At 37.0% G+C, this 61,610-nt stretch overlaps 8 protein-coding genes, 1 non-coding gene and 1 pseudogene across 20 annotated transcripts; 6 read left to right on the top strand and 4 right to left on the bottom strand.

The window, feature by feature from the left end:
• Positions 1–4,333: 4,333 nt before the first annotated feature.
• Positions 4,334–5,936, bottom strand: LOC110629481 (plasmodesmata-located protein 1). Its single transcript, XM_021776466.2, has 2 exons — positions 5,063–5,936; positions 4,334–4,707 (listed from the first exon to the last, which is right to left on the bottom strand). The coding sequence occupies exons 1-2, from the start codon at positions 5,811–5,813 to the stop codon at positions 4,559–4,561; spliced, it is 900 nt and encodes a 299-aa protein (XP_021632158.1). The 5' UTR covers positions 5,814–5,936; the 3' UTR covers positions 4,334–4,558.
• A 3,652-nt stretch (positions 5,937–9,588) lies between these two features.
• On the top strand, positions 9,589–15,892 carry LOC110629543 (probable inactive histone-lysine N-methyltransferase SUVR2). Of its 4 annotated transcripts, XM_043949178.1 has the most exons (12): positions 9,590–10,369; positions 10,458–10,484; positions 10,560–11,151; positions 11,411–11,622; positions 11,824–12,609; positions 12,809–13,083; positions 13,302–13,368; positions 13,484–13,534; positions 13,945–14,095; positions 14,753–14,849; positions 15,558–15,726; positions 15,809–15,892. In XM_043949178.1, the coding sequence occupies exons 1-9, from the start codon at positions 10,187–10,189 to the stop codon at positions 13,987–13,989; spliced, it is 2,238 nt and encodes a 745-aa protein (XP_043805113.1). In that variant the 5' UTR covers positions 9,590–10,186; the 3' UTR covers positions 13,990–14,095; positions 14,753–14,849; positions 15,558–15,726; positions 15,809–15,892. The 4 variants fall into 4 exon arrangements, with proteins under 4 accessions (XP_021632255.1, XP_043805113.1, XP_021632254.1 ...); XM_021776562.2 differs by lacking the exon at positions 13,945–14,095; XM_043949177.1 differs by lacking the exons at positions 13,484–13,534; positions 13,945–14,095.
• Positions 15,893–15,973: 81 nt separating this feature from the next.
• LOC110629545 lies at positions 15,974–17,074 on the bottom strand (annotated as a pseudogene).
• A 368-nt stretch (positions 17,075–17,442) lies between these two features.
• Positions 17,443–18,939, bottom strand: LOC110629544 (glutathionyl-hydroquinone reductase YqjG). Its single transcript, XM_021776565.2, has 3 exons — positions 18,117–18,939; positions 17,800–18,049; positions 17,443–17,733 (listed from the first exon to the last, which is right to left on the bottom strand). The coding sequence occupies exons 1-3, from the start codon at positions 18,908–18,910 to the stop codon at positions 17,542–17,544; spliced, it is 1,236 nt and encodes a 411-aa protein (XP_021632257.1). The 5' UTR covers positions 18,911–18,939; the 3' UTR covers positions 17,443–17,541.
• A 38-nt stretch (positions 18,940–18,977) lies between these two features.
• Positions 18,978–21,024, top strand: LOC110629546 (60S ribosomal protein L23). Its single transcript, XM_021776566.2, has 4 exons — positions 18,978–19,127; positions 19,229–19,513; positions 20,096–20,137; positions 20,625–21,024. The coding sequence occupies exons 1-4, from the start codon at positions 19,115–19,117 to the stop codon at positions 20,705–20,707; spliced, it is 423 nt and encodes a 140-aa protein (XP_021632258.1). The 5' UTR covers positions 18,978–19,114; the 3' UTR covers positions 20,708–21,024.
• LOC122721662 lies at positions 19,649–19,784 on the top strand. The gene has a single exon (XR_006348366.1). It is a non-coding gene; the product is annotated as a small nucleolar RNA snoR137 (small nucleolar RNA).
• Positions 21,025–22,159: 1,135 nt separating the features above from the next.
• On the top strand, positions 22,160–28,454 carry LOC110629142. Of its 7 annotated transcripts, none has more exons than XR_002490172.2 (10): positions 22,160–22,606; positions 22,783–22,881; positions 22,981–23,444; positions 23,572–23,776; positions 24,375–24,545; positions 24,939–25,039; positions 25,382–25,450; positions 25,553–25,593; positions 26,376–26,533; positions 27,005–28,454. XR_002490172.2 is itself a non-coding variant. In XM_021776054.2 (9 exons), exons 1-9 carry the CDS (start codon positions 22,439–22,441, stop codon positions 26,456–26,458), a joined length of 1,401 nt encoding a protein of 466 aa, XP_021631746.1. In that variant the 5' UTR covers positions 22,161–22,438; the 3' UTR covers positions 26,459–28,454. The 7 variants fall into 7 exon arrangements, 2 of the variants coding, with proteins under 2 accessions (XP_021631746.1, XP_021631748.1); XR_006348128.1 differs by having other exon boundaries at positions 26,961–28,454; XR_002490174.2 differs by having other exon boundaries at positions 22,161–22,606; positions 27,230–28,454.
• Positions 28,455–38,009: 9,555 nt separating this feature from the next.
• Positions 38,010–39,253, top strand: LOC110630521. Its single transcript, XM_021778053.2, has 2 exons — positions 38,010–38,569; positions 38,662–39,253. The coding sequence occupies exons 1-2, from the start codon at positions 38,429–38,431 to the stop codon at positions 38,896–38,898; spliced, it is 378 nt and encodes a 125-aa protein (XP_021633745.1). The 5' UTR covers positions 38,010–38,428; the 3' UTR covers positions 38,899–39,253.
• Positions 39,254–48,148: 8,895 nt separating this feature from the next.
• Positions 48,149–52,625, bottom strand: LOC122721584 (kinesin-like protein KIFC1). The gene is made up of 6 exons (XM_043949777.1): positions 52,523–52,625; positions 50,354–50,361; positions 49,856–50,230; positions 48,977–49,536; positions 48,319–48,418; positions 48,149–48,181 (listed from the first exon to the last, which is right to left on the bottom strand). The coding sequence occupies exons 1-6, from the start codon at positions 52,623–52,625 to the stop codon at positions 48,149–48,151; spliced, it is 1,179 nt and encodes a 392-aa protein (XP_043805712.1).
• A 1,515-nt stretch (positions 52,626–54,140) lies between these two features.
• On the top strand, positions 54,141–60,620 carry LOC110608327 (protein PHOSPHATE STARVATION RESPONSE 1-like). 3 transcript variants are annotated; one of them, XM_043949785.1, is made up of 9 exons: positions 54,141–54,440; positions 55,165–55,228; positions 55,681–55,958; positions 56,042–56,249; positions 56,328–56,404; positions 56,538–56,577; positions 57,220–57,277; positions 59,910–59,979; positions 60,061–60,620. In XM_043949785.1, the coding sequence occupies exons 2-9, from the start codon at positions 55,165–55,167 to the stop codon at positions 60,400–60,402; spliced, it is 1,137 nt and encodes a 378-aa protein (XP_043805720.1). In that variant the 5' UTR covers positions 54,141–54,440; the 3' UTR covers positions 60,403–60,620. The 3 variants fall into 3 exon arrangements, with proteins under 3 accessions (XP_043805720.1, XP_043805719.1, XP_043805718.1); XM_043949784.1 differs by having other exon boundaries at positions 54,142–54,440; positions 55,308–55,958; XM_043949783.1 differs by lacking the exon at positions 54,141–54,440 and having other exon boundaries at positions 55,166–55,958.
• Positions 60,621–61,610: the final 990 nt, after the last annotated feature.

The raw sequence follows: 61,610 nt of genomic DNA, 5'->3' as shown, positions 1-61,610 counted from the left end.
ATGTGTGATCTTGGTGCATCTATTAATGTCATGCCTCTCTCCATCTATAAATCTCTCAATGCATGTGCACTTAAAGAAACAAGAGTTGTGATACAATTGGCTGACAGATCTGTGGTATACCCCATAGGTGTACTTGAAGATGTCTTAGTCCAAGTAGATGAACTTGTCTTTCCTGCTGATTTTTATGTGATTGATATTAAGGAAGATAGTTGCAATACTAGTTCTGACATTCTTCTTGGACGTCCTTTCTTAAGCACTGCTAGAACTAAAATCGATGTGCATGATAGTACTCTTACCATGGAATTTGAAGGGGAAGTCATTAAGTACAATGTCTATGATGTCATGAAATATCCACATGACATGTCCCCTGTTTATGGACTTGATATTATTGATTGTTTGAGTCAAGATGTGTTTAATGAAAATCAAGATTCTGTTTTAGATGATGACCTTTGCAGGATTGAAAACCAGAAACTAAAAGAAACAATCTGCAGCATTCAGCAAGTGGAGGTAGCACAGACTGAAGACATTCGGCCGCCGAACATAGTCCACTTTCGGCCGCCGAACCCTACTGCTCCTCAAACACAGCCTTCTGCCGCACCACTTCAGAAAAATAATCCGCAGATGGAAGACGAACTTCGGCCGCCGAACATCTTTCGGCCATCGAACCCCACTGACTTGCGGAAGCCAAATCCATCGCCACAGCTCGTTCCGCAAACTGAGGAAATTCGGCCGCCGAACTCAGACACTTTTCGGCTGCCGAACCTCGCCTTCTTTGCAGGCTCCATCGCAAGCGAGCTCTTCCACCCCACCTTCTTTGCAGTCAAGCTCAGAACAGCACCTTCCTGGATCTGAAGAATCCAAAGAAGACCTCCTTGAACAAGTCTTCCTTGCTCAGTCTGATGAACCATGGTACGCCGATATGGTAAACTACTTGACCACAGGTAACTTACCTTCTGACATGCCTAAGCACACTAAAGATAAAATAAAAAAGGATGCCAAATACTATGTCTGGGATGAGCCATATTTGTGGAAACATTGTGCTGACCAAATGATAAGGATATGCATTCCTGATCAAGAAATAGCCTCTGTACTTACTTTTTGTCATTCATACAGCTGTGGGGGACACTTTGGTACCTATTCACGTGAAGTAAGAAAAAAAAAGTTTATTTTCGATTATAAATTTTATTTTAATTCAAAATGTAAAATAATATATTTAAAAATACTGATTAAATATAATAATAATGTATATTGTAAATTATAATTTTAAAAAAATATAAATAAAAATAAAACAATAAAGCAATAAAAAAAATTGTGCTCTTTATAAAAAATAAAAAAAATTTATGTGAATCAAATTTTATTTGAGAAAACGATATAGAAACTTATTATAACAGGAGTCGTTCTATTTCAACGACTTTCATGTTTGTGATTTTTTTAATTGTATAATCTTAGTTTAGTTTTTGGACTTGTACGAGAGATTATGGAAGAAGATTTGTTTTAATTTAAATTGGTTTTGTGATGAAATTAGAGTATGCTCTAGTGATTGATGGTAATCAATATTGATATTTCTGTTAAATTCTTTAAAGACGGTTCCATAACTATAGTAGACTGAAACTGTTATAGGTTAATCATTTTTTTCGGTGCGAAATATCGTGGCACATGTCTAATTCGATTGTTCGTTCATCTATTTTACGGATTTGTGGTGGCCATTCTCTCATTAATAATGGTTGACTTCGATGGTTGACTTCATTTGCACCTTTTCTGCAGTGTTTTCTCATATATGTTAAGTTTTCATCGTTTTGGGAGTAGTGTTTTTTTCGATATCTTTTTTGCTGGTATCAATGCTTTATAATGTGGGTCATGGCGGTGTAAACACCAGTGACGCGTTGTGATCGGTGGCAGCCCTAATGTGAGTTTGCATATTTGCACGGAGGCTCAACCGCCGTTGCTTCTGGCATCTGAATAGGGATTTGGTTTGGATGGAAATTGAATTGAGGTTTCCTGGATTAGTTTTGTACTTCTTAAGTGTGGACCTTATTTCTAATATGCCATGACTTTTGTTCATTTGGGCACTTCAATACAATATACAAGCATTTAAAAGGCAAATGAAAAATAAAATTTTATTTGCAACCTTTTAAATTTCAATGTGGTAAATGATTTGAAAAGATATTTGAGAGTATCTCTTATCCACTCTAGCCTCGAAGAAAACTTATATCATAAATAGGGTTAAGAATATAGTAACATTATGAAAAACTATTTTATTATCTATAATTAAAAAATTCACATAAACTTAATCGGTATAGCTTATAATTTCAAATTTATGCTATGTGAATAACAATATTGTTAATTTCTATTTGCAATGAAACATATAAAAATTTACAAAAAAATATATTTGAATTCTAAGGATAAAAGAGTTCAAGATTTAAGAATTTATCATCGGTGAACAAAGTTTATTTTTTAACATTTAGAATGAAATTTTTAAATGAGATTTTTGCGATCAATTCATTAGTTTTAGACCGAAATATTTTAAAATACATTGATAATATAAATTAATACGTTTAGTTGGTATGATAATTCACTGATATTATAACATTTGAATTACAAATTTAAATAAAAAACCTAAAAAGTGTGAAAAAAGAAACCAAAAAAAAAATCCACATTGGAGATTGAAAATGGAACCAAACTGAGACCCTCTTGCCCAGAACGCTCTGCTTCACATTACTCACAGTGAGACAAATGCAATAAATTTAAAGAGTTAGAAAATTTTAAACACCATTAGAAAGCAATATTTTAATATTTTTAATGAAAAGTTAAAATATGTTGAATTTAGTTTGAAATTAACAATTAAAATTAATAAATAAATTAATTAATAGACTTTTTAAAATATAGGAGGTGATTTAATATATTATTTAAAATTAAAAAAATCAACTAAATAATATTTTTTTAAAAATAATAAAACCTAATAAAGAGTTTAAAGGTCTAGATATTGATTGATTCATGAAGATAGCTATCTTCTTTAACATAATAAAAGACAACCAACATAATTGGCTTGCTTGTCCTTATTCATATGCAATATCTTGCCCTAGGTAAACATCAAATATTAAAGTGGGAAAAATCCCAATTGGGACTTGATAATTTGAGAATGTTAATTTAGTTTAATGTCCATATCAACTTTCAAGTACAGATTTTTTTTTTCAGCTTATTAATGAAAGTTATTGCAATCTACATCTCCAAAATGCTTTTATAAAATTCTCAATTATGTTGTCTTTTTTTTTGTAATAAAAAGAAAAAATAGCAACTTTATTGCCACTTATTGCTTAACTATTAAGGATAAACGTTGATAAAGGAGCAATCTTTATTAAAAATAAAAATAAAAATAAAAAAATCGAAAAACACCTATAGTAAAATGCCAAGCAAGCATTTCTTTGTATTCATGATAGGCTCATGATACACGCAAATGTTTTTTTTTTTTTTTCATATTAGATACACTATAATTATATAAGTTTAGAAGGAGAGAAAATGATATTTCTCTCATTTCATTCATTTTTATTTATCTGCTAGTGGCGCCTAACGGCTTTTCTGCTACAGTGTCACCTATTTCTATTATACAGGTCCGTGCATATGGAAGAATCAGACTCCATTTTTATGCCGAGCGGCTATTTAATTCTCCACCGCGCATGCGGACAGAGCTGTGAAGTGATTGAACATGTTATCTTTCATCATGTCACATCAGCAGACTGAATTTTCTCTGCTGAACTTGAGTTTACAGGTGATCCGCTCTGCTCCGTGTTTTTAGATAAAAGTCTGAGGAGTCAGATTGTTCAGTCTAAAGGACTGCGCGGGCTTTGGACAGACGTTATTTGTTCGGTCTAAAGGACTGCGCGGGCTTTGGACAGACTTTATTTTCTTGATCCAAATCTGGTCCAAGATAAATAAAGTCCAACGATCATCAATATCATCATTGTATTTTATTAATTTGAATTCTACTAAATTTATGATAATTTTACACTTTATTAGTAAAATTAATTATTTTGGCGATTGTTATTTATTTTAATAGTGAATAATTATTCTAATAATGATTAACTAAAAAATTAAATATTAATGTTTCAATCACATTTTTAATAAGTTAAATAATTCTAATTCTTAAAAAATAAGATGAAATGGCAGGAGTTCTTTTTTCTTAGAAATCTCGATTTTAAATTTTAAATATGAAATATTTTAAAAAATCAAACTAATGGGTTTGGCCAACAATATTCAATTAAGTTGGCTATTTAGTCTAACTTTGTGGCCATACATCTAGAGAAAGCTAAAAGAGAATATGGAGAAACAAAACATATAAAAGAAAAAGAAAACTGACATAAATTCTGCTAAATCATTTTAAAAATAGACCCACCATTAACATTGGAATCTTCAAAACTCACTATCACTATGAATCTGCACAAAATCATACTAACAAATTTCCATTTTTAATAACTTTTACAAGTTTTCTGATTTTTTTTTCTCTTCTGTTTCCTTCCATTTTTCATTACAAAGATTAGAAGAAGTGTAAAAGGTGAAGCAGTCAATTCCAACTATCATGCTTAGTCCTCCTATGCTTCTTGAAGAGAGAGCTGATGAACATCAAACACACAATTAGAAACCCAAAAGCTGCAATTCCTCCAACAACAATGGCTACTGTTCTTGCTGTGTGCTGCTTTGTCCCCACTACCTCTGCAATCCACATCCAGCAACATCATTACAACTTTGATCTAATCATCACATAAAATCCCCACCTCCCTACCTTGTTCTTTAACAAATATTAGCTTCCCATTTTCTTTAAAATATCAATGACTTTTAGTTTATTGATAATCAGTAGACTTATTTTAATATAATTTTTTAAAATTAAATGAGTAAATAATGAATTTTGATATATTATAGGCATCAATTAGTAATTTTTACAAAGAAGAATAATCTCCTGTCCCATTCATCCCCTCTTCAAAAAAATAAATGAATAAATAAATAAAATCATATATTGTGTGGAATATAGTATTAAAGAAAGAAGATGCAAAGGGAGAGATTTATATACCTTTACCAGATGGTGAATTCATGGTGGGAACTCCATTTGGGTAGTAGCTATAGCTAATATAGCACTTGAGGAGATAAACTTGGCCAGAAACTGTATCACCACACTGATTTTTTACACTCTCTACAGCACTCTTCACACAATTTCCACAACCATCACTTGATAAATCACCTTCACATTGCCCCAAAACAAACACAGTCTGATAATTCCCAGTGTAAAAACCATTTTTCAAACCACTCACCATAGAATCCAAAGCAGCAGTCCTCATCCCCTCAAACCCAGACCCAGTAGCCTGACTTGACCCACAAACCTTGAACAGCAACTCAGTATCAGAGACCTGTTTAAAACCTGTAATCTCATACCTGAGAGAACAACCATTGAGTTGAACCCTAGCTGCTATGACTGGGCCACAGAGTTTTTTAACCATGTCTGGGATTTTGCTGACACAAGTGTAGCACTGTGCTGTTGTGAGATCCCCTCTGCATTGATATAACCCAATTATAGCATTTTGGCCATCCCCAGAAGTTGTTGTGGAGAAACTTTTCTGTGAGGATTGTGAAACCAAAGATTCCAAGAGATTATTGAGATTTTGAGAGTAGATCCCAGACGGGTCTTGGAATTTTTGCTCTGCACAGCCTTTGAAAACCAAATTTGTGTAGTCTGCAGCACTGGTGACTGACACAAAAATCCCAATGAATGTGATCAGAAGCAGATGAAGCCATGGAAGGCAGAGAGCTCTTATGGGTGAACCCATTTGGGTATTTGGATGAAATGATCGGTTCAAGCCATGGAAGATTCTCTCAGATCACTGGCTGCTTTGCTTGGATAGGGACTTCTAGAGATGGGTTTTGTCTGAAATCAATAAAATAGATTGGGGTTTATTTATATAGGTGGTGTGAGTTGTCCTTATAGGAGAAGTACCTTTATTAGGGTGTGTTCTTTTTTAGCTTTATCTACTTTTTATTGCTTTGCACTAAAATCAACAGTGGGAATAATTAAGAATCATTAATGAAATAATTGCAATAAAATTAGGAAAATTCAGCAGATTAATTAGCCAGTGGTTTGTTGATCATTGTGAACTAAAAAGGGAGTATATGATGAGATCTGATTCTGGTGCAGTGCAGTTCACTGTACATGGATTGTGAGCAGTACTTGTGTTTTTGACTGCAACGAAAATCCTGAAACTGCTGGCTCTGGCTCTCTCACATGGAAGTTGTAATTTGTTTAAAGAAAAAACAGCATAAGCTCTGCTCATTGCAAAACAGCATGAACTCTGCTCTTAAGTAAATTTAGGGCATTTTCATATATATTTTTGGCCATTTTTAAGGGTATATTCTCCTATATTTTTTTTTACGAATTATAATTTAATTTTTAAATTTTAATATAATTAATAAATCGATATTTATATTTTTAAAATCAACACTTCAACCCATCTATGCTCATTACTTCTAAATTATAAATTTTTCTATTTATTTTTTATCATTAAAAATATGAAAATATCTTTATACTATTTTTAAATAGATAAATTATATTTAAATTTTTAAATTTTAATATAATTAATAGATTGATTTACCATATATTAAAATTTATTTATAATTAATCCGTACACATTTATTATAATTTTAACAATTCAATTTTTATTTAAAACAACACTTAAATTCCATTAATTTTTATCTATTCTCGTTTAATTAATTTTTAATATTTTTTATTTTTCGATATTTATTCATTAAAATACTTTGATACTCATAAGACTTATAATTTCAGCTATTTTTAAGTTATATTAAATAATTTTTAAATAAATTATAAATTTTTATAAAAATTAGTTTAGAAATAAATTGTATTTTCAAAAAAGTTTGACTATTTACTAGTTTTAAACTAATATCTATAATAAATTAAAGAATTATAATTTTAAATAGGTTAAATACAGAGAGATTTAAAAATTTAGCTTTAAAAATATAATGACTAATCCGTCAATAATGCTAAAATTTAAAAACCAAAATATAGTTTACACAATATAAAATTCTTACCTATATTGAAAATGATTTAACTATTCATAATAGTATTTTAGATATTTAAAATATTTATTCTCCCTTTTAACTGGATAACTAACGAAATTACGAATGAAAAAATCTCTAATTTGGACGGATTAATTATACAATAATTTAAGTGTTCGATCTTATAAATAAAAAGATTAATATGTTAATCACATTAAAATTTATGAACTAAAATGTAATTTATTCAAATTTATTTTTATTTTTTATTATATTTTTTAAAAAAATATTAATAAATTTATAGATCATAGTATTAATAATATTTTTAAAGTTTGAAAAATAATTTTTTTTCTTTTTTAATAGGAGACATTTTCTTTAAAACCATTATATTTTTTTAAATAATTTTTATATATTAATTTTTTTTTAATTCTCCATTTGTCATGATTTATTTTGTAGAAAAAAAAATCAAATAAATTCTTGCAAAATTATATAAAAAATTTTGAGATATGGTTATAAATAAGTTATATATCAATTTTTATTACATATAAATGGCGGTAAATAGTGAAAAATTTTTGTGATCCATAATAAATTTTTTTTAGAGCTAAGATATCCTATTTCAATAAATATGTGATTTTTTGCTACTCCTTATATGGTAATATCAAAGTCGATTTTCTCACTTCTACCTCAGACCACGTGAAGATGTAAATTAATATTAAACCGTGAAAATTATTATCTTCATATTATTTTAACTGATCACATTTTTATCGTCGTTTGACTTTTAATTTGTAGTTATTATAATATTATTATATCAGTGTGATGATATCTTAAGTTTTGAAAAGAAAAATGCAAATAACAATTTATTTTAGAGTCGAGCACAAAAAAATAAATATGGATGCCAATAAGAGCCACAAATTTAGAGCAATTGGATTTGCATAGTTAAAAAATAACTGCAACTAACATATGAGTTTGAGAGCTTAGAGCCTTTTGCTAAGTTTAAAATTACTATTAGATTTTGCAATTCATTGATAAATAAATTATCAATGAATTTAGAAATTTATTTTAAAATAAATAAATTGCCAATATATTTAAAAATAAAATATTAAAATCAGTTTGTATTCAATATGAAATTTTTTTTATATCACAAATTATCAATAAAATTTTAAATTAATGATAATTTCAACATCATTCTTTTACAAAAAATTTACATTTTTTTAGATAACAAAAATTTTAAATTAAAACTCTTTTGTTTATAACCACATATAGATTCAATTCGGTTGGAAAAAAACTATCTTTAATAATCACATACTTACCAAAAAAATAAAATAAATGGTTATTATCTACTATTTGAGTGGAAAAAACACGAAATAACCGTACGAAAATAATAAAAAAAGCTTCGACTACTTATTAAAAAAATAAAATAAATGATTATTACTCAGAAAGAATATGAAACAGTCGCATGAAAGTGATAAAAAGAATGAACTGACCGTTGAAAAAAATACAATAAAATCTAGAGAGAAATTTAAAACAAATCACTGTGGTTTGGTTTATTTAGAGGTTAATATAGTATCAATAGCACGAAGTACATATATAATCAATTATTTAATTTTAATTTAAATTAGTTAAAATAAATTTTTTTAATTAACACTTATTTTATTTAATATGGTAAAAATAAAAATATCATTTTTTCCTCAATTTCTTCGAATAGATTTATAAAAAATATGTGGAAAATAAATAAAATTTTAATTTAAATACGAAATTCACATGAAAATATTTATTATTATAATTTATATTTTTATATAAGTTTTTATTTTTTGAAATTACAATTTTATTTAAAATATTTTTTAAAAGATTTATAGTGGACTTTTCATCATTCATATACACTCAGTGTAACATGTACACTTTTGCTCACAAAAATTTATTTATTTTTAATTATGAATTATGGTATTCATCTCTTATATATATATAATTTTAATTTTTTATTAATTGAATGTATAAATTAATTTATATATTATGAGTACCAAAAATTTTCTATTTTCTACATAGAATTTTTAAAAGAATTAAAAAAAAAAAAAAAGAATTCTAACAAAAACAACGCCAAACAGGTCTTAATTATTAGACTAAAAAAAAAAATCACCTCTTCGTTGTGCCCTATAATTCACAGTCAGAGGTCCAGTCTAAAAGACAGTAAGTCACGCGGTTACTCTCTTTGCCCGGTAAGCCTATTATTTCAAATACTTGCTGTCTACGATTCTTACAATACCGCCTGCGATTGATCCTTCTTCTCCATCCACAGCTACATATCTTCTCTCAGTGTCTTTCTGTTCAAGTTTCTTTTGATTATTTTAGGGTTTTCTTGGCTTCAATTACCTGCTGCATTGTAATTTTTAGGTCCTTTTATTGCCCTCTTCAGATTTTCTTTTTCTTCTTCCTCTCAGCTTTGGCCAGCTTTTAGTTGTCCAGAAAATCAAACGACGAAATGAAACTGCTTGTTGATTGTGGTCATTTACTCCTAATATCACTGTAATATTAATTGGAGCTATTCTGCAGATATATCAACTGCAAAGTATTTAAAATTTGTTTAAAATTGTTTTGATATAAAAAATCAAAATAATAAAACAGTTTTTCTTCAACTTTTTTCGTATCATCTAACTGATTTTTTTCGAAAAGTGATTTTCTGGTCCTGAACTTCAATGCCAAACAGGGGTAGAGCCGAGTTTTATTTATTTATTTATTTTTTGGGAAAATGACTTGCTGAAAAGTTTAAGGCTTAGTTGAATGGTTCTTCTTCTTTCTTGTTACAGGGACGTGTTTATGTACTTCCTATTTTTGGTGTAAATTGCAATCTCTATGTTCTGCATGTTTGTGTTCGGGGATTTTAGGCAAACTTTGGTGTTTTCTTTGTTTGTAAATTTCTCTTAGTGGGTACTTGTGTATTAACCTAACGGAATGTTAATTAGGTTCTTTGTTTGTTTTTCCACCTGTAAGGTGTTAGTTTACTATTATTTCTCAGATTTGATTATACTCTCAAAAGTAATGCATTGTGTATCAAGTGTCTTATTCACTTATGAATATGGAAAAATTTAGGTACTATGTCTGATGTTTCAGAGCTTCTTGCAGGCCTAGTTAGTGTTCAATAATGGCACCAAATCCCAGAGTTATGAAGGCCTTTCGTGCAATGAAGGCAATTGGCCTAAATGAGGATAAAGTGAAACCAGTCTTGAAAAAACTTTTGAAATTATATGACAAGAATTGGGAACTGATTGAAGAAGAGAATTATAGGGTTCTTGCAGATGCCATATTTGATGAAGATGATTCTAAGGTTCAGTTTTGTTTTCTGCTACCTATTTACTGCGCTTTCCTGCTTGCTGTTCTGAGAATTTTTGTTTGATATTAATCTAATCTATTAGGTGTCGGAGGAGAAAGAGAACGGTAATGTAAGTGATGCAATGTTTTATGTTTGTTGTTCTAAACTTTATGCCTTTATCATCTGGCATGTCTTTTTTAACTAGCAAGGAGAAGATTTTGCTGATGAAGCAGAGGTGCATGATGAACCTGAAAGGCCGCTAAAGCGATTGCGGCCAAGAAGTCAAGAAGAGCAGGCTTCTCAATCTACAGTGGTTGGAACTTCATTAAGAAAACCTCTGTTGGATGATGAGGGGAAGCTGGGCGCAAATTCTTTGCAGCAACCACCAGACATGATGAAGTTGCAATCTGGGCCTATTTCACCCCAGAATCATCCTAGAGATAAGGGAAAGCAACAGGCATCACCTATTCATTTTGGAGCACAAGGAATATCTAACTCATATACAGACAGAACTCTGCCTTATGATTCAGACTCACCTCATGTGCGGCATGCATACAAAGGAAAAGAACCTTTGTTACCTCAGGTTGCTCCTAGGGAGAAGAGACCTGTTGTGGAGAGGTCACCTCATGCAGTGCGGTTCAAAGATTCCACAGTTGATCCAGACGGTGCACTAATACCAACACAAAAGGTGCTTGATTCTCATGCTCTGCTCAAGCCTAAAGATGAGCCATATACTGATGACTTGCCTCCTGATGATGTACCTCGATATGAGACTCCTATTGCTGTGATTCGACCAGGTAAATCAATTTAATCAATGGAACCCATAATTGCAAGGATAGTGTTTTTAATCAATAATCATACATGATAAGGTTATGTGTTGCTGTAGGAGTTCAGGTTGTTGCTCTCACTGTGTAAGTTGAAGCTTAATTTCTGATGCATTGTTTTTTAGGCATTTATTCTTGTTTTATTCTGTAAAATTGTCAAACGTAACTCCAGTTTGTTCCTTTTCAATGTATTGATTTTTCTTTATTTATTTATTTTTCCATGCATTTGCAGATTCCATTAGAAAAGAAGATATTTCAGTTAGGAGAATTTTAACAGGAAAGCCAGATGATCAGGAGCCTCCAGCATCCCATTTTGCAGCTGAAGAAGATAGAGGTGGCAGTGTTCCAACTTCATCAAGTAGCCCAAGAGCCACCTCTGAGCTTGCAGCTGTTCGGGAGGGATCTCCTGCTAACTTAGAGATTGCCTCCTCATCATTGGGAGAGGTGAAGATTTCTTTGAGCTGCAAACTCTATGCTTGGAAGACAAAAATTTCCACATGCTTGGTCTAGATTAACTTCTGAAATTAATGCAGGAGAAATGTCTGTGGTCATATAAAATTTTTGATCCTGACTTTTCTGTCATGCAAATGCTGAAAGATGTAACTGCTCCATCTATTGGCAACTGATTCCTCTCATTAATTGCAGGAAAGTTTAATGAATGTACAACCATCTGTTGGTGCATTGAAGAGTTCAGGTGCTTATAGTGCTTTGGATGTTGGGGGCATTGGAAAGCTTAATGGATCAATTGATACCCATTGCTTTTCTGAGGCGGCTGCACTTCAACTTCCAAGGCAGATAAAATCTGTCGGTGAGGACACCCATTTTAGTACAAGTGGTTCTGCTGAAAGTAATGGAGGACAGGAATTGAGAGACCCTGAGTCATGTAGTTTGGTGGTTGTTCCACAGCATCAGCTCATGTTTGAGGAACAAAGATCTCATCATCACTTCAATGACATAACCAAGGGAGAAGAAAATGTTGAGATTTCATGGTTGAATGAAATCAACCATGAGCGCCCTCCTTCTTTTATATACATACCTCAAAATCTGGTTTTTCAAAATGCTAATTTGACATTCACTCTTTCTCAAATTAATGCTGAAGATTGCTGTCATTCTTGTATTGTTGATTGTCTATCCTCAACCTCAGTTTGTGTTTGTGTCCATGAAACTGGGAACGAGTTTGCATACACATCAAAAGGCCTCATCAGAGAGGATTTCTTAGAAGAATGTATCTCCATGACCCGTGATCCTCAAAGACAGTGCCTCTCCTATTGTAAAGCTTGTCCTCTTGAAATATCTAAAAATGATGAGTGCTTGGAACCATGCAAGGGTCACTTGAAGAGGAAATATATCAAAGAATGTTGGAGTAAATGTGCCTGCCATAAGCGGTGTGGCAATCGAGTTGTGCAGCAGGGTATAAGGTGCAAGTTGCAGGTGTGGATATGGGCATACGTTTCTAGAGTTTTTCACTACTGTTTGAGAAGTGTTGTCATATGTTCAAGTGATGTGATAACTATTATCTTGTTATCTATTTCATGAAATCATATGTAGTGTTATTTGAAATTTATGCCACACTGGCATGATAGTTATTCCTAAGAATCTGCCTTTTATACTAATTGATTTTGTTCATCAGGTTTACTTTACACCTGAAGGAAAGGGATGGGGCCTTAGAACCATAGAAAAGCTGCCAAAAGGGACCTTTGTGTGTGAATATGTTGGAGAAATACTGACCACCAAAGAGTTGCATGAGAGAAATGTACAGAGGACAAGGGGCATCAACAATGAGCGGTATACCTATCCAGTTCTATTGGATGCATATTGGTGCTTGAAAGGAGCTTTGAAGGAAGAAGAAGCTCTTTGTTTGGATGCAACATTCTATGGGAATGTTGCTAGGTTTATCAATCATAGGTAACTCTGTAAATTTCAGGCACTTTGCTTGGATCATGTGGCTGTACTTGTTTCTGTGCTTTTCTAACTATAGTTGGTTTTCCTTATTTTTGGATGTTGTTTTTATTGCTTTTCATGATTCGGATGTACCAGAAAATAGGGAATTCAACTGTTATGTGTAAAAAATTTATTGAGTTGAAGTGTTCACAGTGTCTGATAATTCATGTTTCTGGTGCTAGGTGCCTTGATGCAAATTTGATTGAGATCCCGGTTAAGATGGAGACCCCAGATCATCATTATTATCATGTATAAATTCCCACATACTTGGTTTGGTTTACTATTATTTATCCATTGCTGGTTGGATATAATCTATTCTATTCTCAATGATGAGATGACTTGTGTATAATCAATTGTAATGCAGTCTGCCTTCTTCACAGCAAGAGAAGTAAATGCCTTGGAGGAGCTAACTTGGGTGGGCAATACTAATTTAATTGTTCTTGTTTTTCTGCTAGGTTTTGCATGTCTTGTTGCTTAGTCATGAAACTTTCATGTTTGCTATTAAACTTTCATCTAAGTCATGAATGAATTTGAATTTTGCTAAGTTATATATTGTCTTGATATGTTATCATATTTTTCCATTTGGAATAATGTCAAAATTGCAAACTTCTGCTTAAATTGTGAAGATATCATGGATGAATATTCTGTATCAGTCCAAATTGTCTGTGTTGACTTTGTTATACAAAGATTTGAAGTGATCAGAATTTTTTGTTCCATGCTAAGTAGATATCTGATGTTGTTTGCTGATACAAATTTTAGTTTCTTCTGAAAAATTGGGAGTCATTCTGGTGCAAGATCAACGTTTTCTGATAGAATTTGTCCCAGGTGCTCAATTGGCATCCTTCAGTTACACCATACATGTACTTGTGAAAATAACATCACTTCTCTGGTGGAACCATCTAGTTAAATGTGGAAGAATATTTCAGTTCCATATGGCCTTTTCAGACAGTGTTCAGTCAGCTTCAATCTTCTAAAGGTGTGATGAACTTTAATGACCGCATAAAAAGAGTAGAATATCCATTAGGTTGCCAGTGGAACCATCAATTCATCCATTAGGCTGCCAGTGGAACCATCCATTTAAACATTTAGAAGGATATAGGACCAGCTATTTCACCTGTTTTCACAACAAAGTGCTTCTGTATAACCATTTGATTTATTCTGTGGAAGTTGTATGCTGTATGTTAGACATTTTCTTTTCATATGTAAAACAGAAGTTGTTATTTATCTGAATATTGCTCAACCTCTGTCAAGTCTTGTACTTTGAAGTTCACCAGCTGTCAAGAATGCTTTATTTTTCAGCGTGATAGAAATATAGTTGTCCAGATGATTATTTGATTTTACATTTTTTACTTGTAAAGTTTGCCCCTTTCTCACGTCAGTTAATTGAAGTCCTTGTGACTTTTTTTTTTCTAAAAGATTTGGGTTATAATATGATATCCTCGGTTGTATTAAGAACTCAAACTATATGTATAGCTTTATCATTTTCTTTAGCCATATAAGCTGTTGTGTCATTCCCTGTTCTGTACCATCTACTACAACATATTTTATCACATGCGTAGCTATCTCAATTTGCAACATCCCGAAGATTTCTTCTTTAGTTCTCTTTGTTAATCAATATTTGTTATTATCTCAGGATTACGGTTTTGACTTTGATGATGATGATCATCCTGTGGAGATGTTCAGGTGCCTATGTGGCAGCAAGTTCTGCAGGAACATGAAACGTCCAAATAGTAAGTTCATCGAGTCTTTACTAGACTTAAGTGGCCAATTGGAATTTTGGCTTTTTTCCTGAAAGTAATGATTGAGTTTGAGCTTTGAATGTTGTGCATGTGTGTGTGCAATTATTTTCTTCGCTACTGTTGAATACTTGAGCACTAGCTGAGGACATATTTAGTTTGGTTGTTAGATATAATTGATAACTAATTACAACTGGTAGCTGATAATTGATTTTAACTGATATATTTTAGATGTTTGGTAAATTATTATTGATATGTAAAATGACTAATAAGACTATGTATTAGCTTATTATATTGATGAAATAAATATAAAAATATTAATTTATTGTACAACATAAGCAAAATTTTAAAATATAATTATTTTTTATGCACATATGTAATTTTTATCATATAATAATGAATATTATAATTAATTTAATTATTATTTATATTATCTTTAATTTATGTATTATGTATTGTAATTTTAAATAAATTATTTATATTATCTGTACTGTTCTTTTTCACATATTGATATGCTGCGTAAGTAGTGAAGAAACATGTGAATGAAAGTTCACATGGAAAACCATTATTGTAGAATTCATTGTTGATGCTCAGTATACCCACTAAACCGGATTGATTAGTTTGTATACTATTGTAGTGCTTCTGCTCTTGATCATCCAATTTCTCATGTTTCCCTGCTAATGAACAACTTTTTCTGTGCAGGGTCTAAATCTTCATTGAGATGATTAGATACATGGGCATTATAGGACTTGAACTTTTTGCTGTTATGTTCTACTCCACCTGACAAGGAGGTGAGGTTGATTTTGCGCCAAATATCAGTTCCAGCAACCCCTGGCCGTCTTGTATTGTTATATAAATCTGTCAAGGATATGTATGTAACCATCTATGTTTTTGATCTTGTAGCTCAATTTCAGGCAATCGAGCTTATCAAGTTCCACTGTTTTGTTTTTCAGGAGAGGGTGTTCGAGGGGAATTTGGACGTTGGTGTTTTTTGGCTTTTTCAGAAGTTGGTGTTAAACATACATAGTTGCTCTTTATGCTCTGTGTACACTGTTTAGGATTCAAGAATTTATCTACCAAATATGAAGTTAGTACCCAATCAACGAACCCATAAAACGTTTGCAAAGGTTTTTATTGTAAATTTTCATTGTCAAATGTTTAAAAATTACAATCCTTGAGAAAGGGAGGGAATACATTGGACATTTTGGTTCTCTAGTCAATTTTAGTTTCTTCAACAGCAAGCATCCTTCTCTTGTTCAATAACCGAGTCCAACCCTTGTTAAGGGTTCAAGATCAAGTTGTCAGACCAGGTCATTTTCTTTTGTAGCTGTTTCTTCTCATTGCTCGCCCAGGGTAACAGAGAACCATCTTCATCTTCCTGTTTAAGTCTGGGTCGGAAGCAGTGAAATGTCATCTCTTCCCTGTTAGAGGTGCAATGGAAAGTCTATTGCCAGCGGAATTCTCTCTTGGTGTAAACTCAAACATGGCTTGCAATTTTTCATTCTGCCTCGTGTGCTTGAGAAAATTCTTCATGGAGTGCAGCTGTACCCTTTTACGCCATGTCATCAGTTTCAGCTCGTCTTCACCAATCTTTGCACAAGGTTCCAATAATTCATTACCGCCCTCAACACTATCTTCCCTTTCTTTCTTGGCTTGGCACCTCAGTTTTTGTTATATAATCCTTCAAGTCTTGTTTGAATGAATTATAATTCTTGACAGAAATTAGATCTGAAGTTTTTGATTCAGTAGAGAACTTCTCAAGGCGATTAATCACAAATATCAGAGCCAATGCTTCAGCAGATGCTAAAACAGGCATGCTTTAAGAAACTTCTTTCATACAATCAATCTGCATGTCTCGTCCTCATTATTTTCACCAAAGAATGTGACAACAGCATTTGATCTTTCTTTCTCTACACTTCTTTCTTTTTATTGTGATGCTTTAAGACCTTTATCATGAGGAAGATGATCCTCTTTCTAATTTTAAATAATTTCTCTTTCTAAATTGATCGACTCTTAATTAAGTAAACCAATAGAGTTGATTGTTCTTATTAAGTAAATCTACAGGTTAAATCTATCAATACTTTTCATGAAGAACTTATGGCAGCTAAAACCATCCTCTTCATGGTTTGTATTTTTTTATAATTATTTTTTGATAAAAACATTTTATATTACCATCCATATTACGTTAAAAATAAAAAAAATATATTTTTAGTATAAAAAATCTCTTAATTAATAAAAAAAATTTAATTAAAATAATATTTAAATCTAAAAATAAATATAAAAACAACAAAATATTTTTTTTCTTGTGATTAAACTTTCAACGTTCGACTCTGTTTAAGATTTTTATTTACTAATTAGGAGTTTTTTTATATTGAAAAGATTTTATTAACGAAAATATAAATGGAATGTATAACTGTAAATAAATCGTTAGTATAAAATATTTTTATTGTAAAAAAATTAAGTATATAATTGTAAAAAAAATGCTAAGTTAAAGATTTTTATGACATTTTCTTTTTTTTTTTTTAATTCTCCTTTCACTCTCCCCTGCACCTTGTGAAGATTCAGCAGGATGAAAAGAAAAAGAAAAGAAAAGAAAAATAGCAGTTTCTTCTTTTTTTAATTTATTCAAAATGCGGGAGAACATATATTGAGAAGAAATACACAAATAAAGAGAGAGAATTATAATTTATGAAACATAAACCTGTGTATTTTTATTCACAGATGAAACTGATTCCCTGTTGTGAGCTGCATAAAGGATTTCACCTTCACATCCTGAAGGCATGGTTGGACGAATGCCGCCTGGATTCAGTGGAAAAAGTATTTTATAGTAACCATCCATAATGGCAGAAAAATTGCAAGTTTCTGCAACCTTCGGCATCTGCAAAACAAATATCAGATCAATACAGAACCCAGAACACAAGAACTAGCATATAAATCAAGTTACCTGATATATGTCTCGCATATACCCATGAAGATTTGGATACTCAACCACCTTCTTCTTAGTGCACTTGAACAAAACATTATATACAGGATCAAACCGAATCAAAGTGGTAAACAAGCAAACATCTGCTAGTGTTATTGTGTCTCCACACAAGAATCTTGAAGTACCCAAGTGATTATCTATCTTATCTAGTGTAGTGAACAACTCATCTACTGCTCTATCATATGCCTCTTGACTCTGAGCAAATCCACATCTGCAAAGATTCAGCCTTTTACATTTATGAACAAAAACTATGCAAATTCTGATATAAACAACTTTACCTGTAAACTCCATTGTTTACGTTAGGGTAGATCAATTGATTCCATTCCTCAATCTTTCCCTTCAACGAGTTCGGTGACAGATCCAAATCGGGATTCTGAGCCAACCCATTTAAGCCTGAATTGAAGAATTCAATAATGTCATAGCTTTCGTTGCATACCACCTCTTTCCTCTCTGAATCCCACAGCATCGGCACCGTAGCTCGCCCGCTGTACCCTCCTCTTGTTATCCCGTAAACCTCCTTCAAAGTCTTGCGTCCGTTTGCTTCGTCTTTACTGGGGACAAGGATGTATTTGTCCGTGTTTGGTGTGTTCTGGAATTCCCAGGAACCATCTTGGCCCGGTGCTGCGATGGACACCGGAATTGCATCTTCTAGGCCTTTGAGAGCTCTGACTATGAGGGTCCGGTGGGCCCAAGGGCAGGGAAGGCCCACGTAGAGGTGCAGGGTCGTTGGGTTTCGGCGGGAATATTGAGAATTGCTGAGCCGGAATTTGGAGGCGGGCCTAGTGTAACCGCCGGAGGAATCGGAGGGGGCCAGCTGCGACATCATGATTTGCCACGCCGAGTTCCATGCTGTACGGACGGTGGAGATGAGGAGACCCGGTGGGAGGGATGGACCCCAAAGTAGGTTAGTGATCGTAGTAAGGAGCTTTTTAGGAATCGGTGATTGAGGAGTTTGGTTCATGGACATTCTCGGATACACGACGCATCTACCTTTGGCCTTGGCAGCGGTGGCGGAGCTGGTGGTGGAGAATATCGGGAAATGGGAGCAGAGAGAGGAAGTGCAGTACATCATTTGCAATACGGGTAGGTAACAGGTATACCCGAAAGGGTTAAAAGAGTAAATTTAAATCTACAGAATCGAAATCACAAAACGGTGTCGTTCCAAACCATCTACTCTAAAACCCTAGAGCAGATATTGAGACAGCACGTATATATAAGAAGCATCCTTTGCGAGACGAGGGAGCCAGAGAAGGCGCACAGAAGGAGCCGATAAAAAATGTCGAAGCGAGGTGGAGCTTGATTCTCATTTGATTTCCTTGCATTTATTCATCTTCGAAACAAGGATTTAACACTCTGTAATCCGGTTTTTTATTTTGTTGTTATTGTTCAGGAAGAGGAGGTTCCGCTGGGAACAAGTTCAGGATGTCGCTGGGTCTTCCAGTGGCAGCGACGGTGAACTGCGCCGACAACACAGGAGCTAAGAATCTGTATATCATTTCCGTGAAAGGAATCAAGGGCCGCCTCAACCGTTTGCCATCAGCTTGCGTCGGAGACATGGTGATGGCCACCGTGAAGAAGGGAAAGCCTGATCTTAGGAAGAAGGTCATGCCAGCCGTCATTGTCAGACAGCGTAAACCCTGGCGCAGAAAGGATGGGGTCTACATGTATTTTGAAGGTTCGATTTCCTCTCAGATACGGCTACTAGCTTGCTGGTTTTTTTGAAACTTTTGTTTTCGGTGGATTATGGGTTGAATAGCATGTTTGCTGAGATTGCATAGTCTAGCTCTAATTACTTTTAGTTAATATGGTGGTTGCTTCTTTGATAATAGAGTGACCAGTTTAATTTATTAGTCACTTATAATGAGAAGCATATATCAAAGAAATTGCCAGTTTTAAACAGCATAATTCGCTCTTTAGCATTGTGCTACCTGTCTCCTGGTAAATTTTCATAGTTATTGCTGTAGGTTTGGTCATAAATCAGGTTGTACTTATGTGAAATTAGTAACCTTTAAAAATTCTAAATGATCTTGGTTTTCTAGGATGTGCTACTTGAGGTATTGTAGTAGGGTCATGTTTGTCTCATTCGTAGGTTTCCATGTTTGGGTTTTGCTGAGGACTTACCAGATGCCGCTCTCTTTTTATGCGTCCGTATCATTATCGATGTTTGATTGAATTGTTTGTGTTATGTTCGAAATTCTGCTTTCCTTTAGTCAGATGATTTTTATGTTTCTAAAATCCTTGCCTTTTATTTTTGCAGACAATGCTGGTGTCATTGTGAATCCCAAGGGGGAGATGAAAGGTACTGAATTTTGTATATAATGATAATGGAACAATTTTATGCATTGGCTTGCTAATACAAAGCATTAATTTTGATCAAAGCTTATTATTCTTGTTGTTTCTTTTATTTTCACTTATATGGCGAGTGATTCTGGATCTTTAAAATGGGATATACTGAACTCAGGTATTAAGCCTTGGGATGATGGTGATGAAAGGTGTGATAACGAGTTTGTGCATGAAAGTGTACTTCTGTCAAGCATCAATTAAACTTAGGCACTGGTCCTCGTTGTTGAACACTTTGATACTGAGCACCATGCATTCAAGACCTATGAGTTAACTGTTACTTGTATTCCTTGTTTATAAGGCTAATTTTTCATGGGTTTTGTCCTTTCGATTTGTTTTCCCTTTTAAAGTTCCTTGAAATCTGTGTCGTTATATTTTAAAGCATAATTGCTGATGAAGCTTAAAATTTTCATGTGTAAAACGATTCTCTTTTTTCATGATTGTAGGATCTGCTATTACTGGACCCATTGGGAAAGAATGTGCTGATTTGTGGCCAAGAATTGCTAGTGCTGCCAATGCTATCGTCTGAGAGCGAATTTTTGTTTTCATAGTTTGGTTGACCTTAGGATATATGATGCACTGGAAGTATTATTTTTTCTTGTGAGGTTCCTTTTATGTTGGGACAGAATGAAATGTGTCAGATAAGGATATTGCCAATTGTTTTCTTTTCTCTAGATTTATGTTGGTATGCTTCTTATATTAGATTGTTAAGATATCCTATAAGTACTTCTCCTTTAAATTTCTTCATTTGCCTTATACACATTAGCCATTGGGCAGGGATGCTGATCTAAAAGCCTTGCTGAGAAAAGCTTTATTGAGATGGTTAATAAGATGCATTTTGATCAAGACCTTTATTCTTTTTAGCTTATCGTCCTTACTGGCCTTCTCATCTTACTTTATTATGGTTAGATGATTTCATTGAGACTGGGAAAGCATTTTCCATTCGAACTTGTGTATCCAGTCATTTAAAATCAATCGATTTGATTTATATTCTTTTGTTTTTTTGTACAATTTTAATCAAACACTTTTATTTTTTTAATTCTTTCAAAATTTAGCTAAGATTTGCAGTCTATAAAATTTGTTGTTGCAGAAGAGAAACATAAAGTCTTCTATGAAAGAAGTTATATTTTGATATTTTTAACTAAAGTAAATAATTGTTAAAAAAGTATTTATGTATAATTACAAAATTGATTGTATTATTTTATATTTATACATTAAATGAAAAATATCTAATTTAGATTTGGAAGAGAAATTGTTAAATATATCTGTTTATATAATTTTTATTGGTATGTGACTACGTTTTTTCATAATAAAGTACATAAATAAAATGAAATCGTTTCTTTGCCTGCCCTAAGAAGGATATAATACACATTTATCTATTCTAGCATTAAATGAAGCATATTTTATCGCAATTCAAAATATGATTTTGCTTTATTGATGAATTTTAGCACAAAATATTTGAAGTTTCATTACATGATTTCTTAATTTCTAAGCAGTAGACCTTCTTTAAAGAACTTGGTATTATAATTTTATTCTTCTGTAAAATAAAAACATTTATTTTTAAATAAATGAATGAAATTTAGTTTATGATGAAAAAATTAAAATAGAAATTGTTCAAACATTTTTTGAAAACTGGGGAAACTTAAGAGCGTGATACAGCCACCTATCTGAAAATTAAATCGGAATATCATCTATTGAGACAGTTGATGACGTTAATGCACAACAATTATAGTTAATAAAATAACTAAAACTATTTATATTATATTAGTTTAAAAAATCACTAAGGGAAAGCTAATGAGAATGCCTGCAATGCTTTGGCTATATAAAGGAATCCCTTGCCTATTATTCAGAATTTGACTCTCATCCCTCTTTCTCACATACCAAAAAAAAATTAATAAAGAACGATCCCTTTTTTTTTTTTTGTCATCAGATAATTTCATTAATTTGTGTGTCATTATAATATAAAAAAAAATTGAACAATAGTTTTAGATATTAAAAATTAAAAAAAAAGGAAAGACTGAAAAGAATTATAGGACTGGAGAGTATTAATTGATTATTATTATTTTTTTCCCCGAGGCCGAAGCAAGTGCTTGACTGGTAATTTCCTTCCGCCGTCGCTCGGTTGCTCGTCATGTTCTCGCGCCTCTTTATGTAACCCGAAACGCTCAGTCTTCACTGAATTGAAACTCCCACACATTATACAGTCGTGGTTGATCATAAAATCGGCTACTTGCATTTTGGTTCCGGTTGGAAGAAGAACATGGTTTGGAATTATCCAGACATATCCTTGGAGGAAATGATGAAACTAATAAAAGGGTTTGTAGATATCATGATTCTGGCATCTGGGTATCAGTCCTCTGGTCTTTTAGCCCAGTGGGATGCCCACAACATCAAGAAAGCCTTCCAATGGGCTTCCTTCTTTGAGAATGTAAGTAAATTATTGTGCATTCCCTTTCCACTCTTTTTGTTTTGTGAATGTATTGTTACGAGATTTTGATGGGAAAGCTGATATATTTTTCACATCTCCTATACTAAGCTACTGTGTCATTCGTTTTATTGTTTGGGGATGGGAATATTGAAAATTGTCTTGATGATAATGTTTAGGTGCTTGGGCAAATAAGTAGCTCAGATGCTTACCAGGACTCAGTTAAGGAACTTGATGCAGCTCTGCGAGAAATGACATTATATCCTTCCTTTCCTCAGGTAGGCCATTGTGTTTTATTGTCTAACGATGAGTTTGCGTTTAGTTTCAGCACTTATTATGAGTTCTGCATGATTGTCTGATATATCTATTAAAAGCAGGGACTTGCAAATCTATCCTATGGTACTCTGAATAGGGCAAGAAATTTTGTGATGGCACATTTGTTCCATACTTTGCCATTGAGGGATTCACATCTCAGGGCTTTTCTAACTGCAATTATTGAGATGGATCTTGACAAGCATTCCGGAGCAGAGCATGATTACCTTAGTGTATATCTGAACAGGTTTAACTTGCTTTCAGAGAGGAGGGGTCTTGTGAAGGATTCGGTTATTGCGGTTGAAGACAATATTGCAACTAGGAAGATTGGAAGATTCACCGATGATGACTTGACTCAGTTAACTCTCGAGGAGATGTTCAAGAGGCAGTCAGCAGTGTCATGCATATCTAAAGTTGGGACAGGCTTAGATATCCTCTCTAATGCAATCAGATGTTGTAGTTGGACTGATTCTGATAGTAGCTTATCTGAAGAACAACTGAAGCATGAAAGAGCTCAAGCATCAGTGCGGTAAACACTGGAAATTTTAAAATGATATCCTGTGTTCTGATGATAATTTTCCCCCTTTTGTGATAAGAAAGTAAGTGCTTGTACTTCATTGGACTTGAGGCTGAAGATGCTTCGGCTGTGTATGCAGGAGTGCAGATCAATTGGTTGATTTTATTACATGGAATCGTTGGAAATCATTGAACCTCTCATATTTTCTTAATAATCGAACTGTCAGATTGGTGTCAGGTGCCAGCATGATATTTTCTGCTCCTAAAGTTTACTGGGAGCAAATTTTTGAACGGTTGAGTACTTCAGCAAAATGCAAGGATGACGATGATTTGCAGGAAATGATAGTAAGTTAGTTCAAAGTTATATGAATGTCCTGAATGTTTCATGATGCATATTGAATAGTCATTTGTTTTTCATATTTGATTAATGCATGTTTATCTCCTCCATTCAAGTCTCCATAAATGCGTGTTTTAGAGTTTCCAGTTGATGTAATTATTTGATTATGAAGAAATGGGCCAACTCACAAATGATGCACAGTTTGCCTTGGTCATTTTTAGAAATTGTAAACATGTGGGTGCTGAGGAACTTGTGTTCAAGATTTGTGATGCGTGTTCAAGACATTTTGCTTAATGATACACTTAAGCACTTCTTCATTTAGTTTCAAGTGGTAATGTTGATACATCCAATTCATTTGGCGATGTTAAAATGCAAAGAGATTAAGCTGGTTAGGCCAGAAAGATTTCAAGTGTTAATAACTTTATGAAGAATCTTGGTTCCTTGAGTTTTATATGTTTTCTGATCAAAGTAGCGGTTTACACTTGAGCTGTTCTTATTTAGTTTTATGCATATGATGCTGCAACACAAAAAATGTTGACCTTGACTTCTCATTCTATTCATAATTTCATACACTTCCTTTTGGGTCATTTTTCTCCCTGGAGACAGGAACTCATGTTGCTTGGATGCATTACAAGCAAATGGAACCACCTAATTGAATATTTCATATCAGTTTCTTATGATCCCTTCACTATCTCAAAGCTGTACCATGAAGTCTGCAGCTTATTTACAGGAAGATATCAAAGTTCTCATTCTAAAGAGGAATCAACAGATACAAAGGTGTGTGTATATGCTTATGGTCTAAATATGTGTGTAAATACATGTATACATGATCCATTGATCTGAACTATATGAATTTCTAGTGTTTTTCTACTTCCATGAATTTCTATTTGATGGAGTGGAATGAACATTTAAGGCTGTATAACTTTGACCACAAACATCTCTCTGTCCTTTCTTATGTTCTTGCTGAAACTTTTGCAAATTGAATTGTATAAGAGATTCTTGGCTGAATGAATTATATTGTTGCCAGTCCTGCATGAGTTTGTACTTTTTATACATGTCGTTTAGTTAAGCATGGGCTGGTTAATTCTGTTACATTTTGTCTTATTGCTAAAATCCTTTTTGTGTTCATCAGTATTACATCTTGTGACTGATTCTAGCAGTGCATAACAGGAAAATGCCATTCTTGAGTACTTGGATGGGTTGGTGGATGGGCAGCTTCATCAATTGTGGAAACTTTCCCCTGTCCTTGTAGCTGTTGCAGTCCCATTCTGGTGGTCTTACGGTTCTATTCATTGTTTCGGCATGCTGTGAATTTGAATTTTGAAATCAGTTTAGTTACATAGAAAGATTTTGTTACAGTTAACCTTACAGACTTGTTAACTTATGGCTGTACAATTTTCACTATATATCATCGCTCAATTTAGCCAAATCCTCTCCTCAAAATCACTTGCTGAAAAAAGGGAATGAAATGTAAAACCTCAAGGGAGATTTCACTCCCTATGGGTTTCCATGCTCCTTCCAAGACATGCTCTAATATCAATAGATATAAAAGTGCCTCTAGGTGGTACTGTGGCAGATTTCTGATTAAAGATGCTGCTGTTTTGGTGTTGTAGGTCGCCTTTGTTTAGATTGTATCTAAGTGAAATAGAGAGTCAATTCAGAGGAGATTCTTCAGTAATGAGGTTTAAGCTTTGTAACCTTTTGCCATCCTCTTCAGAATTAGAAATTCTGACACGCTATGTTTCCTAATTTTCCTTAGTAATTGACATATGGTTAATTAGCAGATGCTGCAGCTGTGTCCATGATAGGAAGGAGCATGGAGATTGTAAGTATATTCAACCCTCCCCATTACATGCTAAAAGTTTTCACAAAATCAAAATCTAGGTTGTAAACTGTACAAGCATCTTTATTTCAGGAAGTCTGCGTCAACCATGTGCAGTGAACTAGTGGAAATTCTTCCATTGTTCTCATTATGAGTTACTGAGGTCATGGTTCATGTATACCTAAACATCATGTTTCAAGTCCTAGAGGGGAAAAGGGTTAAAAATGGATTTTCTATGTAAGAGATGCTTCTAGTTGATAGGATTCCTTGATAGAGACAAATGATGCAAGCATGATTTGCAGCCTTGCACTAGTAACCATGAGCATTATGTTTTCTGTTCTCTTTATTTTATGTTGTTGTTTTCTGTTGTATACTTCAGGGCTGGATGGTTTAGCCGTGTTTCTGTGGCAACTTTAATTTCTTATGGCTTTTTCCTTTACTTTTGTTGAATTCCACGTTTGGGATAGGAGTAACGAACTCTTATAAGAGTCTTAGACACTTCTCCCTTTTGAGCTAGCTCAAAAGCTGAGTTAGGTCTGGTCTAAATAAGGGTCTCCCGTAAATATTTCATCCTAAGCGTGAGCGTGAGGGAGTGTGTGTTGAATTTCATGTTTGGGATATGGTAATGTGTCCCTTAGTCTTAGACACTCCCTTTGAGCAGGCTTTTGAGGTGAGTTAGGTCTGGTTCAAATTTAATGGTTTTTATTGCATGCATAAGCATTAGAGACTATTGAGGAACTATTTTGCTAAAAGTCTTATAGCCACTGCATCTGATTTATGCCCAGGTCAACTAGCTGAGAGAATTTGGTGTCTTCACATCTTTCATATTTGTGGCACTCGAGTAATGTATGGTGCCAATAGTGCTTGAGAATCTCTACTCATGTATTGCCAAGTGTCTTCTTATTTATTGTCTATCTTGTACTCGGAAGATAAAGGGCTAGAGGTATTTTCTTTACTTTTTTTAGCTTTTCATTGCCAATATTTAGAAGTTGTCTTTTTAGACCTCAGAAATTTCCATTCAGCTGTATTTATTATTTTTTTGACACCAATGGATATTAAAAAAGAAACATTTTTTTAAATAGATATTTTTAATGCTTTTATCCTTTGATGTGGCTGTTGGAAACAGAAAGGTTTTAATTGTGCAAGCCGATTTGCAACTGAGAAAAATCTTGAGTAGATATGACTGTGCTGCAACTGCAACTAATGGTTACATGATTAAAATCCCTACATTTTTGCCAGCATGAGATTTATGTCTTGTTATCAAGTGAATTCTTGGTACATATAAAAGTCGGTACCAGTTCAGCCTATAAAATTTAAGATTAATTATTTCATTGTGTTTCATTTGTGTCCCTTCTTGAAATCTTTTCAAGGTTTTCATCCAACACAACTCCTGATTCTGTATGTTGAATAATAGTTGGAAATGCTCTTTCAATTCTTCCTCTGTGAATTGGGGGTGTATTTATGGAGTTGATTCTTATCTGAGGGCCAAAATAGGATTTTGTATATGGCTCTACAAGGAATCACTGTTCTCACTTGTGAGGTCTCTGACTTGGTTTACCAAATTTTCTCTGTACTAAATTTTGTGTATGTGTGCAGTTCTTTCTTCCTTATCACTTCTTCTGTTTTAATGATGCTTCAGATTGTCTACCCAAAACCATTTTTTCCAAATCCTGTGGTCCCTTCTGCATATGAAGAGTCAACCAACCATGAATTGAAAAGCTATGAAGTTCTCAACCACGAGTGGGATTATATCAGGTCTCTCTCACTCTTTAGGTATGGACGGTGTGAACCTTTATGTTAGAACAAACCTCATCTTATTATTATTTTATCGCATGATTCCTGGCAACGTCACCAACCATGAGTAAAACAGAAGGAAAACCAGAAACAGATAAAAACTAGCTGCTGGTTGGAATACTGACCAGAGAACAAGTGCATGGCATTACTATTGACATTGCATAATTAGCTGCATGTCTCCATTCTTTCATCATTTGTGGGGACCCCAAAAAGACTAGTGGTATAAGCAAAGTTGAATATTCCCATGTGATAATGTTTTTTTGGCCCCCACTAATGGGAGAATGACACTCGATGTCATTGAAAATGCTTCCTGCTAATGGGCATTGATACTTGAAAGCTCAACTTACGTTTGTTCTCTTATGCTTGTGGGGTCCTATTGTATTTTGCTATACAAGCTTTCCTTGGATTAACACATATCGACAGTCAGAGAAAGAAGCTAGCAATGAAAAATTTGAGCTTACAAAGTGTAAAGAAAAACCAATTCCAAAAGTGGAGGAAGAGAATTGCAAGCACCGAGTCAGCTATTACCCTTGGAAATGTAAAAAATCAAGCATCATTTGGTTGCTGCTGTGGATCATATGTCTTGAGGCAGCTTGTGTGGAAGTTCAGGATAAAGTGGAAGCAAGCTTTGGGATGGCGAAGGAGCAGCGGTGTACGATATACCTATGATATTCACAGCTATTCTCTTAACTTCGACGACGGTCTCCACCATGGTCATCTTCCATCAAGGGGTTCTCAATGAAAGTTTTCTCCTTCCCAGCAACAAGTCACCTGGTTGTTATCGGTTGGTTTCGTAGGACAGGGTGGCATATATACAAGGTTGTCTCAAGATACTGGGGGTATTTATTTTTATCAATCTGTTACTGGTTACTTCGCTTTGTTGTGAGAGTTATAGGAATCTGTCGATATAATGTTGTATAGCATCTGAGCCATGTTCTTTTATTCTCAAGCACTTTGAAGAGAATTTTGTACTTGTTTTGAAATGTTCTTCGTTACTTGATGCCTTTCTGTGTTTAAAGATTTCTTTTGTTTATAGAAATGGATTCCTGACTCATTTCTGGATTTTGTTACATAATTTCCTTTTCACAGTCTGTTTAGCTTGGAATGGATTCCTGAGAGCCTTTCTCAGATGCCACGTCTCACATTCCTCTGAAGTGGAATCTCTTCTTCTTCTTCTTTTTTTTTAATGGTTTTTTCCACTCCTTTTGCATCTCCAGTATCAGTAGTCTAATTGAATTCTTAGTTATGGTTATTGTTGTATTGGAACATTTTGAAGCAGACAAGGAAACATTTTTGAAGAACTACTGTGAAAGCTGAGGGATTAATGTTAGGCTAAATTTTATTTAATTAATTTATTTTTAGAAATTTTTTATTTAAAATAAAATTTTTAAATTCTTTTTAAGTTTAAAAACTTTCATTTTAAAAAAATTAAATTTTGCATAAAAAATTCAATTATATTTTAATTTCAATACCACTAAATTATTAAAGTTTTGTATATTTCAAGTAATTAATTAATAAAAAAAAATACTTTTTCGTCAAAAGAAAATAATCGTTTTTAAGGAAATTGATTTTTTTTTTAAAGGTGAATAATTTTCTAAATTTAAAATTTTTTTTATTAATATCACTGGACTTCCAAGATATGAATCTTTTGCTGCATAATTTTAGAGATAAATAAAATATATTTGATCAATTTAAAATTAAAGATAGAAAAATTATTTTTTAAAAAATATAATTTAAATGTGTTTGATTGATATGTTAAATTTTCAAAAAATAAATAAAATGTGACTATAAAAATGATATAAATATTTTCATTTTAAATATATATAATATTTAATTTAATATAGAAAATTATATATTGATTAAATACTCAAATTTTAAAAAGTAAATACTCAATTCATATAATAATTAATATATCTATATATTTTTATGATAATAATAATAAAAATATCATAAAATATACAAAATATTTATGTTTAATGTAATTAATTAATTTTTTTATTTAGATGTATTTATAATAAAAAATATTTTATTATTAAATAATAATAGTTTATTTTTAAAAATATTATATTAAATAAAGATTTATTTAATTTTTTTAAAAAACTGAGTTATACTTATTTAAACCTTAAAAAAAAAAAAAGAATTTATTTCCATTTATCTACCATTGAATTGGGCCAATGTTCATCAGCAGAATTTGAAGTTTTTTAATGTATTTAAACTTCATCTAATTTAATTTACATATTATATTAAAATTTATGTTAATTATTATTATAAAATTATAAATTACTGTAAATTAATAATTTGTTTATTTCTTCTTCCATCTCTCGTCAATTACATTCTCTCTTTTATTTTATTTCCTCATAAAAAAATTTTAAATAAATGAATAAATAAAAAGAGAGGCAGTTTGAGTTTGCATTGATTTATTTCATTATTTTATTTTAAAATCAATATTAAATAACATTTAATAAATAAATATTGTAAGTGTTTTTCATAATTATAGCTAACTGTAATGGATAATATCAAAATCAATAATAATATTCAATAAAATATTATTAAATTTATAATTAATAATATGCATAAAAATATTCCAAAAAATTATGAATTATTAGCATTAAGTTATTATGTGGAATTTATTATATTTTTTGTGATATTTAATTTATAAAAAGAGATGGATGATTGAAATAAATTAATTACTAAAAATTTTTAGTACTTCTTAAAGTATTAAAATTATGTATTTAATAATAAAGTAGAAATAATAAAAAAATTAATAAATTATGAAGGGGATTATGCTTTTCTGATTAATCATTTAGGAAAAATATAATATTTTAATTAACTACTTAATTTCTTCATTTTAAAAAACAAATTAATTAATTTTTTTAAATCATTAACTATTTAATTATTACTGTTCAAATGATTAACTATTTTAGCTGCATATTTTATTTAAGCACTTAATAATGTTATTAATATGTTTTTTTTTATTATTATTGAAAGAATAAAACATGAGAACTATCAAATTTACTTAAATGCATTTACCACTCGGTTATATCGGTGAATCCATTAATATATCTTATTAATTTTTCAATTTCAAAATGATATATAATATTAATTCTCTATAAATTTAACATTACAACTATTTGATTTTTATAATTTATAGCAGATATTAAATAATTTATGGTTTGAAAAAAAATAGATTAAGTAATTATTTTAAAAGTAAAGAATCAATATTTAGTTTTATTAAATAAGATATACTAAATATTATTTTTTAATCATTTATCTATAGTTTCTTATATAAAAAGGCAATTTGGATCAAAACATTTAAACGTTTGAGTTGTTTTATATTTATAATTAAAATTTTGAATTTTCAATAATAAAATTAAATTTTTTATTTTATTCTGATTATGGTTAAAGAACTAAATTAAATTTTAAAAATTAAGAAAATTAAAATTTTAAATAAATAAAAATTTATAGACTAAAGAATAATATTTTATTTTATATAATATATATCATATAAACATGATATAATTTACAATAGCATTAACTATAAATATATAGTGAAATATTTTATGTACAATATTTACAAATGCAATTTTAATATAACAAGAGTTTATTTGTGAGAAATTTTTTTATATAATTGATGTTGTAGAGATTAGATTGATGAAGTGGCCGAAATAGAGTTATATTGTGATTAGTTAGACCTGCAAAGAAGAGAATGTGAGGTGGTGGGTGCCCACAGCAGCCATTTCGATACTCAAGTCAGTATACTGAAAAATAAAGAAAATACAATAAATTGTTTAGAATTTAAGTGGTGTGAGAGAATAGTGTACTTTTGCCTCTATGATTATTCTTCTTTTATATAGCATGAAAGTGGTGATAAATATGACATTTTTTGATAATTCGGCGATGATGTGGCTGACTGCTTGATAAAAGATACCGCCAACTAATAGGTTGGTGATCCCACGATTACAGACATAATGGAGATACGCTAGACTGTGTCTAATAATAGTAACTTTGTGCTGAGATTTGTCCTGTGTAGGAGAGGGCGAGTCTTGATGATGAACTCGGTGTTAAGATGTCCGAGTCTTACTTTCCTCATAGGGACTACACTACTCACTTATCATATTCTTTTACGTGGACCTGTTCTGTGGTAACAACTCATGACTTATTTTAGGCGATTGTTATGTAGCATCAGATGTCCCCCTACTGGTCTTTGATTCTTCAGGTTCAAAGGTGGCAGTTTGTCTTTTCGGTTTGGGACACGTAGCATGGTTTGGCTGGTCTTTACTGTTTGCATCATTTTACCTATCTTTGGTCATGATGGTTGTCTCATTTTTCGAGCCACATTAAATGTTTTGTCGGCTATGCCACTATATAAGAACTCCCCTCTCTCTTCTTTTGTTTACTACTGTCATCTGTGAAAGTCATGAATGGGAGAACTCTTTTTCTTTTCCTAAGAATAACTAGATCTGTACAAAGGATATCATCATGGTCTATGAAGAGCAGCTGAAATTGGGTTTTCATGAAGGTGCAAGCATATTGTTTGGCCTTGAGGACTGCAACCAGTCCAACTATAATGGCTTTTCGGCATCACGACCCTAGGAAGGGGGATTGGATTGTACAAGATTGATTCTGAGGGTTAGGCCAGAAAGGAAGTTGGAGAAGTGATCCTTCACGCGGTTTTTCCTAGACAGAAGACCTTTTCTTGGGAGATGAGTTCAGAAAATTGAAGGATTAATACCTGGGCTTATGGCTTGGTGGGCTCCTGCCTTGAAGGAATTTTATAATAAGGGATTTTCACATGGTCACTTGTTTTGATATAAGTCTCACTTTTGATTTTTGATTGACACCTGCGTCTTTTAGGGATTGGTATACTTGTCTCGTGGCTGTCTGACATAGAGGGCTTGATTAATGGGACCAACACCCTGATTTTGGTCTAGCAGAATCTGTCTAATAACCTAGCTTGGTGGAACTCGTCTTGTGGCATTGTTTAATGGGATTAATGCCCGAATGTCTAGCGGAACTCGCCTTGTGGTCTTGTTTAGTGGGACCAATGCCCGAATTGTCTGGTGAAACCCGCTTTGTAACTTAGCCTAGCAAAACTCACCTTGTGGCCTTGTTTAGTGGGAATAATACTCGGATGGTCTGGTGGAATCCGCCTTGTGGCCTTGTTTAGTGGAATCAATACTCAGATGGTCTGGCGAAATCGGTCTTGTGGCCTGGCCTGGTAGAACCCGTCTTGTGGCCTTCTTCTTGTCTCCTTAAACTTTTTGAGAAAAGCAATCCCATCGTTCTTTATTGCTGAAGAACACAACATGTGAAAGAAATATCTCGTTAATTTGTTATTGATAAAAATTTATCAGATTACAGATATTTCAGGCATGGAGAATGACTTGACTATCTATCTTGGCTAGTTTATATGATCCATGATGAATAACCTTCGAGACTCTAAATAGTCCTTTCCAATTCTTGCCCAACTTATCAGGCTCGACATTTTCACTTGTTATATATATTCTTTTAAGGATTAGGTCCCTCACATTAAAAGCTCATGACTGGACCTTATTGTTGAACATTCTAGACATTTTATTTCTATAAACCGCCATTCTGATTGCAGGCTTTTCTCGCAGAAATTTGGCTTAGTTCAAATTGAATTGCATTTTTTCGGAATTTCCTGAAATCTCAGTGTGTTGTGTTCTGAAACTACTTACTTAGATTTTCATGGGGATGACTACCTCGGCCCCATATATAAGAGAAAATGGTGTTTCTTCTATGACTGTCTTAGGAATGGTCTTGTATGCCCACTGTATACGAGGTAACTCCTTGGGCCAATTGCCCTTAACTTGGTCGAGCCTTTTCTTTAGCTTCTGTAGGATGTTCTTGTTTGTCTCATATGTAACAACCCGGAAACCGATACCCTACCGTAACGGCCCGAACCACCACCGGCGCTAGGATCCAGATCGGCTTAAGGCCGCCGGGACCCGTAGCAAGCCAAACATACCTCCTATCACCTGGTCAAATCCCATACATGATCAAAACACTAACATAAAAACTTAAACGTGTGATATATAGACCGAGCTTGACCTGTATGCAACATAACTGGAAACATAAAAGAACCCCTACTAGAGCCCTCATCAAAACTCTAGCTGGGTCAACATAACATACATCAAGCTGGGATCACATCCAAAGAACTAGAACCTAACCTGTGCATGCAATCAAACCACAACATAAGACCTCCACTAAGGTCCTCATCCATTACTATAGCGTGGTAAACAACACATGCCACAAGATTAGTTCAAACACAACTCAACATAAAACCATAACATACATCATGTACTAAACAGGGACTAACCAAGCCTCAGGGCCAAGCACAATACTAAACCATAAACATAACTCCACTAAACTTTACATTACATTCTCTTACAATTCATTATCATTACATGTCCACACTAGAAGTACTAATCTAAAGCTATTACATGTACAAGACCTTTACCCTTGACGTCTTCCTGGCCTACCACTGACCTGCAAAACTGGGGTTAGGGGAGAGGGGTGAGCTAAAAAGCCCAGTGAGTAGAAACAAAGAAAACAGTTCATTAATTACATGCTTTCATGAAATGCGTCACAGCACAAACAAGTCATATCACGGATTGGACCCAACCCCAAAACATCCCTAAGCTCTTTGCTCGGCCACCATAAAGGGCACCACAGGACTTCGTAATGCCTGGCCTAGCCAGGTCTTATCCATAGGGCTAGTGGGATCGTCTTTGGTCCAATCTCCATCAACAGTAAATAATGCAATGCTTCATATTCGTGTAACTAGTGCAATCAACCTATTACATATAAACATGATGCATGAGCATGCTTTAGGCATTTTATTTCATAAAATAAAAGATTTAGTTTATTTCTACTCACCTCCTGGCAGATGCTGGACTGACTCTGCAACTGCTAAAACTGATGGCCTCCTCGATCCCTCGGGTCCGATCCTACACAGGTGGACTCGAATGAGGTGCCAAACACACTCTAACAACTCATAAGCAACTGCCCAAAAACCCCCCTAGAACATCACATGAACATGCATAGAAAACAACCTTGAAAAGGCTGGACATGGCACTTTCGGCGGCACCTTCGGCGGTCGAAAGTCCCTTCCAGAGACGAAACTCGGGTAGGTTCGGCGGCAGGTTCGGCGGCCGAAACCCCTGGACAGAAACGAAACTCAGCCTTCGGGGGCACGTTCGGCAGCCGAAAGACTGCCTCCCATGCAGGTTCGGCGGTCGAAACTCCTTTCGGCGGCCGAACCTGGTCCCCTCTGGACGACAGGTCCGATTCTGCCAAGCCAAAAACCAAACTCAAAACACCCCAAATCCTTACATACTCTCTCCCAAACATGCATACTCACTCCCACATGCATAAAGGGGCATAAACTAACTTAAAACCCCAACAAAACATCATGTAATCATACATTGGCACAAAACTCACATAAACCCTATCATGCATATCTACCCAAACACATACATCAAATCTCATTAAAACTTACTTAAAACTCATTAAAATATAAGGAAAAGCAGAGATCTACACTACACTAACCTCTTGGAGATCGAGGGTTGGTGTGACCCGAACCTTGGAGATGTGGAGGAAACTAGCTCCGGGGTCTCCAAGCTCCAAATCCTTGATATGAATTGATCTAGGGCAGTGACTCGCCCATTTAACCTCTGTACTTTATTAATTGTTTTGGGTGCTTCTATATTTTGGATAGCGCTGATGTTCTCAGGGTTTGCCTCTCTGCTTTTTTATGAGATGATATACCCCAGAAAACTTTTCAATTTTTATCCTGAAGGTACACTTTTCAGTGTTCAGGTTCATACCTGCTTTGTCTAGGACGTCAAAAACTTTTCGAGTATCTTCTAGATGGTCTTCCAAGGATCAGCTTTTTACTACCATGTCATCCACATGCACTTCGACAGTTGATCCCACTACGTCTTTAAAAATTCCTGATACTAGCTTTTGGTATGTCGCTCCCATATTTTTTAATCCAAAAGGCATTATCTTGTAGCAGTAAACTTTTTCTCTGTTATGAATGCAGTCTTCTCTGACTCCTCGGTGTTCATCATAATTTGGTGGTATCTTGAAATAGCATCAAGGAAGGAAACTATTGCATGACCCGAGGTTGAGTATACTAATCTGTCGAGGGATGACAATGGATAATGATCTTTAGGACATGCTTTATTCAGGTCAGTGAAATCCACACACATTCTCCATTTTTCGTTAGCTTTCTTTACCAGGACTGCATTGGCCATCCATGTGGAATACTGGACTTTCTTTATCAATCCTGCACTTAAAAGCTTATCGACCTCTTCTTTGATTACTTGCTGCATCTCTGGTGCAAACTTTTTTTTCTTTTATTGGACTGGTTTGATGGTCTTGTCAATAGATAGCGTATGAGTAATGAGAGTTGGGTCTACACCTGTTACATCTCTTGAAGACCAAGCAAAAGTGGTTACTCGACTCTTTAGCAATTTTATTAGACTAATCTTTGTTTCACCGATTAACGCAGTATCGAATCATACCTTTTGTTTCTTATCTATCTGGACCTCCTCTACCTAGTCTGCCAGCTCTGATTTTACGTGAGATTCCAATTTCTCCAACAAGCCGATGTGTATTGTTGCTTTCTCAAGATTTTTTGCTGGGTGTCTATAACCTTCTTTGGCCAACCTCGAATTGCCTCAGGCCACTACTATTCCCTTTAAAGCTGAAAGCTTAAGACACATAGCACCCATATTAATAACGATACTATAGCAGTTTAGGACTGGACAGCCGAGTATCACATTGTATGCAAATGAGATACTACCACCGTAAACTCTATATACAACTCTCGCCTATATTTTTTTTGTCTCCTAGTACTAGGGGGAGGTTGATGGTACCGAGTACTTCCATAGTCTTATCTCCTAATCCTACTAAATGATAAGAGACTCTAACAAGGTTGTTTTTATCCAAGCCTAACTTGTTAAAAATATTTAAGATAAGAAGGTTAACAAAATTACCTGTATCCACCAATACTCGCCTTACCTTGTATCGGGAGGATCTTAATGATCAATGAATCATTTTAAAAAAATCCAATCGTTTTATCAGTTGGACCGAACCATAACTCTTGCTTGGCCTATGGTTCTTGATCGACTGATAGGACGTCTTCTGCTATACACTTATTTTTTTCTTTGCTCTTATCAGGTCCTCATGTAATGACATTTACAATTCTGACCATTTTGAAAGTGGAAGGAGAGAGAGGTATTCTTCTATGAGAAAAAAAGAGTAGGAGATTGGTCGTAATCCAAATGAATGGAGAAGATTCAAAAGATTTTACGACAGTGGAACCAAATGATATCGCAGATATTAAGTTGATGACGTGGCCGGAATAAAGTTACGCTGTGATTGGTTAGACCTGCAAAGAAAAAAACGTGAGGTGGTGGGTACCCACGATAGCCACTTTGACGCTATGCTGAAGAATGGAGAAAATGCAATGAATTGTTTAGAACTTGAATGGTGTGAGAGAATAACATACCTTTACCTCTGTAATTCTTCTTCTTTTATATTGCAAGAAAGTGGGGATAAATATGATATTTTCCGATAATTCGACAATGATGTGACCAACTTATTGATAAGGGATATTAATAGCTAATAGATTAGTAATCCGCCGATTATAGACCTAATGAGATACGTTGGATTGTGTTTGATAACGGTAACTTTGTACCGAAACTCATCCTATCTAGAGAATAGCGAGTCTTGATAATGAATGGGTGTTGAAGTGTCCGGATATATATTTTTTTTTGTGAGACTGCACTACTAACTTATCAAATTCTTGCAATGTAAACCTATTCTGTGATAACAATTTATAACTTATTTTAGACGGTTGATATATAACATCAATAATATAATATAATATATTATATAATAAATGTAAAATATATTTCACTTTAGATATAAAATTTAAATTAAGCAATATATATTTTTCAATTAAAAAAATTTAAAAATTATAGTACAAATTTCATGCAGTTATGTTGCTCTAATTAATTAAAAAAATTGATTTTATTATTTAATTTTTTTAAACTATAATTATGAATGGAAACGTAAATGTAAAGTTTTCATCCTATCCTCGTACAAAAAGAATGAATCTGATATAACATTGGTCTAATATAAAAATGTACGTAATAAATATTTTATATTAAAATTTACGAATAATACTTAAAATATATATAATAAATGAGCAAATATACATAAAAATATTCAATTTAAATAAAGTTTGGAGCTCTGTAGCCTCACCAATAAAACAAAAGAAAATAAAGTACAAACAATTGGAATTCTGCTCGTTGATTCCTAATAACAATTGTTTTTTTTCAGAGCCTAATAAACTAATTCGACTACTCAAATTATAATCTGACACGTGTTCACTAACTTTTTAACCGTGCAATGAAACTATTTCCAAAATCCAATGCGCTAAAAACAGACACAGAATGAGCGATAATTCAAATTAAAACTCAAAGAAAAAAAAAGCAAACCAACCACAATTCGAAGCCCAAACTAAAATTACTGACCAGTTCAACATGCCCTGCATGCAAAACCATTGATCCACAGCCAGAGAGTCCCAATATTGAATAGGCCGGAACGGACAAGTGACAAGAACCAAATTCGATATTACAATCACCACAAGAAAAATAGCAAAAAGCACAGTGAAGGGCAGCTTGAATGGATACAGATAGCGTCGAAGAAGAACAAACACAACGAAAGAGGAGTAGCAAACTTAGCCGGTCATCGGTCTGTAGTAGCGTTACTCATCATACATAGCAGTACAATTTCGAGTAGTGAATACTGGATAACAGAAAGCCTTTCATAAGAATCGAAATCGAGTCGTCACCCTCAAGATAAACGAAAACTATAGGTTCGATAAAATACTCTCGTCATTAATAAATAAAAATCTAAAAAAAAAATCTCAATAAAATATAATGAATCAGCAAAACATATCCGCCTCAGCAAAAATCAGAGGACGAAAGACTTAGAAATAATACCAATGGCGACCAAGACGTGGAAGATAATACCAAGACCATTACTTGAAACAATTTTAAACAACCATGCTCAGCACCACCGCGTTCCTCAGCCTCTCATACTCCATGGCCCCGCGGCACCGGCAAAACCACCCTCATTCTCGAACGTACAAATTTCTTGTCTTTATTATTCTACCAATGGGAATTCTTTTGTTTCTACAATGCAATTTCTGATACTGTTATTTTGCTTTTGATACAGGTCTCCTTAACGACTAGAACAAAGGCCCTCATATCACCAGTTATGTGGACTTTGCTCAATCGGTTAAGGACCATCATTTGCAGCGTAACAACTCTTTCTCATAGGCGTCTTGGTCTACTTGTGATTCCTCGGCTCTTTCCAGTTGTAAAACCCAGCTCGAAACTTGCCTTGAATCAATGGCTTATAAGGGAATCCAGCTCGGCACCATTACCTCCAATCAAATCTTCTCCATTCTAAATAAATGCACCGCCTCGACACCGCCATTCGCTGCATAATAATCCTGAATAATTACGGTAGTCCATCAAGATAAAAAAAAATGCCATTTTTGATAAGATTTTTGGTTCAGTTCTTTGGGTGCAGGAAGATTTCACACTATCTGCTCGATCAAATGCCCAAGAGATTGATGGGCTTCCAGGATTGGTGGATAGAGGAAAGAGTTTGTCATTAGAGGAAACTTCATATTTTAGAGAGGCGATTGTAGCGTTGAGATTGGCTAAGAAGGTGATTAAAGTGCAGCAAGGCGATTGTAGCGTTTATTTTCATTAGACGATAGGAATATGTAGTTAACTAAGAAATTTTCTTCAATTCTCTGTTTTTATTTCTTTTTTAGGACATTTAAGTAATTAAAATTTTTTTTTTCTCTCTGTTGATTAATTAGAACGAAAGTTAATAACACAAAAAATTAAAATTTGGATAGATATTTTTAATAATTAATGAAATTGATGACCGCTGGATTTCTTCACCCCAGAACAGGGGGGTGACCGCAGCCAAAGGCCCATGATACAGAGGCCCACGCACTTGATACCCCCCAACAAGCCTGGCTCATTCCAGCTTCCGGGCCGGGCTCGACCAAGCTTCCTCACTCAGTCCAGTCTGATCCCTGACCAGCAGACCCCTCTCAGGCCCAGCGTCCAGCCCAACTCTCGGCCCAGCCCGGAGTCCAGAACAGTACTCACCAGACAGCCTGGCAGATCCGCTCGAACGTACGCATGAGGAGAATCAGAGGCCGTTACGCATGTAACAGGCAGCTGATACCCTAGTACACCCGAATCTGTATGGCAGAGACGCGTGGCCCAATCCTGGAGAGACCTTTACACGTCACCAGCAAGCAAGACAATGTATAAAAGAGGAGTCCCCTCCTCAGAATGTTTTAAGCTTTATTATTCAATACAAGAACCCTATTCTATTGGATCTCAGATCATCAATTGGCGCCGTCTGTGGGAAACGACGGAGATCTTTTCATCACCGAAGTTTTCACTCTTGAAGAAACCCACTGAGATCCACGATGGCTAATCACCAAGAAAGTAACCTTAACGTCCCAAATGACCTAAGCTCTGCCCAAGAGGGGCAACAATTCTCCTTTTCTAGTCCTACGGCATTAAACAACCAAACACACGTTCCTCTTAATCCCTCGCCAAGTTTGGCAGGGAACACTCCCGCTGTCACCTTGTCTAACCAAGATCTTCAAAACATGGCTTTCCAGTTACAGAATACAGCCCACTGGTTGGGGCAGATAATGCAACAAAGAGGCCTCAACACCCCAGCAAATACATTTCCGGTTGTAGAGGAACCTCAAACCAATGACCCCCGACCTGCACCTGACCGTCTTCAAACCAGCAGCCGCGATACTGAAGAAAGAGGGAGAAGAGCCGGCGAAGAGGAAGGACCGGAGGCCCGAATCCATGGGAGGAGGGCGAGAGAGATGATAGAAAATGAGGAGGTGGATAACTATTCCGCCGAACTAACCGGGTGGACGGGAACTGAAGCAGAGGAGCAGGAATACCACCTGGAGAAAAAACTCAGCCCAGAAGACGAGAAGGTGGACCAAAAGTTGAAGAAACTGAGAGAACAGCTCCTCGCCGAGTTAGGTAAGAAAGACCAAAGCCAAACCTCCCTGCCTACTTCTTCTCCCTTCTCAAAGGTAATGCAGCAGGAGACTGTTCCCAAAAAGTTTATGATGCCGCCGATGGCGGCCTATAATGGGGCTGGAAACCCGAGAGAACATGTCATGAACTATAAGACCTTCATGGAGTTGCAAACTCTGTCAGATGCTCTGATGTGCAAGGTGTTCCCAACAACGCTCTCGGGACCAGCGAGGGCATGGTTCAACAGCCTGGAGGCCGGAAGCATTAAAAGTTTTGGAGACCTTGCCCTCCGCTTCATCAGCCGGTTCGTAGCCGGGGTGCCAGCAGATAGGAAGACAAGCTATCTGGAAACAGTTAGGCAAAAAGCTGGTGAATCTCTCAGAGAGTATGTCGCCCGTTTCAATACGGAGGCCCTGCAGATTCCCGAGCTCGACGAAGGAAGGGCGGTAGAGGCCATGCAAAAGGGAACAACCTCTGCCGAGTTCTTTGGTTCTTTGAGCAGGAAACCTCCGACCTCACTGGCCGAGTTGATGAAGAGGGCGGAAAAGTACATAAGGCAGGATGACGCCTTAGTAACGAGTAGATTTGCCAAAGGGGTAGCAGGAAAAGAGAAAGCCCCGGAGGAAGGAAGGCTGGAGAAACACGAGAAGAAGCGTGGGAAGAGGCCTGAGCCATATAAGCAGGCCTGGGAAAGAAGGGATCAAAGGCCCCCCCCTCCTCCCAGGGCTCATGAACCACGAGTGCTCCCCCCTTGGGTTCCTGAGAAGCCTACTCCCCTCAACGCTTCCAGAGCCGAAGTGCTCATGGCAGTCCAGGATAAGGAGTTCCTCCAGTGGCCTAAACCCATGAGGTCGGAAGCAGATCAGAGGAATCCTGACAAGTATTGTCAGTACCATCGGACACATGGCCACGATACAAATAACTGTTTTCAGTTAATCACAGAGATTGAAAGATTGATAAAAAGGGGGCATCTCAAAAATTTTGTGAAGAAACCGGAGGGGCAGAGGCCTCCGCCCAGTCCGGCAGCCCAGATGCCCAGGAGAACCGGAGCTGGACCAGTGAATGATGGGTCTAGTGGGACTATTAATATGATTGTTGGAGGAACTGGAGGACGGATGAGCCGTCGAGGAAAGAAGAGAAACCAGGAAGGAGAGATCAGCAATGGCGAGGTCATGCAGATCGTTGAACACTCACCCATGGCCATCGTTTTCTCTTCAGAAGATGCACAGGGCATTCAGATGCCCCATGATGACGCGCTTGTTATTGAAGCAGTCATTCATAATTTTTGGGTGAAGAAGGTTCTGGTGGATGATGGGAGTAAGGTCAATTTATTGCCATATCGGGTTTTCCAGCAGATGGGAATCCCGGAGGAACAGCTGGTTCGGGACCAGTCACCCATCAAAGGGATCGGAGGAGCACCGGTATTTGTAGAAGGGAAGGTGAAGCTGGCCCTTACCTTGGGAGAAGCACCCAGAGCTCGCACCCATCATGAGGTGTTTTTGGTGGTTAAACTCCCACTGAGTTATAATGCGATTTTAGGGAGGCCGGCGTTGTTTAGCTTTGAAGCTGTCACCAGCATCAGGTATTTGGCACTTAAGTTTCCAACGGAAGAAGGAGTGGGAATGGTTCGGGGCAGCCAGGAAGAAGCAAGGGCGGTATACTTGGCCACAGTAACAGAACCGAGCTCAACTGGAGAAGCACTCGACTCGGAAGTTCTGGAGGTCAGAGATGAAACAAAAGAAGCCCGGACAGAGCCAGTCGGAGAATTGGAGACCTTCCCCTTATCAGGAGCAGATGCAAGCAAGGTTTTCAGTCTTAACGCCAACCTCACCAAAGAACAAAAAGATGAAGTCATGACTCTGATCCGAGGTCACGCGTCGACCTTCGCATGGAAGCCCTCAGACATGCCAGGAATTGACCCCAAAGTGATGACACACCGATTGAATGTCCTCCCCGAGGCCAGACCAGTGAAGCAAAAGAAGAGAGTAGTAGGAAGAGAAAAACAGCAAGCCACCCGGGAGGAAGTGCAGAAGTTAGAAGAGGCAGGCTTTATTAGGGAAGTAATGTACCCACAATGGTTGGCAAATCCTGTGTTAGTCAAAAAAGCCAATGGCAAATACAGGATGTGCATAGATTTTACCGACCTAAATAAAGCCTGCCCCAAAGATTGTTACCCCCTCCCCGATATTAATAAAATGGTCGATTCAACGGCCGGATTTGATTATATGTCTTCTTTGGATGCTATGTCTGGTTATCACCAAATCCCAATGGAGAAGTCGGATGAGGAGAAAACCTCATTTATAACTGAAGATGGGACTTACTGCTACAAAGCTATGCCTTTCGGATTAAGAAACGCCGGGGCAACTTACCAACGATTAATGAATAAAATCTTTAAGAACCAGATTGGCAGGAATGTAGAAGTGTATGTGGATGACATGGTGGTTAAAAGTTCAACTTTTCAACAACACATAGCAGATCTAAGGGAGATATTTGGGGTGTTAGATCAATACAGAATGAAGTTAAACCCAGCAAAATGTGCTTTTTTCATCCGGGGAGGAAAGTTCTTGGGGTACATGGTGAGTGGAAGAGGCATTGAGCCTAATCCGGAGAAAGTAGAAGCCATATTGAATATGCCAGAGCCGACCTGCGTAAGGGACGTCCAGAGATTAACCGGGAGAGTGGTGGCGCTTAACCGATTTATGTCGAAGTCAGCAGAAAAGTGTTTACCATTCTTCAAAAAGTTGAGAAAGGTACCAAACTTCGAATGGACGGAAGACTGCCAAAAAGCTTTCGCGGAACTTAAGAAATATCTTAGCTCGCCTCACGTGCTCAGCAGTCCCATGAAAGGGGAAGAGCTTCTGATATATTTGGCAGCCTCAGAACAGGCAATCAGCGCGGTACTAGTAAGGGTAGAAGGAGGAGAGCAGAAACCTGTTTTCTACATCAGCAAGGTACTTAGAGACACTGAGGTCAGGTACTCGAACATTGAAAAATTGGCTTATGCCTTGTTGTTAGCAGTCCGGAAATTCAAAGTTTATCTGGAAGGCCACCAAGGAGTTGTGATGACGAACCAACCCTTAAAGAAGATCCTACGTAGGCCGGAAACTTCAGGACGGATGTTAGCATGGTCCGTGGAAATCAGCCCCTACTGTCTGGAATACCGACCTCAGACAGCAATAAAATCTCAAGCGCTGGCTGACTTCATAGCAGAATGCTCATTCAACGAGGAGAAGGAAGAATCATCCTCGGAGATGCCTAGAAAGGAAGGAGAGCGAGAGCTTTCCCAAGAATTTAGCTGGAAGCTATATGTAGATGGAGCATCAGGATCTGAGGGCAGCGGCGCAGGGATAATGCTTAAGGGGCCGGAGGGCTTCAAAGTGTGTTATGCGTTACGGTTAGAATTCAAGGCTTCTAACAATATGGCTGAGTACGAGGCCTTGGTGAATGGGATGTTGGTAGCCTCGGAAGTAGGGGTAACCGACCTCGAAGTAAATAGTGACTCTCAACTGGTGATCAACCAGGTAACCGGGGTATATCAAGCCAGAGACCCCATCATGCAGAACTATCTTGATAAAGTAAAAGCTATAGAAGCCGGGCTCACAGAGCGGGGAGTTATTGTCAGATTTCAAAGAATACCTCGGGATGAAAACGAGGAGGCAGACCTGCTTAGTCGATTGACCAAAGAAGAGTTAGAACAGCTCCCTGACGAAGTATACATACAGCATATCCGCACACCTGCTTTCCAAAAGACAAACACGGTACTGCAAGTGGATCAGAACCCAACGTGGATGAGCCCCTATCTAACATATGTGGAGAAGGGCGAACTCCCTGAAGACAAAGACGAAGCCAGAAAGATAGCAGCTCGAACTGCCAACTACCAAGTAATAAGGGGAACTTTGTACAGAAAGGGGAAGTCCAGCCCATGGCTCCGATGTGTGAGTCCGGAAGAAGCTGCAAAGATAATGGAGGAAATACATAGAGGCCTATGTGGGGCTCACGAGGGAGCAGGGACATTAGCTAACAAAATATTCAGGCAAGGATACTACTGGCCTACTGTTAAGAAAGAAGCAAAAGAGTTTGTCCGAAGGTGCGACGTATGTCAGAGATTTGCTAATGCCATCAGGACCCCTGCCACTCCTCAAGCAAGCATATCCAGTCCATGGCCTTTCTCACAATGGGGAATTGACATCCTGGGACCTTTCCCCAAGACTACGGGGCAAAGGAAATTTGTAGTAGTGGCTGTGGAATACTTCTCGAAATGGCCAGAGGCAGAAGCAATAGCAACAATCACAGCCAGAAAAATGATAGATTTTGTATGGGGGCATGTCATCTGCAGATTTGGCATACCTAGAGTGCTTATCTCAGACAACGGCAGACAATTTGACTGCAGCACCTTCAAAACCTTCACGACGAACATGGGCATATGGCATAAGTTCTCCTCCGTGGCCCATCCTCAGACCAATGGTCAAACGGAAGTCACTAACAGAGCAATCCTCCAAGGATTAAAAAAGCGGCTGGACGGTGCAAAGGAAAACTGGGCAGAAGAACTCAATAGTATCCTATGGGCACTCCGAACTACTCCCAAAGCACCCACTAAGGAAACACCGTTCGCACTCGCTTATGGTACAGAGGCCGTAGTTCCAGTTGAATTACAGATCCCCACTCATCGAGTTCAATTTCTCAGTGAGGACACCAATGGGGACAAGTTAAGAAGCAACCTGGATGCTCTTGAAGAAGTTAGGGAAGAAGCACAAGTCCGAACTGCTGCTTATCAACAACGAGCGGCAAGATATTATAATCAAAAGGTCAGAGAAAGAAGCTTAAAGGTGGGAGACCTAACTTTAAGAAACTTGGAAGCTACAGGAAAAAGAGCAGCCGCAGGCAAGCTAGCACCGACCTGGGAAGGTCCATTCAAGGTGACAAAAATGGTTAAGCCCGGGGTATACCGAATTGAAGATATGCAAGGAAACCCCGAGCCCCACGCCTGGAACATCCAGCACTTAAAAAGGTACTTCCCTTGACATATATGTAAAGAAAAATATTGTACTCTGAAAGGCACAAATAAATAAAATAACGCCATTCTTTACGCAATGATGTTATCTCCATTAAGAATGTTACTTCTCTTTGAAAAAGAAAGAACAAAACTAGAAGACCGGGATCCCCAAGATCTCCCGGATGCAAGACCAGGATCCCCAAGATCTCCTGGCGAAAGAAGACCTCCTTGAGACATAGAGACCTCCTGGAGGTAGAAGACCGGGATCCCCAAGATCTCCCGGACACAAGACCAGGATCCCCAAGATCTCCTGGCGAAAGAAGACCTCCTTGAGACATAGAGACCTCCTGGAGGTAGAAGACCAGGATCCCCAAGATCTCCTGGCACTAAGAAGACCTCCTTGAGACATAGAGACCTCCTGGAGGTAGAAGACCAGGATCCCCAAGATCTCCTGGCACTAAGAAGACCTCCTTGAGACCTAGAGACCTCCTGGAGGTAGAAGGCCGGGATCCTCAAGGTCGTCCCGGAATTACAAGACCAGGATCCCCAAGATCTCCTGGCGAAAGAAGACCTCCTTGAGACATAGAGACCTCCTGGAGGTAGAAGACCAGGATCCCCAAGATCTCCTGGCACTAAGAAGACCTCCTTGAGACATAGAGACCTCCTGGAGGTAGAAGACCGGGATCCCCAAGGTCGTCCCGGAATTACAAGACCAGGATCCCCAAGATCTCCTGGCGAAAGAAGACCTCCTTGAGACATAGAGACCTCCTGGAGGTAGAAGACCGGGATCCCCAAGATCTCCCGGACACAAGACCAGGATCCCCAAGATCTCCTGGCGAAAGAAGACCTCCTTGAGACATAGAGACCTCCTGGAGGTAGAAGACCGGGATCCCCAAGATCTCCCGAACAGAAGACCAGGATCCCCAAGATCTCCTGGCACTAAGAAGACCTCCTTGAGACATAGAGACCTCCTGGAGGTAGAAGACCGGGATCCCCAAGGTCGTCCCGGAATTACAAGACCAGGATAGGTCGTTCCGGAATTACAAGACCGAGATCCCCAAGGTCGTCCCGGAATTACAAGACCAGGATAGGTCGTCCCGGAATTACAAGACCTGGATCCCCAAGATCTCCTGGCAAAAGAAGACCTCCTTGAGACATAGAGACCTCCTGGAGGTAGAAGACCGGGATCCCCAAGATCTCCCGGACACAAGACCAGGATCCCCAAGATCTCCTGGCGAAAGAAGACCTCCTTGAGACATAGAGACCTCCTGGAGGTAGAAGACCGGGATCCCCAAGATCTCCCGAACAGAAGACCAGGATCCCCAAGATCTCCTGGCACTAAGAAGACCTCCTTGAGACATAGAGACCTCCTGGAGGTAGAAGACCGGGATCCCCAAGGTCGTCCCGGAATTACAAGACCAGGATAGGTCGTTCCGGAATTACAAGACCGGGATCCCCAAGGTCGTCCCGGAATTACAAGACCAGGATAGGTCGTTCCGGAATTACAAGACCGGGATCCCCAAGGTCGTCCCGGAATTACAAGACCAGGATAGGTCGTCCCGGAATTACAAGACCTGGATCCCCAAGATCTCCTGGCAAAAGAAGACCTCCTTGAGACATAGAGACCTCCTGGAGGTAGAAGACCGGGATCCCCAAGATCTCCCGGACACAAGACCAGGATCCCCAAGATCTCCTGGCGAAAGAAGACCTCCTTGAGACATAGAGACCTCCTGGAGGTAGAAGACCGGGATCCCCAAGATCTCCCGAACAGAAGACCAGGATCCCCAAGATCTCCTGGCACTAAGAAGACCTCCTTGAGACATAGAGACCTCCTGGAGGTAGAAGACCGGGATCCCCAAGGTCGTCCCGGAATTACAAGACCAGGATAGGTCGTTCCGGAATTACAAGACTGGGATCCCCAAGGTCGTCCCGGAATTACAAGACCAGGATAGGTCGTCCCGGAATTACAAGACCTGGATCCCCAAGATCTCCTGGCAAAAGAAAACCTCCCTAAGACATAGAGACCTCAGTAAAGAAGAAGACCGGGATCCCGTAGAACTCCCGGAAAAACAAAATAAAGGATAGCCGGTGAGGCCCCAAGGTCACCCCGGCACAGCCAGGATCTCGTAAGACCTCCTGAAGGTAAGATTAGTTGGTGAAGGACTTCAGGGATCCCCAAAAAACGAAAATTTCCATAACTTTATGCAGGAACAACTTACAAAACTATATTTACGACCTCACAAACATAGAGAGGTCCGGCGCTGCGAAAAAAAAAAAAAAAAAAAAAAAAAAAAAAAAAAAAAAAAAAAAAAAAAAGAGTCGAGCTCACAGCTCGGACCGATAAGCCCAAGACCGAGCTCCTAGCTCGGATAGATTCATTTCTTCAAAAGATCAAGATACGAAAGCCAAAAACAAAGGCCGAGCTCCCTCCATAGAAGAACTCACAAATCCTTAGGAGGATACTAAGGCTATAATCAAAAGCTTAAATCAGTTTATTTAAAATAAATATACAAAGTCACAACGAAGAAAGAAGGACTAGAAGTCAAAAACTAGCATGACAGTTGCCATCAAATGGGTACGAAATTTGATCTCTCAGACGACAGCTAAGAGCTGAACTCACAACCTAAGATTAATTTAGAGCTTCTGAATAAACATATGAAGCCTACATTACACATACGAAGAGTAAAAATACATGTCAAAGAATATGAAAAACAAAAAGGAAACTAATATTCCATTAATAACTATTACAATTTATTTCTCCGGTGAGGAAGGAGGATGAATAGTCCTTAAAGGACTTACATCAATAAGAACACCCTCACTATTTCTATTTACAGCCACCACTGAAGGAAGCTCGGAATCCTTTGGACCAGAGCTCTCAATAGTAGGGGCAATTTCTGACCTAAGATGAAGGCCTTCTTTCACAGAATCAGGATCGTCCTCCTCCGACCCTAGCTCGGATCCCTCTGAAGAAGACTCAGCTGGCCGATCTCGGTCCCTCCGGCAATCTCCTCGGGGCAAAGGGAAATCATCCTCCCCGTACAGCACTGACTCGCCATCTGAGTCCACTTCGCGCCTACGAAGCTTGGCCAAAGGAATATCAGGAGCCTGTCTAGCTTCTCTTAAACCGCGATTGTAGCCAGTTACATACATGCGGTAGGCCTTATCAAAGATAGTCTGTTTCATTTCACTAGAAACTTTATACTCATCAAGATGTTCTTCACAAGCCTCGGCTATAAATTCCTCAAACTCAGAAGAATCTTTGTAGTCCTGAAGATGAGCTTCACAGGCCTGCTCAATTTTACCCTTTAGCTCATCAGACTCCTGATACTCCGCTATGTACTGATCGCGCTTCAGCTGAGCCTTCCCTTCGGCATACTTTACCACCTCAAGCAGGGCTAAACATTTACGTTCCAAAACTCTGACTTCATTTTTCAGCTGTTGTTGGCGAAGGTCGAACTCTTCAGCCGAGGAAGTCAAGTCTCTGATACGGTCAGAGCTTGTGCTCAACTCCTGCTCAAGGACCTGCACCCGAGCTAAGGCCATCTCTCTTTGAGCCTTTACTTCCTCCAGATGAGTCCGAAGTCCTTCGAGATCAGCCTTTAAGGCATCAAACTGGCGCTGGACTTCAGCTTTCTGGCTAACGGCCTCATCTCTCTCCTTGAGAGCCTCTGTCATAGAGGACAGCTGCTCTAGCACTCCTCTACAGCGAACCTCCAAGGTAGCTGCTCTCTCATCAGCCTCCTGGAGAACATTACGAGTCCGAGACAACTCATCTTCTAAGGACGAGGTATGCTTTGCCGTCTCGGCTGTTTTCTCTTCAGCCTTTTTGAGGGCCTCCAACGCAGAATGCAATTCCACCTGGAGGGACTGGATCTGCTCCCGAGCAGCTACCAAATTGCCCCTCGCATCACTGGTGGCAGATATATTCTCCTCCAGACGTGCCTCTTCAATTCGGCGATCTACGGACTCCCGGAGGGAGCGATCACGGATATCCACCTCCATAAAGAGGCCCGTCACCTAACATGAAAACGCAACCATCAGGAAAAAGAAACAAAGCAAACTGAAAGGAGGGGGGGCAAAATGACTTACCATTAGAAGCATCTCCCTAATGGACGATCCGAGCTCCTCACGAGAGCGAGATTGGAAGGATGCTTGCTCCTTGGTAAAGCTGGCTAAAAGGCCGGTCAGCGCTGGCCGGAGACTCGGATGTAATACCCGACGTCTTTAGAGAATTGCCAGGAGAAGGCAATAACGGGTCAGCAGCAACACCTTTCCCTTTCCCAATGGGAGGACGAGCTGGAGAAGATCCTGTTGCAACCCTGGACTTCTTCCGGACAGGAGAAGAGGCAGATTTTCCAGAAGAGGCTGGGCGCTTGCCTCCGGTCTTTGCTGGAATGCCCTCAGAACCCTCAGGTTCAGTCCTCACAGGGGCAGGGGCACTTTCACCAGAAACCTCTGGACTTTGACCCCCTAGGAGGATGATCTCCATCCCCGTCCCAGAGGTCTCCTTGTCTTCAGCAGGAGACTTAAACTTTCCCCTTGACACCTCCTCAGTAGAATGGGCAGCACCCTGACCCACTTGTTCAGTAGACTTTGAGCTCAACCCACCACGGCTAGATGGCTGAGCTGATTTAGTGCTGTGAGAGCTCGGCTTGGAAGCTCGAGAAGAAGCTTTACCAGAAGGCCGGCTGACCTTCTCGGAGGAAGCGACCTGAGCTAGTTCTATAGCAATCTCAGTTACAGAACGCCCATCCCCGAAGGCGTCAAAAATTGCGTGCATGTTCTCCCGAGACAGTTCAAGGTTCTTGGGGAATTTGATGCCGTCCATTTTAACCTCAGAAGCTGCAAAAAATAAGAAGTTATACAGACTCAGCATATTATCTGATATTTTTAACAACGAAGAAACAGAATAGCCGGACAAAGCACTATACCCGTGTCCTGGATATCCCTAAGGTTGGCCGCAAACATACACTTCTCGACATCATACTTCCTCTCAACGGAAGTCAGTCGAAGCAGCCCAACCTGCTCAATAAGACTCAACTCGGGCAGATCATTACAGCCCGGAAAGATCTCCCCCCAACTTAGGCCCACATCCCACGATCGGCAGGACCCTAGTTTCAGCTCCGCCACAAGGAAATTCTCTATCCACCCCTTTATAGAATCCTTGTAGCCCGTAAGAAGAGATAGCCCATTGCGGGGGGAAAAGTAATAGAAGTTTTGCTTCGCCCTAACCAGGCGGAAAAAAGTAACAAACAGACAGGCCGTAGGTGTGAAACCCCAACACAGACAGATAGACTCGAAACAGGACATGAATAAAATGGAATTTGGGGATAACATTCGAGGAGTTACCCCAAAGTATTCAAAGACCTCAACAAAGAAAGGGGAAAAAGGAAATGGTAGACCAAATTCTCTCTGCTTTAGGAAAAACACTATGCTACGACCCTCTTGGGGATCCACTAAACCAGGAGGGGGAGGGTAGGGAAGCACTATCCTCTCATTTGGACGAGGTGCTCGAATAAAATACAACGGAGTATCTAGAAGCCTCCGGGAGATGTAATCAGTTATATTGGAAGACGTAATACGCGACTCAAGGTTAACAACATCAGGAAGCTTTGAACTTGCCATTGAAGAACAAGGGAGCGTACCTGAGAACACAATAAGGTGAAAAACGCAAAGGGAGTCGCAGGAAGACAGAGAGCAGAAGAGAGCTAATTTCTTCGGAAGACAGAAGGAATTCGAAATGAAAGGCAATGATGAGACGAAACGTTGATCTGAACAGTTTTGTCTTGGAGCGACGCGATCATTAATTGCTCTCGAAGTTTACCCTCTCAACGGTTAAGTAATAACCGGAGAGAAGGTAAAGGGGCAAAAGGATGATCGATTGGGCTTGTCTACATCTACCAAGGGCCAGGTCCACAATGATAGCCCATCACTTAAAGGCCCAGGCAAGCCCAACTTGTTCAGACCTGATCTCCAGCCAAGACAACTTAACCCACAAGATTCATCACTTCACCAAGGTTAGACCTACTCATCACATAGAATATATAAGGTTTGACTTGTTAAAACAAGGGTACCTCGGATCTATACTGAGCTGAGAGCTTAGAGTTCAACTCATCAGAAGCCGAGCTCATAGGTCGGAACAGTCCAGCTCGGACAACATGACCTGAGAGCCCGGCCAGCTAAAGGAAACCCAGAGCTCATTTTACTAAGCGAAAGACAGAGCTCTCAGGTCGGCTAGTCTAGCTCGAACAACGCACCTGAGAGCCCGGATGAAGGAGACTCAAAGCTCAATTCATCTAAGTAGAGACCAAGCTCATAGATCGGTCCGACAACCCAGTTTGGAAATACGAAAGCCCAGTTGGCTAAATGGATCCGAAGTCCGGCTCACGAATACAGTTAGTTCAGCTCGGAAAAAACAAATTTCAGTTAAAGCTACGAAGAAAAGCAGTTTCAGTACTCCATCCATGGTAGAGAAAGAACAAATCAAGTATGAACGAAAACGAGAACTTCATTAAAAGAAAAGCACATTACAACACGTTACAAAGGCCTACACTACGGGACGAAAGACTATCCTTAAAGGATTTACATAACCATATACATCATCATCAACAATTACATCGTTATCACCTATCCTACTACTTCGGTCTTCGGTTCGGAGAAACTCTCGCAGCTCGATATGTGAGTTTGGCAGAAAGAGCTGCAGAAAGCCAAGAAGTTAATCCTCATAAGCGTTTCCCGTGGATCCTCTGTAGGTCGGCATTCGGTTGCCCAAGTTTGATACGCGTGACAAACTCACATGTCATATGCTGTGTGTATATCACGCATAAAAAAAAAATGGGCTTCAGATTACGACCTCAGGAGGATCGCCGAGCTAACGTGTGAAGGTACCAGCAGAAGCTTGACTGAGTGTAGCAGATCTCAGTCTCGCGTAATACTGGTACTTCACATCAACGAAACTAATAATACTGGTGCTTCACATCAAAGAAAACAACAAACCGAGCACTTGAGCCCCTTCCATCCATATCCAAAGAAGGCAGCAACGGGGGAGGTCGGCCAGAAGATCTGGGCAAAACAATTTCAGCAACTTGCCGAATGGTCCCACCCATCGACCGCCCTACCAGACGGATCCCCAAAGCAACATTCAAACTCCTTAGAGGTAACATCCACTCCTCTGAAATTTTGAATTGACTCATCTTCGTCTCAGGTACTACGAAAGAGTCCCAAAACAGAGATAAGTTAGCACAATTTTCCGTCGAGATGATAAAAGTAAGATTAAAACAAATTCCTGGGGCAACACAACAATGTAATATCAAGCTCGCCTTCGCCCGCTTGAAGAAGGCACCAAATGGATCCTTCACAGATAAAACAAGAAAATCTCTCTGTTCCAACAAAGTGCCTGGGAATGGTAAAGAGGTGAGGTTAATATATATATCTAAAAGTTTATGTTTTGCAGGACAAGGCAGAGCCGAATTCTCAATTAATGCTGTCAGAATCCTTAGAAGATGTTCATGAGAAAAGAAAGAAAAGACATGTCCAGATAACAGTGACAGGAAAGCAAAAATAATCGAGAACGCGGAGAATAAAGAAAAGTCCGAAAGAGGAAAGAGCAGATAAGATTCAGAAACTGCGCAAAGACAAAAAAATGAAAGAGTATTATAAAGACACCTGGACACGAACAGGCGCGGCCATGATGGTTCTTGATATTCACCCCCTCGGCAGTTGGAGCAATAACTCCCGAGAAGGTGAAGGGGCAATTGATGACCGCTGGATTTCTTCACCCCAGAACAGGGGGGTGACCGCAGCCAAAGGCCCATGATACAGAGGCCCACGCACTTGATACCCCCCAACAAGCCTGGCTCATTCCAGCTTCCGGGCCGGGCTCGACCAAGCTTCCTCACTCAGTCCAGTCTGATCCCTGACCAGCAGACCCCTCTCAGGCCCAGCGTCCAGCCCAACTCTCGGCCCAGCCCGGAGTCCAGAACAGTACTCACCAGACAGCCTGGCAGATCCGCTCGAACGTACGCATGAGGAGAATCAGAGGCCGTTACGCATGTAACAGGCAGCTGATACCCTAGTACACCCGAATCTGTATGGCAGAGACGCGTGGCCCAATCCTGGAGAGACCTTTACACGTCACCAGCAAGCAAGACAATGTATAAAAGAGGAGTCCCCTCCTCAGAATGTTTTAAACTTTATTATTCAATACAAGAACCCTATTCTATTGGATCTCAGATCATCAGAAATAAAACTATGAAAATATTTTAATTTAATATAAAAAATATAAAAATATTTTAATTAAATATATTAAATCTCTAGTAATTTTAATCTAACGACCACGTTCTCACGCTCTCTGTCGATTCACTTTTCTATCGGTTTCTCTCTCTCTTTCGAAATTTGACATGCGTCCACTAACTCGTACGAACCATAGTCGGGTGTGAGCAGGAATAGACTCAAGGACCTTTTTTTTTTTTTTGATTGAAAAGGGCAAATAATAAATAAATAAAGGCTTAAATAACCGCTGTATGGTTTTGGCCTTTTAGCGAACTGAAAGAACATAACCGAATATCAAATGGCAGAGGCTATTCCCACGTGCAATCCATCAGATCTTTCATCACCCACCAATCACAGACGACGCACTATTCCCAACCCTTCTCTGGTGCTTATTCCTCACGCTCCCCAAACTGGCGCGTGGGAAAGCACTGTGCCATTTAAACGCCCTGGGAGCCAAAAGGGGAACAATGCAGAGAGAGCAGACCCCCACTGCTCACCGTTCACTTCTTTGGCGAGCTGGTGACGTAATTCAAGAACGACTCGCCTGTATATCTAGAGAATTGTTTCTGTCGTTCGTGTTCTTCCTTTAAATTCGATTTGAGATTAAGCCTTTTGGGTTTTGATTTCTCTTTTTTGCTATGAAGTTTTAGGTAAGGTTTTTTGCATGCCTAATTGATTATTTTGTGTGGCTTTGTATTTGTTTTCGTAGAATTTAGTTTTATTGTGTTTTTTGGTATACCAATTTGGTGTTTGCTTCAATTTTGATGGTTTTCAGTCTTTTCTGAGTCCAAATTGAATTTAGTATTTCGTTTTCCATGTTTAATTACTGTTGGTTCGGTCTGTTGATTGAATAACGTGTTGGCTGTAAATTGGAAAGTCTTTGCATGGTGGGTGCATGGCTCCATATCTTTGAGTTTCTGGTTTTAGATCGTCTGCATTGTTTTTTGAGCTTAATTACTTTAAGTCGGTATTAGTTTATATTCAGAGTATAGTGAAATTATGGTGAAAAAAAATTAGCTTGGTGGACCCCAGATACAGTTGCATTTAATCCGAGGGAAATTAAGACAAAGAAATGTTGGTAGGCAAAATTATTTAGTGAAACTTCAAATAGTTGGGCCATAAAATAGGTCTCCCAAGTGTTGAAATGTCAAAGTGATAGGGGCAGTGCTAGATGGCTAATGTAAATTAGGCCCGAGAAGAAATGATACTCTTTCCTTTTTATAAATATAGACCTGTTTTTATTTTTCACCTACTTAAATTTGAGAATAAGGATTGGTTGACTTGAATTGAAGTATCGTAAAATGGTCCTTCCATTATCTTGAATGAAGTTTTGTGAATAATATCTTGTACTAATTAACTTGTTCCTGTTGCCAGATGTGTAAATTGATAATCTTTCTGGAGGCAAGCTACTGTAAACCATTGAGGGTGATTTCAGAAGGTATTTACTTTATTTACAGAATAGGAGGTTACTATGAATTTAGCAAACAATGGGTACCTATTTGTTGTGTTGATTTAAGGACAATGGAAGCACGCCTTGCTTATCTAGTCAGAGATCTGGTGCAAAGCACTTGAGTGACCTTGGTTGTCTGCAGCTGTCTTCATTTTTGGGAGTCCTGCCAACTTCTCTAGAAGAGACATACCCAAAATTATTAGACTCTCAACAGGTTTCCATGGAAAGGAGTCTTATTAAAAAGCCTGTTGTCCATGCAAGTCAATCACCCTCCAATAGTGGAGTAGTTGGCCACCTATTCTCGTCATCTGCTGGCTTCTCATCAGACCTTCAGTACTCTTCTGTTTCACCCCAAGAGAAACATTCTAGGAGCATTCCTTTCATTTCTCAATCTTCAAGAAATGTGACAGATTTGACATTGCCACAATCTTCGTGTCCAGGATTGCTTCAATTCACAACATCAAGTCAGTATGCCAAAGAAACAAATGCTTCATGGTGTCCAGAGTCATTGCCTGATTTTCTTGATTATCCTGTAAATAATCCTGTCCAAAATAATCAAATAGAAGGCAACAGTTGTGGTGCCATTGTATCCGAGGAATTTAGTAAACGGAGTGATTGGCAGGAATGGGCAGACCAACTGATTACTGATGATAATGCTTTGACATCTAATTGGAGTGAGCTTCTAATTGACACCAGTGTTGCAGAAATGAAACCAAAGGTAGGGTTGTTCTCATGACAAAGCAATTAAGTTATATTTTTGTGCGCTCTATCTTGTTTCCTGCTCTCATCTTGTTGCTTCAGATGGCATACCAGGTGTCAAAATCATCAAGTGTTCCATCGCACCTGCCTCAAGTCCATCAACAGCTTCTTGCTCCATCTGGAGAAATTCAACCTGTTCTTACCCCTACTTCCTCAGCCAATAGTGCCCCATCCAAGCCACGCATGCGTTGGACACCAGAGCTTCATGAAGCCTTTGTGGAGGCTATCAATCAGCTTGGTGGTAGTGAAAGTGAGTGAGACAGCTTCAGAATTTACAATAAAGTTACAAGGTTTCAGCTCCAATTCATTTCCCTTGTTTTATGTATAGGAGCTACTCCAAAAGGTGTTCTGAAGCTCATGAAAGTTGATGGCTTGACAATCTATCATGTGAAGAGCCATTTGCAGGTAAGTATGTCTTGTTTCCTTTAGCACGAGGATAGTCACCAGCATAAAACCATTTTTCTCATGCGTCTCTCAGAGGGTTTTTAGATTGTTGTTTTTTATTTCCTAATTGGAGATCTTGTTTCTTGATTTTCAGAAGTACAGGACAGCCAGATACAGACCAGACTCATCAGAAGGTACTTTATAATTAGTAAGCAAGATGTTGTATTTCTCCTGTATTTTGCATCATTGACTTCTGCATCGGAAATTTTGATGACTGTAAGGCCAGTGCCTATTTTTCCTTTGGAGTTTGGGAATAGGTATGGTATTTTTCTTGTAGGAAATTGAAATAAGTCTCAAATAATAAAATAAGCGCAAATAGAAGTTAATACAACTGCTGGATGTTGAAAACATTAAGTCCAAGTTGAAAGAGGACTCTTTATGCCAAAATCTGACCATGTGATGATTTTGGATCTACATTGGACACGTATCTTATTCTGTTCTTTCAGTCAAGTTGAAATGTGGTTCATGAAGAGAAATGCATTATTGACAATATTGTGAGTGGTTTAATTTTCAATCTGATAATTCCTAATGGTGTTTTATGTTGTCCAATTCTCATTGCCGCTTTGGACATCCCAATGTGGCATTTTTCTATTATTTAATTGCTTTATGATCTGAACTTGCTGAAACTCTCTTTGTTTCCCCTAAGATTTAACGCCTGATGCTTATTTACTTGTACTTGATGTAGATTTATCGATTCATTTACTTCATATGGGCTGTAACATGTAAGAAATTTATTATTTATGCATTTAGTTTTTCTAATTTCTATTTGCTTGCAGGATCCTCGGAGAAAAAATTGACTCCTATGGATGAAATATCCCCTCTTGACTTGAAAACGTAAGTGAAATCAATCACTATTATATGTATTCAGAGTGGTCAGTTTTCATAATTCTTTGGCTTGGGGTCACTGGATACTTGTCCTCAGTTGTTTGAGAACTTGGTTGGAACTTCTGACATAAAACATGAGATTTCTGACGATTGGAAATTGCCCCTATTGAAGCCTCCAAATGTGTGCTTATTTTCTTTTACCATTTGCTTCCATAAAGTGAGACATTCTGGTTATGAAAGGGCCATCATGTACTGCGTTGATTCTTTTGATATTTGATTATTAACTGTTTGAGAATTAAATTAAATTCAGGATCTGTCAAATTAAGTGTGTAGGGAGTTTGTGAAATTGAAAATTATCTGATGTTATCTTCTTGAGCCAGACTATTTCTTTACTTCCATTGTTTGAAATTCAATTGAGGGCAGATGTATTTGAGGTTTGATCAAACAGTAAGTGACTTTTTATCAGTTAGTTAAACCGCATGTGGTTATCTTGTTCGATAGTCAGAGTTGCAAAAACAATTGCAGATAATGCCATGAATTTCTTACCTATCTGGAAAGTTCTCCTCCTCCATCTTCATCCTTCACTTGTAATTCGTTTGTCTCTGTTCCATTCTGTTCTTCTAGACTTTCATTAATTGAATGAACCAATCTTGATTAAGGCCAGAGTCATTAAAATAGTCCTGATGTCAGGTTATGCTTAAAGCCATCTCATGAGCCTAGGGGATCTTCTCTACAGTAGTTAGTCCAAAAAGGTCCCCTGTTCCAAAATAAAAGATTCTAAGCCAATCTCCATTTAAGGCCAGAGTCATTAATATCTCCTGATTTCAGGTTGTAACAACTACAAATAAAATAGGGAGATTTATTATTTAATTCGTGAATATTGCTATTATTAACAAGTCAGTCCCTGCATTTTCAGAAATCTATTAAAACATCCTTATCTTTCATTTTCGTTAATGAAATAGTCCTTTCGTCCCTTTTCTATTAAAAATAGATAAAGAATGAAAAAAAAAATTTTAATCTAATTTTGCCCTCAATACACCCCTTATTTAGTCCCTTAGTCTCTGGATATTGCTATTATTAACAAGTTAGTCCCTAAATATTCAGAAACGTTTAAAATACCTTTATCCTTTCTTTTCGTCAACGAAATAGTCCTCTATTCTTCTCCTTCTTAAAGAAGAAGAAAGATAAGAAGAAGTCCCTCCTCCTTGAAGAAGAAGAAAGATAAGAAGAAGAAGTCTCTCCTCCTTCAAGAAGAAGAAGAAGGGAGTAAAGAAGAAGATGGAGAAGAAGGGGTAAGAAGTCGTCCTCCTCCTCCTCGAGGAGAAAGGAGTAATTTGGTATTTTACTATATTTTTAACGGCAGAAATAGGCGGATACGGTGAAATATATACTATCCTGTATTCTTTCATATTAGCCCATTAAACACTTCGAAGTAAAATTCTAACCTATTAAATACCGATAAAATTATATTATTTAAACACAAACTAACCATATTATTGGTAATTTATAAAAGGAATCCAAAAATAGTTTGACTCATTACTAATTGTACTCAAATTTTGCTGGTTGAACTCTAAATTTTCATAAAAATAAAATTGAAACTCTAAATTTTCATAAAATAATAAAATTATACTTATCTCACTTTATCAATTATAAAAATTCAGAGCATAATGAGCAAAATTTAAAATATAGCCAGCAATAAATGTGATCTGTTTTACTTTTTTTTAATAAATAATTGATAATACGATTAATTTGTATTTAACTGTCATGATTTATATAAGATCAAGTATTGAATAGGTTATAATTTTAGTTTAGGCGATTAATAGGTTAATCTTAATTAGTATAGGTATAGGGATGCAAGTATATATTCGGCCAATAAAATATTGGCCAAATTATGAAGATTTTTGCTTCGGTGGGTATATATATACACACACTTGACATCTTCTTATCCCGGAGCAATGTGGAGCAAATTGAGTTTGTCATATGTATTCTTTATTCAATGGTAAAGTTGTGTTAGAACACCATCCAGCTTTTGCATTTCTAGTTGAAGATTAATACACCTAAAAATGGAAGAAGAATGGGAACTTTGCATGATAATAAAGCTGCTTGTAAATTCTGTGGCATTGAGTCTCTTGTTTGTCCATTTCTCCTTCTCTTCAACTAGTTTTACTCGGGAGCATAATTCGTTTGCTGTGCATAGACGGATTCCATTTTCAATTGATATGCTTCCTGAAAACCAGCTAAAGTATTTTTATGACTTCTATGAGGGCCTAAACATATCAGCAGTTATTTTGTTTGCATTTGAATGTTTTGTGGTGGGAATAAGCTGTCATTCATTGATCCCATATAATTCAAGTGGATTTGGAAAATCATCGACTGATAGGGAGAGTCAAGGAGACTTTACGAACTGACTTTAGTTACCAACTCTGTTTTAATATAAACAAAGTGGTGCATACATAAGATTGGATGCCAATTATGTTAGGATTAGAAGCTTGAATTGTTTTCTGAAGAATTGACATAAAAACGGTCCAATTATTTTCTTAAAGACTGCCAAATTATACAAATAGTTACTATTTCTGAATGAAATTTTATGTTAATTTTCCTGCTTAATGTGTATTTGCTCTATTTTTATTTTGTAAAATAGGGGCATTGAGATTACTGAAGCTCTGCGATTACAGATGGAAGTTCAGAAAAGGCTGCACGAACAGCTTGAGGTATGTATACATGTGCATGCGTGATGCATTTTTCAGGTTGCCTTTATGATTGCAGTTTGAACGCTGAGCTTGTTTTGTCAGATTCAACGAAATCTACAGTTACGTATAGAAGAACAAGGGAGGTACCTCCAGATGATGTTCGAGAAGCAGTGCAAGTCAGGTGCTGACAAGCTGAAGGTTTCATTATCTACTATGGAGAATCCGACTGCCCTATCTACTGATGCAATCTGTGAATCCCCTGCTGAAAATGAAACAGAAGGCTCCCAGTCAGACCATGGCAAGACAAACATCGACGCAGTTGATGCCAAGCCTCTATTGGAAGAAGGATCACATGATACAAGTGAGAAGCGAAAGACGCCTCAAGTTGAAGATTCTGAAAATCCAGAGCCGGATAGTAGCAAACGTCTGAGAGCAGATGCCTAAGCCATCAGTATTTTGAATGACAAGGTGGCAGATTCAGTGGAAGATATATAATCTTAAGTAGGAATTGGAACCTAGATGACTTTGAAAAGAGGTTTAGAACTTTTAGATACTCTTGCTTTGCTTTTTTATCATATCTATCCTAGCAATTTGCTCATGCTCTTATTTAACTGATAACAAGGCTCATATATAACAAAAGTTTTGATGAATGAATTGACCTCTATCCTCTGTCTGCAAATGTTTAGGTACTTTTTTATTTTTTTAATTTTTTTTATTACTTTCAGTGTCCTCCCATGGAATTCGATCCAATCCATTCATGCATGATAGATTTCCTAACTTTAAAGCCATGTAAATGATGTGCAACCAAAAAGATCTTTAACATTGCTTGATCTTGAGGCTAAAATTTTAGTAAAAGAAGGTGCAAAATTAAGAAAACAAGGGGACAAGACATTGTTTGCAGCTAGGTTGTCTTTTCTATGATGTTAATTAATGTTCCCAATTTCTGATTTTTTGGGTGAAAATTTTGAGATTTTTTTTTTCTTTCTAATTAAGCGGACATTGAGAGAGGGACAAACAAGAATAGGTGAGATATTGGGTATCAAAAATTCAGGGGAGACCTTCAAATTTTCAAGAGGGGTAAACTAAACATTAACAAATGATTAGGGTATCTAATTGACAATGTAATCAAAAGCACTTGACCAATTATTTACCATACCTCTCTTTCTTTCCTTTTCTTTTATTCTACACCCTCTAAATTACAGATGAAGAATTGTAAATTTAATTCATGAAATTTAGTTAATAAAAAATATTTTCTTGATAAAAAAATAAATTATTTTAATAAAAATAACTTTTTTTAAAAAATAGAAAGTTTTTTTTCACATTTTAAGATTTTTATTAAGACATTTGTTAATAAATTTTATTTTTTAAATTAAAATTAAATAATAAAAAATAAGTTATTTTGTAAGAAAATATTTTTATGGATAATATTTTTTTATATATAAATAAACGAGAGTGTAAAACAGAATTACAAATTTTCTTGTTTTTATAATTCAGTTCAAACTTGTTAATTTTCCAATATGATTTTAATACTTAATTGATTGCATTATGTCCCAACAAAATTAGAAGAAAAATGAATCCATATATACAATTGATTTTTTTTATACATTCAATTAATGTTTTTATATTAATTATAGATAACTGAAGACATGCAA

Source organism: Manihot esculenta, chromosome 13, assembly GCF_001659605.2.
Source record: "Manihot esculenta cultivar AM560-2 chromosome 13, M.esculenta_v8, whole genome shotgun sequence".
In the NCBI taxonomy this organism is placed as follows: domain Eukaryota; kingdom Viridiplantae; phylum Streptophyta; class Magnoliopsida; order Malpighiales; family Euphorbiaceae; genus Manihot; species Manihot esculenta.
This window is presented reverse-complemented; position numbering and strand designations above follow the sequence as displayed.

Bases quoted from the DNA above. Each gene is read 5' to 3' on its own strand.
- LOC110629481 (XM_021776466.2), bottom strand. From the start codon at position 5,813: ATGGGTTCACCCATAAGAGCTCTCTGCCTTCCATGGCTTCATCTGCTT. The intron at 4,708-5,062 runs GTATATAAATCT...TGTGGATTGCAG, and splicing joins GAATTCACCATCTGGTAAAG to AGGTAGTGGGGACAAAGCAG.
- LOC110629543 (XM_021776562.2), top strand. From the start codon at position 10,187: ATGGCACCAAATCCCAGAGTTATGAAGGCCTTTCGTGCAATGAAGGCA. The intron at 11,152-11,410 runs GTAAATCAATTT...ATGCATTTGCAG, and splicing joins TATTGCTGTGATTCGACCAG to ATTCCATTAGAAAAGAAGAT. The intron at 13,369-13,483 runs GTATAAATTCCC...ATTGTAATGCAG, and splicing joins CAGATCATCATTATTATCAT to TCTGCCTTCTTCACAGCAAG.
- LOC110629544 (XM_021776565.2), bottom strand. From the start codon at position 18,910: ATGATGTACTGCACTTCCTCTCTCTGCTCCCATTTCCCGATATTCTCC. The intron at 18,050-18,116 runs GTAAAGTTGTTT...GAATCTTTGCAG, and splicing joins GTAAACAATGGAGTTTACAG to ATGTGGATTTGCTCAGAGTC. The intron at 17,734-17,799 runs GTAACTTGATTT...TTTGTTTTGCAG, and splicing joins ATATGCGAGACATATATCAG to ATGCCGAAGGTTGCAGAAAC.
- LOC110629546 (XM_021776566.2), top strand. The intron at 19,514-20,095 runs GTTCGATTTCCT...TTATTTTTGCAG, and splicing joins GGTCTACATGTATTTTGAAG to ACAATGCTGGTGTCATTGTG. The intron at 20,138-20,624 runs GTACTGAATTTT...TCATGATTGTAG, and splicing joins TCCCAAGGGGGAGATGAAAG to GATCTGCTATTACTGGACCC.
- LOC110629142 (XM_021776054.2), top strand. From the start codon at position 22,439: ATGGTTTGGAATTATCCAGACATATCCTTGGAGGAAATGATGAAACTA. The intron at 22,607-22,782 runs GTAAGTAAATTA...GATAATGTTTAG, and splicing joins GGGCTTCCTTCTTTGAGAAT to GTGCTTGGGCAAATAAGTAG. The intron at 23,777-24,374 runs GTAAGTTAGTTC...CCCTGGAGACAG, and splicing joins ATGATTTGCAGGAAATGATA to GAACTCATGTTGCTTGGATG.
- LOC110630521 (XM_021778053.2), top strand. From the start codon at position 38,429: ATGGCGACCAAGACGTGGAAGATAATACCAAGACCATTACTTGAAACA. The intron at 38,570-38,661 runs GTACAAATTTCT...CTTTTGATACAG, and splicing joins AACCACCCTCATTCTCGAAC to GTCTCCTTAACGACTAGAAC.
- LOC122721584 (XM_043949777.1), bottom strand. From the start codon at position 52,625: ATGGGTGGGACCATTCGGCAAGTTGCTGAAATTGTTTTGCCCAGATCT. The intron at 48,419-48,976 runs GTTCGACCTTCG...CCTTCATCTTAG, and splicing joins TTGACTTCCTCGGCTGAAGA to GTCAGAAATTGCCCCTACTA. The intron at 48,182-48,318 runs GTAAGTCCTTTA...TGTGTAATGTAG, and splicing joins GTGAGGGTGTTCTTATTGAT to GCTTCATATGTTTATTCAGA.
- LOC110608327 (XM_043949784.1), top strand. From the start codon at position 55,461: ATGGAAAGGAGTCTTATTAAAAAGCCTGTTGTCCATGCAAGTCAATCA. The intron at 56,250-56,327 runs GTGAGTGAGACA...TTTTATGTATAG, and splicing joins TCAGCTTGGTGGTAGTGAAA to GAGCTACTCCAAAAGGTGTT. The intron at 57,278-59,909 runs GTAAGTGAAATC...TTTGTAAAATAG, and splicing joins TCCCCTCTTGACTTGAAAAC to GGGCATTGAGATTACTGAAG.